Genomic DNA, 68,156 nt, shown 5'->3' with positions numbered 1-68,156 from the left:
TTGACTGGACCTTCTGGCCTTTTTAAGTACAAATTAGTAACTACAGATGCAAGAACCAGAAGAAAAAGAAAAAAAAGAAATATTTGGATTGTATTTCATTGTGTACTTTTTTCCTATAAAATCCAGACATTGCTTTAACGCCAAAAATTGAGTCAGATGTCTGAAAAAGCAACAAAAAACGAAATGCATAATTTTAAAAACTCCTTTTGGAGGAAATGCAGTAGTCCAAATGAAAACGATAAAAGTGTTGATTCATTGACATATACTGAGAGCCATCAACAAACTTAAAGAAAGACTGATTTTATCTTGTGCTTTTGAAACACATTTTACAAAAGTGTTTCTAATCCTTTTGTCCTGACATTGATTGCTCAAGATGGCACTAATTTGAGATACAGAATGCTGCCTAAAAACTGTATGCAAATAGCCAAAAAGGTGTGTGTCGTATGTACAGATGCAACTGCCGCTTTTGGACCACTTGCCAAGGAAAATCTGTGACCATCTCGCAGAACTCGTGAGATGGTCCACAGAAAGCTGCCATCGGATTGACACAGTGGGGGTCCCTGTGTTTGAATGGGACTCACAGCCCGGCAGGATTCATACAGCATGAATCCCATTCAAATGCAGGGCCCCCGCTGAGTTAATCCGATGGGCCATTAGTCTGGCTGCAGAAATCTCGTAGCACTGGGTGGGTTTTAGTGCAGAATTCTCAAGGCAAGTGGTCTAAAACCGGCAGTTGCAGCTTAAGGCTGCGGCCCCGCTAGCGCTGAGCGTGCTGGCGCTCAAAGCATGCGTGGCGAGTGTCCCGCGTCTGCTCTCGCTCAGGGGGAGGAGGGGGCGGCATTGCCGAATATTGAGCGAGCGGGAAAGTATAAAAAATTTATTTACCTAAGCGCATCGCGTGTGTGCACGCGCATACCCGCGTGCGCATCACGTGAGCGGGGACTTGCATATATATATATATGCAAGTCACCACGCCAAGCACCGCCCGCTCAGCGCTAGCGGGGCCGCAGCCTTAGACATAGTGATAAAACAATCGGACTACAATTGCCCTGTCTGTTTGTCTATCATCCCCTTTGCCATGAATCCTCCACATCTTCTGTGATTGTTTTTTTTTAGATCTGTGTTAAACTCATGGAATATTTGTAAACCTGAGGAAGAGAGAGAACTATCGAAAGATTGTCCTATAATATCAATTGTTAGTTCAAATAAAAAAGGTTTCCCCTAATATTGAAGTACTCATTTACTCTGCACAACCACAAATGAACTAACATGGCTATTTGTACACAATTAATGAATAAGGAAAAAGCTTATTAAAAATTAATGCATAGCCAGGAATTGTTCTTGGCTACCAGTCTGCCCTCACTGGCAGTAAGCCCTGGTAAGAGTAGTCCTGGGGTTTCCCCATGGGTAAACATGGGGTTTCCCCACTCCCTACAGTGTTCTTGAGTGTCAGGGGAGGAGGTGGAACCAGGGCTGGGTTGCCCAATCATGAGTCAGACCTGGTGCCCTCGGCCTGGCTGTACTTAAGGGGATTGCCATCCAAATTTAGTAGGTGTGCCTCTCCCCACTGAGAGAGGCAGGTCACACATCAGAGTGCCTTCTCTGTTCCTCTTCCCCTCGGGGGAGAGTGGACCTTTCCCTTGACTCTGCTAGAGGGGCAGGGAAGAGCAAGGACAGCTGCGGGGGCCCTTGACCCGTAGTGGATGTCGAAGGACCATTCTACAGCTGGGTAGCCGCTCCTGAGTCTGTATTGGGCAGGCCACTATCGTGCCTGTGAGTGCTAACCCACTAAAGCCGTTCCTTTTTCGTATACCTACCCCGTCGAGTTGGGGGGGGGGGGGGCGTCCGGCACTGTAAGTTGGGCCCGACCTTTAGCCAGGCCCTTCTGCTATTCCTTTCGGCTGGGCCCCAGCCCTCCCTTTGCTACCGCCTGCATGACTCTATCCCTATTGCTGCCGGGCCCCCACATCCACTGGATCAGGCCTGATCATCCACAAGGTAAGTCTTTTTTTTATATGTATTGTGTGGGTATTTTTAGTATGTATTGGGGAGGTGGGAGTCTTTTTTTTATATATGTATTGGAGTGCGGGCTTTTTAAAAATATGTATTGGAGAGCGGGCTTTTTAAAAATATGTATTGGGAGGTGGGGTCTTTTTAATATGTATGGGGGAGTCCATGTTCCAAAGAGCGTACAATCTAATTGGTTGGTAGGAAGAACGAACAGAGACAGTAGGAAGGCATTCTGGTAAGTGCATCTGCAATAGGCCATGGTTTATGTATAATGTATAAATTATCAGCCATGGAGCTACTCATATGCTTCCTTAAGAAGGTGTGTATTGAGGTGGGTCTTAAAGGTGGATAGAGAGGGTGCAAGTGGATATTGAGAGAAAGGGCATTCCAGAGGTGTGGGGCAGTCAGTGAGAAAGGTTTAAGGCGGGAGAGGCTTTAGATACAAAAGGGGTAGAGAGAAGACATCTTTGAGCAGAATGCAAGAGTCAGGATGGTTTTTAGTGAGAAATTAGGGCAGAAATGTAAGGAGGAGCAAAAGAGTGTAAAGCTTTAAAAGTGAAGGGGAGAATTGAGTGCGAGATGCGGGATTTGATAGGAAGCCAGGAGAGGGATTTCAGCAGGGGAGACGCTGAGACAGATTTCGGAAACAGTAGAGTGATTCTGGCAGCAGCATTAAGGATAGATTGTAGGGGAGCAAATAGAGAATGCAGTGCACCACGATCCAAAAAGAAGAGCAGGTCTGGCCAAAAACAATCTTTATTGAAGAGTCATAAAAGCAAGGGATGCAACCCTTCAAACTAGATTGTAGGGGAGACAGGTGAGAGGCAGGAAGGTCGGACAGCAGGAGGTTAGAGTAGTCGACATGGGAGAGCATGAGGGTCTGTGTCAGAGTTTTTGCAGTCGAGCAACCCATAAATGGGCATATCTTTGTAACATTGCAGAGGAAAAAACGACAGGTTTTTCTACCTTTTGAATCTGAGAGGAGAATGTGAGAGAGGAGTCGAGTGTTAACCCTAGGCCGCATGCTTGGTCTACTGGGTGAATGATAGTACTTTAAACAGTAATGTGGAAATAGGTAGTAGGGCCAGGTGTGGGAGGAAGTATGAGGAAATTTACTCTGTTTTTGCCATGTTAAGTTTAAGTCAGTGCAGGGCAGTCCAGGATGATATAGCAGAGAGACATTCAGAAACTATAGTCTGTACAGCACGTGTAAGGTCAGGGGTTGAAAAGTAAATTTGTGTTTCACCAGCATAGAGGTGATAACTTCTGGAAGGTTATCAACCATATATTCCAGCCTCCTAACCATCAATAACCAAGTAATATCACTAAGGGGGATATTACTCTGACAAACCTCACTGACATCGCAAATGCATTCAATGATTACTTTGTGGGGTGTGCCACTAACTTATTAGCGAAACGCAGCACAAACCCAAAACATGAATCTCATCCTGGGAGTATCCCTACAGTCCCACCCCCTCCCAACACTGCCCACAATTTTCAATTTGGCCCAGTATCTGAAGAGGAGATTATACAAGCGCTCCTCAAACTAAAACTAAGCAGCCAATGTGGACTCGACTTACTACAATCTAGGTTCCTACAACTTGGTGCCCCAGCCATTGCCAAACCAATTGCGTCCATAGTCAACTCTATCCTGTCTGCAGGCTATATCCCTAAGACCTGGAAAACTGCCAGAGTTGTCCCAATCTTCAAAAGTGGGGACAAAAACACTGTCTCAAACTACAGGCCAATCTCACTTCTCTCAATTCTATCCAAAGTCATGGAAAAATGTGTCCATTCCCAATTAAGAGATTTCTACACCAAGACAAATTTCCCTAGCCAATTCCAATCTGGATTTCGCCCCAAACACTCCACCGTAACTACCCTGCTAAAAGTTTGCAATGAAATCCAGTGTGGAATGGAACGGGGACAACTCACTGGTGCAGTATTCCTAGATTTTGCAAAGGCTTTTGACACAGTCGATCATGCTATCCTGCTATCCTGCTTACCAAACTCCAGAGCTCTGGAATAGGGAAACATGCTTTAAACTGGTTTCAGTCCTACCTATCAGGAAGATCCCAACATGTGTCCATCTCAGGCTCTAACTCCAACCCCCTGGATATCACCTGTGGTGTCCCGCAAGGCTCTGTTCTGGGGCCCCTACTCTTCTCAGTGTTCATTAATGATCTTGTCACAGCTTGTAAGGAAGCCTCAATACACATGTATGCAGATGACACAATCCTATATGCACACAGTCATAGCCTCTCTGACCTTCAACACATACTTCAGTCTGACTTTTTGAGACTCGAAAATTGGATTTCCCAAAACAAACGGTTTTTAAACACTGACAAGACTGTAACAATGGTATTTGGGACTAAGACTACATTTGTAAAGCTTCCAGTGACTGAGCTCCTGATTCGAACCAACGCTAACATCACCCTGTCACTAGTTTTAAATACCTGGGCTTATGGTTTGACTCCCACTTAACATTCGGAATGCACATTGATACCCTGACAACCAAGACCTATGCCAAACTAGGGGTACTTTACAGGAACAAATCCTCCCTAAGTCTCCTGGTCAGAAAGCGTATCGCACAGCAGATGCTAATGCCAATTATTGACTATGGAGACATAGTATATGGCTCGGCTCCTCAAACCCACCTTAGCGAAATTGACACCCTCTACAATTCAATTTGTCGTTTTGTTCTCTAATGCAACTACAACACACTTCACTGCGAAATGCTCAAAGAACTAGATTGGTTACCACTAGAGTCTAGGCGCAAAGTTCACCTTTCCTGTCTTGCCTTTAAATTCTTCATGGGCAAGCTACCCAGCTATCTGAACAAGCTCCTCACCTCTACCACCAGCAGCACCTATCACCTGAGATCAGACTCCAAAAGACTATTCATGGTCCCAAGGCTCAACAAAGTATCCAGACGTTCCTCCTTCTCCTTCCGTGCACCCCAAAACTGGAACAACCTACCAGAGACTCTCATATCCACCACCAGCTTAAGTTCTTTCAAATCTACGGCTGTCTCACACTTTAATCTGGTCTGTAACTGTTTCATACGCTCATAATATATATTTTCTTTAACTGTGCACGCAATGTCTTGTGCACGCAACTGTGCACGCAATGTATATAATGTATACCCTGTTCATTTATGAAACTGTACTTGTAACCATGTATTATTTGTTTTACTCTGTGCCCAGGACATACTTGAAAACGAGAGGTAACTCTCAATGTATTACTTCCTGGTAAAATATTTTATAAATAAATAAATAAATTTGAACCCAAGAGATGTGATTAGGTCACCAAGAGACAGTGTGTAAAGAGAAAAGAGAAGAGGAGAGAGCCCTGGTGTACCCCCACTGAAAGATTGATAGAGGAGGAGGAGGTGTTAGTAAAAGAGATACTGATAGTATGATAGGAGAGGTAAGAGGAGATCCAAGATAGAGCTTTGGTTCGAATACCAAGAGTATGGAGAATGTGAAGGAGAAGAGGTGGTCCACCCTCTTTAGAATGAGGTTAAACTAGGTAAAGTCCTGAATTTGCTTACATTTCTTTCAAAATTGTATATTAACCATTTTCAAAAGAAGGAGAGAGAAATGGATGGACTTTGTTTACAAATATGTTTGTAAATTGCTGCTATCATCTCTAGCAAGATTACAGAATATCTATGTATGTGTCATGATAATTTCATGAGATATTATGTATTTTAATCAATCTGGTGCTTCAGGAGTTCATGTGGTTACTGTTTGTTTTAAAAATATAAAGAAATGTTTTATGACCTGTTAAACCCTTTGCCAGAGAGGGGATTAATGTATGGTCCCTCTGACATCCAAGTAAAAAGGACACTTTTAGAGGTACTTTCAAAAGCATTCTCTGGAGAGCTGCAGGGTTCTGGGGGCGTGGCAATGAAAGTATTCAACAAAAGAATGAATGTATTCATATTAGGGATAACCAGTGATAATCTCTATCCTAAAGTAAAAGGTTCGGATATCTGTAATCATTGCAAGGAAGACGCATGCAATAAGACTACACATTACATTGAATAAAAGGTGCCAATGACAAATATCCATTTGTCACTCAAATTAGGAGCAAGACGGTCAAAATTAGTTTTGTTACTGTACATCCGTCATAATCGCCTGAATCTATTGATATCACTAACCTGTTTCTAAGTGTAGCCCTGGTAAGAAATGGGGGCTATATATCTTTCTCCTACTGGTGTAAGTCCTGTTAAGGGCAGGCCGCCAGTAGTTAACATGGGTTTCCCCCCCCCCCCCCGCTTAAGCCCTGCCTTGAGTGATGGAGGCAGGCCCCTGACTCTGTGTGCAGGCCTGAGACAGAGGGGAGGGCCTGCTGATATCATGAGGGGTGGTGCTGTCTTAACTTAGTTCTGCCTGTTCCTGTAAGTGACGAGTAGTTCTGTTCTATCCTGGGAGCAGAGAGTGCTGGAGTGTCTGACCTGAGAGGACTATGCTTGGAGGAGGAACTCAGGCCCAGTCTGAGTAGAGCAGATAGAACCATAGGTGGTGGACCAATGCCCCTCACCCTGCTCAGGGGGTGAGGGGGGATCTAGCCTCACCCAGAGGATATACCCTCGGGGTGAGTGCAAGGGGTATTGAAGCTCCAGTCAGCCCACCCTGCAGGGGTACAGCCTGGAGGAGAGGAGAGGAGGAAAAGACCTGTATACATTTGGAAGCCCTGCTACGTATGAACTGCGGTGTATGATCTGCTGTGTGCTGCCACAGAAAGAATAAAGAGACATTGCTGCTTTTAATAAAGAACTGACTGAGACAGGAATCTCTCTTCCCTGAGTGGGAATTCTCTGTAAGGGTTCCACCCCATATCCCTGGGGCTTATAGAGATGGAGGCGCTGCACCGTTGCTAGAGAAGATGGAGGCATATACCCCAGAAGCCTGTCCCTGTTATCCCCAATACCAACGTGGGAGACTCAGGCCCTCCTGTTCCTCACAGGTATGCACCACCAACATGCATGTTGCCAGCCCTCACTACACCCTAGAGGTCCAATATGCGACCGGGGAGGGGGGAACATGGGTTACAAAAGTATTAGAGAAGGGAAGTAATGAGTGCATTTATATATTGAGGCAAGGATTTAAATGTCTTTTAGGAGTTTTTATTTCTCTGTCGTAAAGATGTCAACCTAGCAGCTGATTTACGACAGGAGTGGGCTTATGTGGTTTTCAATGGGAGAAGAATGGTATATAGGGAGTTATGAAATGAGAATTCAACAGAGGTGTGTTTGGGATCAAACACATGATTTTTCATATTTCTCCACCAGTGGCCCCTCTGGGGGGAAATGCAATGTCATACTGTACTGACGTACTGTATAGGGATTTATGTTTTATTGTGTTATTTTAAGAAAGTGTTCTGCATGTATTGTACTGTAACTCTATGTTTTTGTAATCCTTTTTCTATAATCTAAGCACTGTATTTTTAAAACATTTAATAAATTATGTGCTGGGGCTCTGAATGAACTGTTGCATGCTCTGTAGAGAGTCATTTACATTTTCGGACACATTTTGCTACAACAGATTTGTGTGTGTTAAGTGCATCGTTTTTTCCATAATAAACAGGTATATATTATTAATTAGTATAAACAGATATTTATTAATTATATATTTTGCATATTTCTTGGGTGGTGGCGGCGGCGGTGGAATGATCTGATTGCAATTGCGTAAGGGGTTAATATTAACTAATTGAAAGTACTTTGCACAGGAGAAAGTTGAGTTGGCTAGAGTAGCCGTGTGTATTAACTATGGTTGTATATCTAAGTCACGTTCTCACTTGTGTGTTATTCGTGACAGATGTATATGGGGACGGATTGAGGAAATATATTCATTTGAGGGACCATTACGAAGGTGAAAAGTGGGCAAGTTTGAGAGATGTGTATTAACCCTTTTATTTAAAAAAATGTTTTACCAGGATGTAATACATTGAGAGTTACCTCTCGTTTTCAAGTATGTCCTGGGCATAGTTAATATGACAAATAATACATGGTTACAAATACAGTTACATAAATGAACAGGGTATACATTATATACAAGACATTGCATGCACAGTTATAGAAGATGTATATTATAGGCTTATGTAACAGTTACAGACCAGATTAAAATGTGAAACAGCCTTAGTTTTGAAAGAACTTAAACTGGTGGTGGATGTGAGAGTCGCACGGTAAGAGAAGGAGGAGCGGCCGGATACTTTGTTGAGCCTTGGGACCATGAGCAGTCTTTTGGAGTCAGATCTCAGATGATAAGTGCTGCATGTGGTAGGGGTGAGGAGCTTGTTCAGATAGGTGGGTAGCTTGCCCAGAAAGTATTTGAAGGCAAGACAGGAAAGGTGAACTTTGCGCCTAGACTCGAGTGATGACCAATCTAGTTCTTTGAGCATTTTGCAGTGATGTGTGTTATAGTTGCATTGGAGAACAAAACGACAAATTGAATTGTAGAGGGTGTCAAGTTTGCTAAGGGGGGATTGAGTTGCCGAGCCATATACTATGTCTCCATAGTCAATAATTGGCATTAGCATCTGCTGTGCGATACGTTTTCTGACCAGGAGACTTAGGGAGGATTTGTTCCTGTAAAGTACCCCTAGTTTGGCATAGGTCTTGGTTGTCAGGGTATCAATGTGCATCCCTTGTCCTGCATGCAGGTCACGTGCTCACAGATATGCTGTACGTGACAGTATTTATATCTTTATTTATATAAAGCCATCCAGGAACATAGTGCTTTATATCAGTAATACAGTACACGTGACGTAATATAACACATATAACACATAATAGGAATAAGCGCTTGAGACATAAAACAATAGGAAAAAGAATCCCTGCCCCGAAGAATTTACAATCTAAGAATATGATTCATATGTCTTTGTAAGGGGTTATGGAGGAAAACGTAACTGGGAAAACACCCCATGCATGGTATATGCGATACGTTTTTAGATACCCATCAACCAAATTTTTTTTTTTGTATATTAAAAAATAATGCAACAAACATTAATAATCTAACATCTATTCATTGGTGGAGGGAGACGCCGGTAGTAAGAGGGATTCCTCAGCTTGGTGGAGCATTACAGGTCCGGACCTGCGCCATTTATTTTCACCCAGCTGACTCCTCTCGTGTCACTCCCCACCCAGAACAGTTATAAGTCTATTTTTGCTTATGTATTGTACTTTATTTTAATAGACTGTGTTAGTATAGCCCACTGTGGGTATTTTAATCATTAAAACTAGTGCCTCTCAGTGTGCCTCCTGCTTTTCTTTTTCAATCTAACCTAAACAATTAAAAATAACTGGAAGATGCCTTGGAACCTTTTACTGCTTTACCTTTTATTTTTTTTTATAAAATAGAATTTATTTTGGAAAAAGCCTATTGCAAGTTGGATATTTTTTTTTCATAATAAGTCAAAATAAAATACAAAAAAAGTATACAGATAATTCAGTCAAATCTTAAAGAAATCTCCAGCTTTATAACAATTTCTTTCCTTGCTGCTTTTTTGCACCAATTAATACCTTCTCTCTTTATAGTGTTTTTGACTCTGACCCTTTCAAACCTCTCTCTTGTCCTATTAGCCCATTCATTAATAATTCACATAGCACGCATGCACACACTCATGTAAATAATGATAATAAGGGTTTCAGTCACAGAAGGGGGAATAAAAAAAAGTAATAATCTTATGTGTATCTGACGGAGCATGCAAATCATTTAGATGTGTTGCACACTTTATGCAAAAGTTCAAGACAGGGGAGAATAGAAAGGAAAAAAACATATATTTGCCTCACGGAACTGCGTATGGATCACTTAGAATGCTGCTGTAGGTGGGTTACTTTCAAGTGAATTAAATGCATGTCATATATCAAAAGCTTTAAACAAATCCCAAGGTTTTTAATCACAGATCATGTGCAAATCTTGTCACAAATTTGACCTGCATGGGTGAAAGGGTTTATTAGCTTTTTACACCCTCTTGCTTGCATTGAAAATATCAAGTAACAGGTTGTAATAATTAGCTGAACCATACAACATATTGGAACAATTTGCTGCAATTATAAAAAAATCAAACTTACATAAATCCCCCTTGGTGTAACAGTAGATTAACCCAGCTAATGCTAGAGGTAACTAAAACAAATTGCATTACAATGGCTGGTAATCATATCTCATATAAAAATTGATTAAACCACTGGTTATGTTTTTAAACTTGAGAGCTGTTATCATCCTAACATCAGTTCAACAAATATGTCTGGGCAGTCTTAGAAATTTACTGCAAGTCATGACATTTTGAAATAAATGGAAAATACGAGATCACACAGGAATGATCAATTGTTTTGTTGCAAGGTAGCAACATTTCTTAAAGAAAAATCAAACAAAGTTACAGTAAGTACTTTACAAAGGTGATAAATATACAGGACATTGGAAAAATACTGGCTGTTTATCACAGTGTGAATTCTGACTGATCAAACACATTCTAACTGAACAAATAAATCAGTAGCTAAGTTACTCCAAATTCCCCTGGATGGGGGCCTCACCACCCAAACCGGGCAACCAAACTTTATCACCCCCACCACGCTAAGTGACCTGCTAAATACTGTAGATCATCATCTTTAGTCCTTGTCTGTCCACTGCTGGTTTAAGGCCTCCCCAATGGTCTTCCAGGCACAGATTGCAAGTCTGTCTTATCCACTGTGCTCCAACCAATTTTCTGATTTCATATTCCCATCTTACTTTTAGTCATCATGTGATGGGGGAGTGACATGGAGGGGTGAGTAGTGACATGGGGTGAGAGAGTGGCATAGGGGAAGTGTGACATGGGGGAGGAGTGCCTCTACCTCCTCCATTGAAGCATTGGGGCCTGTATGTGTTAACTACAGTTCCAAGTCATCCTGTTACCAGGTTTCTCTACTGATTTTATCCCAATGTAAGAGAAGACAAGGCTAACACCATACACAAGAAGCCATAGATGCTGCTTTATTAACCAATATGGTCCCTACTGCTGCACTAGAGGAGGTAGTGGAGGAACACATGGAACAGAAAACCATGGTCGGGCTTTGGCTTCGAGTAGCTGCCTGCTATTTAAAACCCTGGAGCAGGTGCAGCCAGTAACTAACTCCAGGAAGAAGTTTGCCAGGAACTAAGATGGCTACAATGGCCACATAAGGGCAAATTAAAGGAAAACCCTGGACTGGAAGCCTTACAATAAATTACTGTTAGACTTTTAATTCGTCTTTTCTTTCCGTGTGAGGAGGGTGGGGTTTGGGGCCATCAGATTATTTTTTTTACTTTAGTTTTCTGGCAGTTTAGGCTTTATGATTGGGCCATTGACTGTGGAATATCTAGTAGTAGGTGTCCAAGGGTGGGTGTTTAGGCCCCCCAGGCAGGGGCAGGTCAGTCAGAATTGATAATTTCAGGCTGGTCAGAGGGAAAAATCTCTGTGCAACAGTTCACCGACTCTGACCATTAGGTGGCACTTCGCAGCTCCTCCTCTCCCGGTCTGGCTCCTCTCCTCTACAGTGTGCTGGTAATGGGCAGGTAAGTCTATGGTGTGTATGGTATGTGTAGATGTATATATGATGTGTGTGTGTGTGTGTGTACATATATATATATATATATATATATATATTTTTTTTCCTCAGCTATATAGGATTGCGCTTTTTTTCTTTTCTATATATATATATATATATATATATATATATGGAAAAGAAAAAAAGCGCAATCCTATATAGCTGAGGAAAAATTATGACACACACCACTACTCACCTGCCCTCTTCATTAGGTTTCAATTAGCCCTATAAAAGCCCATCACCTACTCCCTAGGTCATACCCTTGAAGAAGTCGGCGCAACAGCTGACGAAACACGTAGGTTACGTCACTGTGTCCACCAGCTGATTGTGGGAGCAGGGCCAAGCAACGAGAGAGGAGTGAAGAGTGGTGAGCGGTAGTTAAACTCACACCAGAGTTTCAAAGTGGAAGGCGGCAGTTCATGTGCGGCTGTATTTGTCATCTAGCAGTTACAGCAGTGAATATCTACCTGCTGCATCAACTCTTGGATTGGAGAAAATTGGCTGTTGGGAGGAGGGTATACAGGAGACAGGATAGCGTGTCTAGTGTTACCCGGATCAGCATCACGTGATTACCTGCATCGGGAAATTGCTGGCGCAGCTGACGGAGGGACGCGGAGACCTCTTGGGGCTCATCGCGGATACACTAATCTGGTGAGACCGTTCCCTTAACCCCCTGCCTTTATCCTTTTGGATGCAATAAACAGGAAACACCCATCAGCCTGCTACTGCTACTTTATATCCACCTTGATCTACATCAAAGTCATTCCACTCCCCATTTGTTGCTTTATTCACATTCAATGCTATGCAATTAAGTGCCTTATCATCTACAAGTGCTACTCCTTCACAATAGATCTATTGGACACTTTTTGGACACAGTTTTTTGGATATATATATATATAATTATTTTTTTTCCTCCATTCATTTATCCCATTTGTATTGACTTATTGTTATTTATGCTTATTCTGTGTTTGTTATATCTGTTTGTCCAGCAACCAAGCTTTTTTTGCCCTTATTACATTTTTCCTAATTTTTATCAGCTACATAGGATTGCGCTTTTTTTCTTTTCCAAATTTTGTAGGATAGGCATATCTATTTAGAGCTGCATCTTAGTGGCCTATTTCTCCTTGATCAGTGACTGATATTCTAATTACACAAATATTTATTTATATATGACGTGTGTGTAAGTATAGATGTTTATGTGTGTATATATGGTGTGTGTGCGTGTATGTGTCTGCGTGTGTGTATAAATATGTGTATATATGATGTGCGTGTCTGTACATGTATAGATGTATAGATGTATATCTAGCGTGTTTGCTTGAGTGTGTGTGTGTATATATATATATATATAATCAAAAAATAAATAGATGATACCGTTCTGTGGCTAACGAAATGCTTTTATTTGTGCGAGCTTTCAAGATACACTGATCTCTTCTTCCGGCGATGTTACAATGAATGAAGCAACATCGCCGGAAGAAGAGATCAGTGTATCTTGAAAGCTCGCACAAATAAAAGCATTTCGTTAGCCACAGAACGGTATCATCTATTTATTTTTTGATTATTGAAGCTCAGCTAACACGGTACTGATACCTCTACATGTATATATAATATATATATATATATATATATATATATATATAATCAAAAAAATAAAAAAATAAATAGATGATACCGTTCTGTGGCTAACGAAATGCTTTTATTTGTGCGAGTTTTCGAGATACACTGATCTCTTCTTCCGGCGATGTTACAATGAATGAAGGAAAAGGTAAACTTAAAAACAGTGTCTCTTGGAATGTTATCTGTGCTGTTCCTTCCCCCGGTGTGGATGTGTTTTATGGCTAGAGGTGTTAAATGGTTACTGAAAGCAAGTGAAGAAAGAGTGTGTATGTGTATCAGTGTGAATAAAAATGAATGGAGAGCCCACAGTATATACACATATAGTGGGCTCTCCATTCATTTTTATTCACACTGATACACATACTGTACACACTCTTTCTTCACTTGCTTTCAGTAACCATCTCATGTTCTCAATACTAACTCTAAATATACTATTGTTCTATGTTATTAACATATATGTCTTTGCTTTGTCAGTGCATTGGCAAATGAATTGATTCCATCCAACTGCACCAGTCCTTGATATGATTTGCTAGTGACGTCATCTAATACATTACCTATGACGTCTGCTTCAGCATAACCCTTGCGTCAGAATCACAGCATCTATGGAAACATCTCCTATACAGATTCCTTGGTTTCTGTATTTTTGCTTGGACTATAAAATGCTTTGGTAAATGAATTGATACCTCCCATTGCACCAGTCTCTGATATGATCTGCTAGTGACGTCATTTAATACATCACCCATGACGTCTGCTTCAGCATAATCCTTGCTTCAGAACCATAGTATTGATGGAAATACCATCTACACAGATTTTTTTTTTGGTTTCTGTATTTATGCTTCGATTGCTAAAGTGTGTCTATGTGTTCAGACTATGTCAGAGAATAATATTGTTAGTTTAGTATTATTGGTATAATTACAATGATGACTAGTAGTAACTGGATAAAACTAGATCTTTAAAGTTGTATTAATATACTTTAAACTACTTCATGCTGCATTTTATTCCTGATTTTGTGCAAAATGATGCTGTTTGCATTTCCAGAGATGCAAAAGAAAAACGGTGCTGCTGATTTTTATGTCTGTAGTTGCACCACGGTCTTTTTTGGGGAGAGATGTTTGTTACAAAACCATAGCTATCTATATACTTGCAAGCTGTCACTTTTTGTGCTGTGAAGTTGTTATTTTCATACACACCAGTGCAAATATATGGGCTTAATTTGAAGCTCTGCCTGAAATGATTACAATATTGCTTGCACTGGTGTGCGTGACGCAGCTCAATTGAGCAGGTAGCTTTAATTGGACAGGAAAATAAGAACAAAGCTGGAACTAATTACTTTACCATCTATAAAACACTGCACGCCTTCACTTTAAATTTTACCACTCCGGGAAGAAGCCCACCGACGGGTGAAACATGTTGAGTGTTTACTTTACTACAGCCTTTATGTAATCTTCTATTCTGAGGGACTTATGATGGATCTGATGCAGCATTTTGGACTTTATTTTTTGTTCCTGTTATAAGCAGACTTTGGAAACACATCCTGTACAATCAATATGGACACAAACTCTACACAATCTAGCTGCAGCTGAGTATTACCCTCCTTACTGTTTGGGCATTACCTGTCCTTGCAGTGCTGCGCTTTGTGGTGTTTTCAATATGTATGACTCTGTTTGCTAATATGTCTTTATTAGTCATATTTTTCTTTATTTGCTGCATCAGTTCTCATTGATTTCATTTTGGGGAAATGCTGTTCTGGGTATAACTATTATTATTGTTATATTATTTTTCCCTGGTTGCTTTATCTCTTTTTTTCCCCTCTGTTTTTGGTATACATACTAATTTTTCCTGGCTATATACTGGGTCATTGACTATATACTTTTTCCAATGCAATGATTTATTATTCTTTCATGCATATGTCAGTGGGAATATATTTTGTATTGCCTATTATGTTAGACTAAACTATTTTGTTGTCATTATTTAAACTTTATTTAGACACATTTTAGTTTTTTTCTTTATGTAATACTGATAGTGTTTGATTAGTAGTCCTCTCTTTATATTTTTGATACATATATATTATCATAGGCTGTCTTTAGTATTTTTATGTTTTTAAGTTAGTGTGTCTTGTTGTTTAATCAATAAAATCTTGTTCATTTTTTCTGAATTGGCGGAGCATCTGTTTCTTTTTAACCATCTTTATCTTATAGATTAGTTTAGGTGTAATTTAGAGTGCTACAAAGGGGATTGTCTTTGTTCTTTTCATCTGTGTGTCTTATATATATATATGGTGTTTGTGTAGATATATGTAGCCAGGACTGGTTTCCTTGGCTACCAGTCTGCCCCCTCCTGGCAGTAAGCCCTGGTAAGAACAGGGTACCAGGAGTTATCATGGATTTTCCCCACTCACAGTAGCTTCTTGATTGACAGGGAAGGCGGTGCAACTAGGCCTGTGTGTGTCCAATCAGGGACTCAGACCTGGTACCTACTTCCCTTGTACTTAAGGAGCTGCACTGCTAAATTTAGTCAGTGCCTCTACCTCCTTGAGAGAGGATGGTCTACCCATAACAATTGTGCAGTGCTCTACCAATCTGTACTCCTTCCCCTAGGGGAGTGGATGGGAGATTATACCCCTTACTCCACCAGGGAGTAAGGAAGAGCAAGGTCTGCTTCAGGGCCCCTTGGCCTGGGGTGCAGGTCCAGGGTACATCCTGATGGTGAAGCCCCAAGAAGTGATCTCTGATGTGTATACAGTACCAACTGAGTGTGCAGTCAGAATAAAGTGATTCTGTTCAAAAGATATCTTCCTGCCTGAGACTACAATCTATCAAGGGGAGGGGAAGTAAGTTCTACTGCAGGGATTGTCCCCACATATAACAATACAGGACAAGTGCGCAATACAAATGAACTAATAATTGTGAATAAAAAGTGATTAAAAACTACCACCAAATGCCCATGTGGGTGACATAAAAGTAAAAATATTGATACACTTTATTAAAAATCAGTGGATATGAGTGCGTCTGCCGCTGTAAATAGGGTAGTCCAGAACCCTGGGTAACTAAAAACAACAAAACAAAGAACAGCGCACAACGCTCATCGTGAAAAATGTAATACACTATTTTTATAGAATAAAAGATTCAAGGTTCTGCGTACATCAGATCAATATTAAACAGGCACAGAATGCTACAACGTAGCTGTTACCGCTCATGGACACTGGATCAGGACTGCACAGGAATGAAGTCGACGGGTGTCTTTATCCACATCATAGGTCTGTGGCCAGATAGAATATAAAGCCGCCCATCAGCTGGAGAAAATGCCCAGAATGTCTAATTGACGAGTCCCCAAAGTCCAAATGATAACGTCCAGTGCCCAGTATAGCAAGGAATAGCAGCAGCGGCAATCTCAACCTAGTGGGACAGCGTCTGACGCCCAAACCTGGCCCTATTACCTCTTTCTACATTATTGTTGGAAGTACTATAATACTTTGCATCAGAGAGTTGTCTGTGTGCTTCCCGCATGTATTCTGTGGTTTCATTATGACCACTGCTCCTCCCTTGTCCGCTGGTTTGATTGTTATATTGTGGTTGGCATTTAGGGATTCTATGGCTCTCCACTCGATCAGTGTCAGATTATACGTTTGCTTCCTTACTTTGTCCAGGATAGTGGTTTTGGCTCTGTATCTAAAGCTTTCAATGTACAGGTCAAATTTGCGGTTCATCCCAGTTTGTGGGATCCAGTTGGATTTTTGCTTCTCTCTGCTCATGTGCAGCGGATCTCCTTCTGCAGGGTTGGCACCATCTTGGTCGTGTCTTTCATTGCTGTCGGGATTTTCTGATGATGGATTTTTTGAGCAAAATGAGTTGTTTCAAAGGTTGATTCAATAAATGATGTCATATCTTCCCCTACATAAACGTTTTCTATTTCAATAGTTGTGGTAGAGAAGCTCTGAAAAGTTTGAGAATTGTGAGATACAGTGTTGCATCATCATTATAATAATAATAATAATAGTTTGAGTGACATACAATACAGAATTTCTCAAATGTATTGTGAGATTTAATTCTAATGATTATAAAACTAGTATATCCACCTTTCAAAGATATTACATTATCACTTGCATAGTACAACACAATTGTTCATGTCAGGGTAACACAGATTACTGTACTTTAATGTAAACGTTTGCTTGAAAAGGAGAAAGCATATACAGTACACCAGGGATAAGTTGGATGGCTCATTTGTGTCAAGGCCAACTATGTGGCTATGATAAATGAGTAAAGAATTGGTATACATTTTGTAAATGTAATATCATTGACCACTATTACTAAAAAAATTATGGAGGCAAAAAATTAGGTCAGCGTGCGTCTGATTGTCCTTTATCAAAACAATGTAACTTATCATCATGAAAATGGGCTAATAATATTTCTCTTCTTATGTACAGTAGTGTAGACAATGTACACAGCTCTGTACATGGAATTTAGCAGGCATAATGAATCCTTGCTCTAGAAAGCTTACAATCTAATTTTTGGTGCTTAGGCACAGGGCAATAAAGTGACTTTTTCTACATGCAATGTGACAAAATACATACAGTAGTTAAATACTTCAATGCTAGTATTCTCATGAATAAGGGTCATATAGTTAAACCTTTTGGCCAAAGCGTTATAAGCCTGCAGGCACTTCATGGCATTACCAGAATGCAGGTCCTAACACTACCTGTGAAAACTCTTATTATCCTCTGCAGTGAAGCAAAAAGAGAACAGCGCAAAAAAACCATTGTGTAGTATATTAAAATAATTATTTATAATGTGAAGGTGAGTATTGCACGTACATCAAAAAAAAGGGTTAATAGCAAGACATGTTAGTTACCACTCGGCAGGCACAGCAGGATGCAGACACCAATTATTAGACGTCCTCCCTCAAGATGCTGGTATCCGGATTCAGAATATGCAGCTCAGCGTTGGGGAACCTTCCCGCGCCTTCACGGAGCTCTCAGCAGTTGTTCTCAGGGGTTGATCGCCACGTTTCTTCCTGTTTAGTCCACGTTGGCGTGTGACGTCATCCGGCAGCGTCTCTCGGCCGGTCGCGTCTTTGATGCGTCACTCCTTAGGGACGAAGTACGGAAGTACGAAACGCGTAGGAGAGGGCGCGTTCCTTCATTTTTTACTCATATCCCCATTGCGGCTTTATACTTGAACAATTGTTTCATTGTGGGACTTGTCCGGGACTTGCTATACCGCTCGATTGCTTATCGCTAAGGAGTGACGCATCAAAGACGCGACCGGCCGAGAGACGCTGCAGGATGACGTCACACGCCAACGTGGACTAACCAGGAAGAAACGTGGCGATCAACCCCTGAGAACAACTGCTGAGAACTCCGTGAAGGCGCGGGAAGGTTCCCCAACGCTGAGCTGCATATTCTGAATCCGGATACCAGCATCTTGAGGGAGGACGTCTAATAATTGGTGCCTGCATCCTGCTGTGCCTGCTGAGTGGTAACATGTCCCTAACATGTCTTGCTATTAACCCTTTTTTTTGATGTACGTGCAATACTCACCTTCACATTATAAATAATTATTTTAATATACTACACAATGGTTTTTTTGCGCTGTTCTCTTTTTGTTTCTATGTAGCTTGGTGTTTGAACCATTCCCACTGATCAGCAGCACAAAACCCCACCTATCAGGTTGTATTGTATAATTTATTTCTAAGTCACTATTTTTATCACAGACCACATATGAGCGCAAGTCTTTTCTGTTATCCTCTGCAGTGGAGGGAGAATGGCCACACTGGACCTGTCCTGCACAGGAACATGGAAAAATCTGCTACTTAGAATGTGGGGAGGGGTGAGCTTAAACCCTGGGAGGAGGGGCCACTAACCTCCAGCCAACTGATACCAGTTGAAATGTAAATTAATAAACACACAAACCCAGCAAACTCTAACCCCAGAAATTACAATACTGGAATTGTATTCTTACTGGAAACAATATGTACAAACAACATGATAGGTAGATAGATACAGCTAAACCCCGTTATAACGCGGTCCTCGGGGTCCACCCCGAGACCACCGCGTTAGTAACGGGGTCGCGCTAATTTTTTTTTTATAAAAAAGGCCGCCGCGCGCCTGATCGGGAGGGAGTTAATTAAATAAATAAATAAAAAAAAAGTTTTAAAAAAATGGCGGCGATTCATCCCTCCTCCCTCTCCCTCTCAGCCCCCTCCCTCCATCTCAACTCCCCCCTCACCCCCTCCCCCCCACCCCCGAGGTATGCCCTCGCAGGGCAGTGCCCCTCTCTGGGTGCAGGAGGGTGGGTTACATGTCAGCTGCACGTTGTACTCACGGTCACAAGTACAACGCTGCAGAGGCTGCAAAATGGAGACGGAGCCCCCAGGAGGAAAGCTGGGACCGGAGCCAGATGCTGCTAGAAGCAAAGCATTTTGGGTGTGGCGGGGCTGTCTCTGTCCAGCCTCATCTGCCCCTCACAGGGAGGGGGGATCCCCCATAGAGACCTGCCCCCTCACTCCCAGCCAGGGCACAGGGGTGACCCCAAAACAGAGACCTGCCCCCCTCCCTCTCCCTCCCAGCCCCCTCCCTCTCAGCCCCCCTCCCTCTTCCTCCCAGCCTCCTGGTTTTGTGGTGCGTGGCAACGTGTGTCTGTGTCCTCCCAGCCAGATCTGCTGCTGCTGCTGCTGCTGCAAGAGGGAGGGGGGGGGGGTTGGGCTGCTGACATGTGAGTTCTGCTGACATGTGAGGGGGGGTGGGGTTCTGCTGACATGTGAGGGGGGGGTGGGCTGCTAACATGTGAGGGGGGGTGGGCTGCTGACATGTGAGGGGGGGGTGGGCTGCTGACATGTGAGGGGGGGGGTGGGCTGCTGACATGTGAGGGGGGGTGGGCTGCTGACATGTGAGGGGGGGGCTGCTGACATGTGAGTGTATTGTGAGGGCTGTGTGCAGTGAGTGTGTGCAGTGTGTGTCAGTGTGAGCAGTGTGTGTGCAGTGTGTGCAGTGTGAGCAATGAGCAGTGTGAGCAGTGTGTGTCAGTGTGAGCAGTGTGTGCAGTGTGTGGCAGTGTGTGGCAGTGTGAGCAGTGAGCGTGCAGTGTGAGCAATGAGCAGTGTGTGCAGTGTGAGCAATGAGCAGTGTGTGTGCAGTGTGCAGTGTGAGCAATGAGCAGTGTGTCAGTGTGTGCAGTGTGAGCAATGAGCAGTGTGAGCAATGAGCAGTGTGTCAGTGTGTGCAGTGTGAGCAATGAGCAGTGTGTCAGTGTGTGCAGTGTGAGCAATGTGCAGTGTGAGCAATGAGCAGTGTGTCAGTGTGTGCAGTGTGAGCAATGAGCAGTGTGTCAGTGTGAGCAATGAGCAGTGTGTGTGCAGTGTGCAGTGTGTGTCAGTGTGAGCAGTGTGTGTGCAGTGTGAGCAATGAGCAGTGTGTGTGCAGTGTGCAGTGTGTCAGTGTGTGCAGTGTGAGCAATGAGCAGTGTGTGTGCAGTGTGTGTGCAGTGTGTCAGTGTGTGCAATGAGCAGTGTGTGTGCAATGTGCAGTGAGTGTGTGCAGTGTGTGCAGTGTGTGCAGTGTGCAAAAAAAAAATTTTTTTTTAAATTTAAAAAAAAAATTTTATATTTTTTTTTTTAAATGGGAGCCACGGGAAAACCGCGTTATAACCGAATCGCGGTATAGCGAGGTGCGTTATAACGGGGTTTAGCTGTACAGAAATACCCAAAATCAGGTCCAATGAAAAAGATTCAGTACTGCAATGGTAGTGATGAAAAACCATGTAGTGTTGAGTCTTCTTCATCGGACCTAGTTTTGGGTGAAGTATTTCTGTATTTATTCTTTACAACACGTACACTCATTTTTGTTCTTAAAGTGTGCCTATTATATATATCTGTTATGAATCTATTAGATAGAAATATTAAAAAAAAGAAATTACTCCAAACAATGTCTCCTTAAATCACAATTTGTCCTTAAATCAACTTCAGTCTGTTAATACAATGATTACTTTAAACTAGGCTCACAATTTTGAGGCTGTATGATAATAAACATTATTTTATCCATGGTTATTTCAAATAAGCAGATGTATTCAAAAATGGATGCTGTCCAGTGAATATGTGGACAATTGACATATGTACCGTACTGTAATATACATCAAAGCAAAAATGCAAAAATATTTCTTGAAAACCCTGAAATGGCTCAAAGCTTTATAATTTATCTATAATTATCTGAAATTACCCAAGTGTGTGGAAGATTTTGTTTGTAATCGTAATACAATTATAGAGTCTAACTATAAAGGTTACTAATACGGGCTAACAATATTTTTAAATACAGCATTTGATAACATTAAAAAAAAAAAGAAACATGCAATCACATAGAGGTAATTGTTCATACAAATTATCTATCTAGGCCTAACAACAAGACAATAAGGGAGGATGTCCTTACACATATTTGTGTGAACAAATTACACCTTTTCCTCATAATGGGAAAGCAAGACTCTTAAAGGCTTTTAAAATGTGTATGATTCCCCACCTAATTTTAAGGGTGGTGAGTGACTGAACAACAATTATTAAGTCGGGAAAGTAAATTAATATTTACATTATAGAAAGTGTTTCAGCGCAAAATTTAGTTCGAGTGTGATTGATTATAGTGACTTAAATTTGTGATGAATTATATGAAAGGAGAAATAAAAATACAACCCGTTTATAGTGTGAGGTACTGGTCCAAAAAACCTTTCTAGGGTCCACACACACAATATAGAACAGAAAAGGAGCGCAGCTCTCGTGAAATATGGGAAAAGAGAAAAATAACACAAAATAGTGTGACACCGTGTATGAAAAAGTCATATGAGACCAGTAAACCAGCGTTAAATGCACTCACACACTCCAAAATCTTTTCAGCATGGGAAACCAACAGTACTGTAGCATGTCAGGTGATGGTCTGCGTATAGACAAGGATCAGAGAGTAACTCCAGGATGCTCAAGTTTAAAGAAGATAGAATGCCAACACTGTGTAATTCTATAACATGTTATATAAGCAGGAAAAATAAAATCAATATACTCACAACCTGTACATTGACAGAGAGTGTTGTGAGCTCACAGGCTCCAGCAGTATGAACCCAAACAATCTCCTGCTCGGCCAACTCCACAAGAAGTCTGTCCAGTTTTCTCTTCTGTTGTCCTTGGTTGATATAGGCTCAGACTGGACAAAATCCTCTCAAGCTCAGTCATTTAACGCAAACCGCCCTATGCGTTTCACCGTGTAACCGGCTTCCTCAGGGGATCAATATTCAAGTGCTCAAAAATCTGTCATTTAAATAGCATCAATATGCACGCCGCTGTATACATTGTGACATCATCGTGCTCCATGTGCGCCATGACATCAGACACGTCATGATGGATAGAAATACACATAATATTGACAATAACAAAACTTTACACAATCACACTTACCAGGAATGGTCAATGGTCCATCAATGGACATTTAGGAGTAGGAATCTGTATCAATGAGAGAGATATTAGATACAATAGACATGAAAAATAAAGCAGATGGCAAACTAGGCTAAAGCATGTCATAATAGCAAAAACTAGTGTTAAAAAAGGAACAAATTGCATCTTATCCAGATATATAAATATATATATATAAATATAAAATAATAAATACATACAAATCCAAATAACAAGATTTATAAAGAGTCGTGAAACACTGACGACTGGAGAGAGACAACAGATTAAAATAAAAAACAATTTAGATAAAATCAACATTTAAATGTTGAGGTTTCTCAAAGTCATTCAACACTAAGTGATGAAAAGTCTGTAAGAAATTTCCTTTGTCTTGGTAAGGATAAAAAGTGGACTTGTTTTTAAAGCGAGTACGTTTAAAATCCTGTGACTTAGTTTGTGTGTGGGTCCTAATGTTATATTGAAGCTCCAAATTCCTTTAAAAAAAAATCCTTTTAATGTGATGTATCCTTGCTTTACAGCAATCAAACAGGGGCTTACTAAAGCAAAACTTATAATCTATATATATAATTTACAATAGATTGCAAAAAGTTCATAATTGAACATAAATATTTTTACAAAAAAAAAAAACCGAAAGGCCCAGCACAACATACAAAATGACACAACATATAGTACAATACTTCTTCACATGAGTAAGGGTCATTTAGTTAAACCATTTGGCCAAAGCGTCATAAGCCTGCAGCCACTTCATGGCATGCCCAATATGCAGGTCCTAACATTACCTGGTGCAATTCTCATGTACTGTACCTCTCTTTTCTGCTGGAGGGAGAAAGACCATACTGGGTCTGTGATTCACAGGATCATGATAAAAGCTGCTAATAGGAAAGTGGGGCGGGGCGAGCTTTAAACCCTGGTTCAACGATTATATCTTTTCACAGATATCTGGCACTGCAATGGAACGAGGTTTGCACCAAGTTATGCCAATATGTTTATGGGCACATGAGAGGATCATTAAATCTGTAATAACAACTTATTTGATGCAAACTTGTTCCTATGGCGGCACTACATCAATAACGGCATTTTCATTTGAGATGGTGATGAGGCAACGTTAAAAGATTTTTTTCTTTATCTTAAAAATAATGATTTCATCTTAACTTCACATACACTTATAGTGATTCAAGTATTGATTTTTTTAATCTGAATTTATATGTAGAGGATAATGCTGTCAAGAGCAAAACTTTTTTTGAGACTGTTAACAGAAATAACTTTATTTTGAATTCAGGCTGCCACCACAGGTTGTGGATTGAGAAGTGTCGTTGTTTGCAAACCCAAATATACAGTATAAGAGCAAACTCGGGTTCTTAGATAATGAGTAGTTTATTGCCTGTACAGCCTAGAGTATGATCATACACACAAAAGTCAATGAGACTCTCTGCCAGGGGAGGGCTAAAGCAGGATTTGTATACATTTTAGATTCCTTTGTTTAAAATAGGTTAATAGGCAGAATATAACAACTACTCCCTATTCTTAAACCAGTCATCTTACAAATCACTAAAATCTGGATAAAACTGGATTAAAACAGCTCTCTATAGGAATCAGGTACTTCTTGATACCAGAAAGTGGGCGTTACTACAGGCACAGTCTTAAATCTACTGTGAGCGAACCTCATTCACACCACACACACACATTCTTACACATAAAATGGACACTAAAGACATAACAGAACAGACAAAATGGAAACAGAACATCGCCATCAATTCTTCTCCAGAGACCCACCAGTCCATTTCAGTAATATATCATCCATTTCAACAGTATTTTCATTTCGGCAATATTATTTCACCAGAAGGTACCCTATGGTTAATTCAGGCGTATACATAAAACTGTATTAAAGTATACAATGATCAGGCTGCTATACTGGAACAGAAGTTTACAGAAGGAAACTGTCATACATAAAACATCCAAATGGCTAAAGAAAAGGCAGGCCTTTTAGATAGAAGATAGGAACCACATTTATTGCACTTGAACATGTTCCTTTAAATTCGAGAGGTAGTGCTCGAATAAGAACATTATCCCAAAGGGAATCTTTTTGAATATTTAAACTTGGGATTTTGCCAGCTCTCAACTCTCTCTCTATCAATGTACAGGCTGAGAGTACATTGATTTTATTTTTCCTGCTTATATAACATGTTTTTAACATGTTTTTGTAGAATTACGTATAGCTATGACTGGTCCAGCTATCATTCTGCCCCTCCTGTCATGTAAGTCCTAGTAGCTACTGGCCGTGACAGGCTATGCTGTGGGGTTTACCCTCCCCCCCCTATGCAGCCTCCCTGAGTGGCTAGAGAGGTGGTGTCATGGGGTCTGTGTTGCAGCCAATCCTGGCACAGACCCTGTGCTCTCCCCTTTTGCAGTAGGCTTTCCAAATTGTAGTGTGAGTCAGTCGTTCTTTCCCCAGGGAAGAGAGAGAGGAGCTCAGCCCCTTCTGGGGCTGGGAGAGCAAGATCTGTGTATGGCACAAGGCTTCAACCATTAACTGCTGACCAGCACCATTCAGGGATCTGGGACACCTTCTCTACTATATATAACACTGCTTGCCATCTGCAGTGGTTGCTACAAATAAAGACCTCATTTATATACTTATGGCTGAGTTGCGGTCAATTAGCCAGAGGTATTGGAGAGAAAGAACTGTCATGGTAGGGACCGCCTGCAGCCTTGCTGTAGCCTACCATGTCTGGAGGCGCTTTATCACCATGGAAAGAACATAAGGATCACCGTAAGCCTGTCCTGGTCCCCACCCCATCGCGGACATCTCAGCTCTCCTGGACCCTCACACATCAAGACATCAGTAGTAGCAGCAACATGTTTCCAGAGAGGGGGGGAAACAGGGCTACATACGCTATGTTGCCATTCCAACCTTTTATTACTAGAATGTCCTGGAGTTACTTTTCTGATCCTTGCCTACACCCTTACGATCACCTGACATGCCACTGTTGGTTCCCAATGCTGAAAAGATTTTGGAGTGTGAGTGCATTTAACGCTGGTTTACTGTTCTTATATGACTTTGATATACTGTGTCATACTATTTTGTGTTATTTTTCTCTTTTCACATATTTCCTGAGAGGTGCTCTTATGTTCTGTTCTATATTTACATTATACACTGTCAATCCAAAAGGGCTGAATGAAGAATTATGCCTCACATTTTAATATAATGAATGATACTGTATATGCACTCTATCTCCCTGGGGACAAAAAACAGGGGAACAAATCAATCGTTTATGTCATTGAAATAATTTTTTTCAATGATATATATATATATGCAACACCCCAATGGGAATAAGATTTTTTTCAGATTAACCAGTTTGAGTGTTAGAGGGTCTGCGGCACCAGAGTACCACGGCCGCTCCAGCACTTGCAATCATGTGACCCTTTATACGTAGCAGTTACGTGATCCCTCCATCACTGGTGATGGAACGAAAGGTGAGGAATCATCCCCCTTCCATTCCTCATAATCGTAGATTGCACCTTATGCTCCTGCACACGATCTCCCCAAGCAAAATAAGCATTTGTTGGGACCTCTGGAGTACCAGACACAATAACGTATTAGCTACATCTTGTGGCACTCAAAGGATTAACTTGTATCAGAAGACTCCTCAGTCACAGAGGAAAAGATCACAGAAAACTCTTGCATATTGTATACGTAGGTATTATAAAAAAAACATGAGAAGTCCCTGCCACGTGGTATAATAGTATCTAATTGATAGGCTATATCCACCACATTTCCCTTTTCTTGAGAAGTGTGGAACAACTCCCTCCCATTCTTGTTTTGAATATTTGTTCAATTGTTTGAAATTTCAACTGACTGTTTTGCCACATTCCTGAACGTGTGTAGACACTGAGCAAAGATGGAATTTATTCCTAATCAAACATTTATGTTCAGTAATTCTCTTCCTGACCCTACATAGAGCGTACCACAAGGACATATCAGGATGTAAATAACATATTCAAATTAACAATTAATTAATGTATCTATTGTATATAGTTTTCCATTACATGGATGTGTGACTTTCTTGCTCTTAATTACTCAAATACATTCCACGTAATATCAACAAATGAACAAGCTTAAAGGTTTCTGTAACCATGTACAATCTTGTTGTGGTAGAGGTAAATCTGTATTTATCTGTATGCATCTTTCATAATTTTAGCTCTTTACACTAGACAGTACATACAGTACCATCAGAGATGGGACAACGAAGTGCTCTGCAATCCTGGTATCGATGTGATGGACATGCCAATGTTTTCTCATGATACTAGTATGTTGTACTTTTTGTAATTGCAATAAATACATATACTGTACACCAATAAGATTCTAGTGTTATCATGTCAATTAAATTCAGGTTGCAAAAATTCTGATCTTTCTGTGGAAAGAGACTTATCCTTATGTTTATTCATTTTTGTTGTTTACAACCCCTACACGACCGGGTAATTTTTCTTTTTTTTTCCCCGGGTAACGGGTACCGGGTGATTTGTTTTAACCCGGTACATCACTAGTATATATATATATATATATATATATATATATATATATATATATATATATATATATATATATTGTATTATTGCTAAAAATCAGTTTCACGCACCTTATTTCTATATTTCTTTCTTTATATATATATATATATATATATATATATATATATAAAAATATAGAAATAAGGTGCGCAAAATTGATTTTTAGCAATGATACAATGGTGTCAATGAGTGCTGCCACAATGTAATGGATGTACACAATACCAAAAAATAAGCAAAGGATGCAAACAAACGGCGCAAATCAGTGACAACATGTGAATGGATAAATAACACCTGTGGAATAAATAGTAATGAGTGTCCTTCAAAGAATCCCTTGATGATGCATGACCTATAAATGAAAAAGATACCAATATAGTGAAGTAACGTTTTATATCTCAATAAAAGCACCAAAAAAATGGCTACTTAAAATGAAGCAGAAATAATTAGGTATGTCAGGATAAAATCCTATCTTTAACGGCAGCAAAGGGATTGGTGTTCCTTGGAGCCTCTCTCACAATGCACGCTGTGTACACTGTTACTGGAACTCCATTGATGACACTGCCAACTCTCAAATCCAGATCTCGTGATCTTTGGTCCGTGATGTCACAACCCAGAAGTAGCCCTGATAGCTCTGTTGGTTTCGTCAACTTGTATGGATGTATGGTGTGACACACAGACCCAATAGCCTTGAATAAGGCTTTGCTGCAAATTTGATAGGAAATAAAACAGTCCTTGTAGCAGACTAGTTTGGGGAGATATTTGCAGAGACCCTCACCCAAGGTCCCATCAGCGTGAAGTCCCCCCCCCCCCCACCACCACCACCACAGTGAACCAGGAGCAGTTTTTAACAGAGGTGACGGCCAATTCTCTTTTCAGCATAAGCCACAGATACATGCTACACTTTCCAATATTGGGGATTAAGCTTTAAGCAATAAGGTACTTTGCAATTCTGCTCCAACACAGAGACATTAAGCGAACAGAGGAACTATCCATTATTATTTTTTCACCATATTTTTTTCACTTTCTATTTTATATTTGTCATATTGCCATTTGTTCTTAACACTAAAGGCATACCCCGCATTAACGTACGCAATGGGACCGGAGCATGTATGTAAAGCGAAAATGTACTTAAAGTGAAGCACTCCCTTATTTCCCACTTATCGATGCATGTACTGTACTGCAATCATCATATACTTGCATAACTGATGTAAATAAGGCATTTGTAACAGGCTCTATAGTCTCCTCGCTTGCGCACAGCTTCGGTGCAGGTAGGGAGTTCAACTTTGCTGTACAGGTCGTGCTGACAGGCGCATGTGTGAGCTGCTGTTTGACTACTGAGCGATATGTACTTGCTCGCGAGTGTACTTAAAGTGAGTGTCCTTAAAGCGGGGTATGCCTGTATTTATACTGTTTCTTTTCTAGATACTTTGAGACACAATAGTATCTAGTTCTGTTTCCTAGTACAGTGATCCACCAGTAGTACATTTTATATCCTGTTGTTCAATAGGTTCCATCCATTTTGGGACCTGGTTATGTATTCGCACCAGATGCGCTTTTTTTACACACACACATACATATACATATATATATATATATGTCCATGTGTAGACCGTCTCATAAAACCTTAACATTCACATCTAGAAAAATTAATGGTTTGTGATTGGACTTCTGACAACAATTTGATGGACCCAAAGTAAGTATTTAAATAGTTAATGAAAGCATCAAAGTCACCCCAGCTTCCTCACCAAGTCATCTATGTATCCAAACATCTGATGGTTATAAACATACAGTATGTATTTTAAAATTTATTCATATACAGGTGGGAGTACAATGGAGTGATATTTTAACCTGTCGCCATCCTCTGAATTTGTAAGTGATATATTATCAAATCAGAAATAATTTTTGGTCAGAACAAAGTAAGGAGGTTCAGCAGAAATATTCTGAGACCAACATCCTGATCTGTTGTTTGTAGGACCTGATCTATAATCATATGCATCAAATTTAATCATGTAATTTCTGTCAATATTTTTGGGGTCACATATTTTAAGACCACATGCCTACAATGTGACACACCCCTGACAAAGCTGCATAGGTAAAATGCGTGTTGGGCATGAGGTGTTACTATAATGATGTCAGATGAGTTCAGCTGGCTGTGGGAGGCATGCTACACCCAACCATAGAAACATCATTCTCCCCTGCTATTCCACTATGTAAAATAAGCAACACATTTGTCTCACTCAGATTAAAGCTTGCTCTGTTGGTAACCGCCAGCTGATTTAATGAAATTTTCATGAAAAAGATCAGACAGTGGTGATGTTGACATACTGACTATTTTTTTAGCATAATTATTTTTTGTTGCTCTTATTCATTATACTGTATGGACTAAATTATCTATCATATATACCTTACAGTCATATGCTTATCTGATAGAGTCTTGTCCTTTACCCTTAAGTAGCTAAATGGGGTCCCAGGTTACCCTTACGAACTGTGAGGCAACAGTAGTTCCACATATGTCCATTATGATTATATACTATGACAAAGATTTGTACATTGTTATATTTTGGTAGACTCTTTACTATTTTGATCAATGTGATTTTAGTATATGCAGCATTTTAGTTTATCATGTTTGTACTATAAAGGAATGTTGAGGATTGTACAGTGCACCATATTTGCAATTTGATTCTCTTAGATAATGAGTAATTAGAAGGTGCAGAATTTATTTTTTAACATAGGCCGGTAATTATTTTTAGATAGAAGTGGATTAGGTGTCTTGGGCTAGGGGTATGGGCTCCCAGGAGGGGAGGGGAAAAGGAATTAACCACTGGCATTCTATAGTGGTCAGTCAGACATTGCATAGTAACGCCTCAGATACCTCTATGGCATGCAATGGGTAGAGGGAATATTTCTGTCATTTTCCACCCACAATTGGATCAAAGTGGAATAAAACTGCATGCGACTGAGATTTTAAACCACAATTTTTATGCTTCAAGAATTCTTAATGAATGCCATAGAAATGCTATATTTTTTATCTCGCCAAATTGAATGCTGCTTTTCCCAATTTTGCTTTGACAATATCTGGGTTTAATGAATAGGCCCTTGTCTCTAAACAGTAGATAGGCTTAGAAGTAGACACAAAGTAGCAGTTGTCTGATCACTGAAGCACAGCATGAGTTGAAAGGACTTGAGGTCTCCTATGTAGATGTAGCTCTTTCCTTTTCCAGTGGAAGAAAAGAACTAGAAGTTCACTGAAACAGCAGCCAGCATCACAGCAGATAAGAAACAGTAATAGCAGCTGCATTAAAGTTGCAGGTTTGCTTGTCTAGATATCCAGAAGGAGAGATACTGTAGCATAAGGAAGCAACTTGCCCCTTTACAATCCAGGAAGACTCTCATCTATATCATGTTGTCGGATCAGGAGGATAGATAATGTGTCTCCCTCCAGAAGTTTCTTACTGATCTAGCTACAGTACATGAAACACATAAAACCAGTAACAAATTACTATCTAATGTGTTTACTATTTCTTACTCACGTACAGTAGTTAGTTGTGCAAACTATTGTCTTATTTTATTGTAATGCAGCTATCCCGGTAGCTAACTAGTTAACCGTATCCCTTGTTAGGTAACCCTACAATAAAGCTGCATAAACACTGTTCTAATAATAGATAGATATACAGTAGAATACAATATTTTGTTTCTGTATTTCTGCGATACCCAATGAAGGACCCTGAGTGGTTCGAAAGCTGTAACATATCAACTACATGTTGGTTCAATAAAAGGTATCATACCACCTACTCCCTCTCCCTCCTTTGCACTACTGTAGAATACAGAGAGAAGTAAAGATACCAATTAAGAACCTATTTTCTAGTGCTTACTGCAGTTGCTGATACTGCCTACGCTAAATTGAGTCTAGAGTAGTTGCAATCATGTTGTCAATTTTTAAAGTACATTAATTATAATTGCCTAGGGCTCGTCCAGGCTGAGAGCGCTCGCTGGCGCGTCACGTGAGCGGTTAGCCCAATGAGGGCGAACCAGCTCTGTGATGTCATAGCCGTGCCCCCCGACATGCCCCCCCATTCGTGCAACTAGTTGGCCAGGAATCGCCCGGGCTTCCTGAGTGCCTGACGTCACAGAGCTCGAGCGCCAGCACACTCGGTTGCACTCTGGCCGCGGCCATAGAGTAGCTGCTGGGTGTATTCAGAGGTAGAAATGGGATATAGGTGCGCCTCTGTTAATGGGGTCACAAAATAAATATCACTGTCAGACTTAATTACATAATTGAATGTAGTTTGTAATTAAACAATACATTTACTCATGTACCCTATTTACCAATGTTCCCAAAAGTAGTCTTCCATGTAGAACATAAATATATAGTACAAGACATAAACAAGACATTTTCTTTTGTCAGTGAAAGTAATAGGATCAGAGAGCACTTTTTGGATATTAAAAAGTTAATCTAGCATTGAGCTAGTTACCATAATGGCCAGTAGCTTTATAAGAAGCCTCCAGCCTATACCATGGTCTACCGAGAATAAGCGTCTTCATGATGCAAAACAGACATCGGTCACGTTGCTGTAGTCACATTGTCAGCCTTACCAGTTCTGGCCCGTCTATTAAAAAGTCGGCATTTTTTGTTTGGTGCTGCGACCCAGGAGAGCGCCTCTTCTATATCACATTCTACCTCAGAATACACCCAGCATCTAGTCTAAGCCATTAGAATGTATTTACTTTAAATATTGACAACATTATTGCAACTACTCTGGACTCAATGCTGTGTAAGCACTATGCAGTATCAACAACAGCATTAGGCCTGGTCCCCTGGGGTCACGGCTGCGTGCACGATGGCATGTGCGACGCACACTAGACACTCACCGCTAGTCAGTCAGGCCCCAGTAGCTCCTTGCGCTCCCCTCTCACGATGGTGCATACACCGGCAGGGAAGACAAGAATTCTATCTTCCCGTGCCGCGACATGGTCACGTGGTCGGCGGGCAGCCAATGGAAGGGCAGATATGCCCTGCAATGGCCGCACCCCCCGACATGGCTGTACCCGCCCACGCATCCCATCGCTCCCCTACAGAGCGCAGATCCCGGCTGTAATCTGTGCACGCACCGCCAGACCGCCATGCTCGCTTCAGTAGGGAGCACTGGGGTCGTAGCCTTAAGCAGTACAATAGGAGTTCGTAATAGGAATCCTATATTATCTTTACTTCTCTCTCTATTCTATATCTATCCTATGTATGATTAGAACAAGGTTTATGCAGCCTTATTGTAGTTTGTAGCTACTAACTTACCTAGTTGGTACAATTGCCACTACTAACACTTGTGCCTACCTGATTTTTCTACCATTGCTACTTGTATCAACATTGATACTCTTACCATTCTCTGAGATTTGTTATAATATTTGCTACATTCCTCAAGACTCAAGTTACAGACTGCTTGCCGAGGACAGATTTTCAAAGTTTACATTTGCCTTCCACTATTCTCACTTATTTTTAATTATTGTAGCATAAACGTTTTATTTTGATTGATACTGACACATTTTTGGTTTAGAGTGCAGTAAACAGAGCCTCCCCCCTCCCCCCCAGATTAACATCTCATTCTAACAAATCTATTTCTTCAATTATTTTCTGTGTAAACGTGTTATTTATATGGCTATGTTGGTAATACTACTAATTATAAAATTGAATATTCTGAAATAATTTTAGACACAAAGAAAGTTACAGTATTGTGAGTACAAAAATCTTCCACCATACAGCACATAAAAATACCACAGTATTGTGGTATTTGTGGTATTTAAAAAAAACATTTTTGGGAGAATGGTAAGAAGACAAATGTAGTGATAGAATTATTAGAAGAGCCCTTCTGTTTTAGAAATACATTATGTTACATGTCAAACCAACGAAGACATATTACATGATTATAATATTATCAGACAATGATTACACAACTACAGGCATCTAAATCACAGTCTGTTTTCTGTTCATGGCAACCTCTGCATTGTTATGTCTTTACTCCCTGGCTAAAGTACAATTTGTGTTTCCAGCTCTCTATCAGATCTATGTGACCTTTTGGATATCTGTTTTCTTTGCTGATTCCTAAAAGAAAACTGGAAATCACCCAATCAATATAAAATGTGAGTCAATTTTATAACATAAACAAGCATGTATTTTTTTACACAAAAGGGACAATGACATAGGCATTACTTTTATAATGTGGGACAAAGAAACAAATATATGCTGTGAGTTTATTACATTTTAGACGAGGCCCGTCCAATTCAGAATAGCTCAAAGGTCGATTCTTAAGCCTGACTGCAAGACTCGGGTAGCACCAGAAATAAATAAATAAACAGTCACTATAACCTATGCATTCACTTTTCTCTTAAAAATATGTCCATGTTGCTGGTATCTTTTCTCTCCCCTCTCTCTCTCCCCCCTCTCTCTCTCCCCTCTCTCTCATTCTAAACCCCCTCTCTCTCTCTCATTCTAAACTCTCTTCCCTCCTCCCCCCCTCTCCCCCTTCCTCCCTCCCCCTCTTCCTCTCCCCCCTCTCTCTCTCTCTCCCCCTCTCTCTCCCCTCTTCTCATTCTAAAACCTCTCTCATTCTAAACCCCCTCTCTCGCTCTCATTCTAAACTCACTTCCCTTCTCCCCCCGTCTACCCCTTCCTCCCTGCCCCCCTGCCCCCCTCCACCCTCTCCCCCTCCACCCTCTCCCTCTCCCCCTCTCTCTCTCAACTCTCTCTCTTTTTCTCCCCTCTCTCTATAAACACTCTCTCCCCTCTCTCTCTTTCTCTCTCTCCCCTCTCTCTCCCTCCTCTCTCCCCTCTCTCTCATTCTAAACCCTCTCTCTCTCATTCTAAACCCCCTCTCTCTCATTCTAAACTCTCTTCCTCCCTCCCCCTCCTTCCCCCTCTCCCCCCTCTCTCTTGCTCTCTCTCTCTCCCCTCTCTTTCTAAACACTCTCTCCCCTCTCTCTCTCTCTCTCTCTCTCTCTCGTTCTAAACCCTCTCTCGTTCTAAACCCTCTCTCGTTCTAAACCCTCTCTCGTTCTAAACCCTCTAACCCTCTCTCTCGCCTCTCTCTCTCATTCTAAACCCCCTCTCTCTCTCTCTCTCTCTCTCGTTCTAAACCCTCTCTCTCTCATTATCCCCCCCATTCCATCTCGTCCCCTACAATCTCTCCTCATCCCCTATCTCTCCATATCCCCATCCAGAGAAGTCTCTAGAGAAAAGGCTGTCTCTCCCCTATCTCTCCTTCCACTTCCTCCCCCCTCTCTCTGACTCTTCCCCTCTCTCTCTTGCTCACACCCCCACTATCTTAGGCCTCGGGCATGGTCAGCGCTTACACACTGACCCGTGCTGAGGCGTGTTGGTGCTTACCAGTGAGCCCCTACAGCCGCAATGAGAGCGACTTTAGTAGGGGCTCGCCTACGCTTCCGCAAGCGTGCGGAAGCGTAGGTCTTATACAAAATTTCGATTTGGCACTCGCCGGAGCGCAGGGCTGGTTATGTGAGCGGTTCACCCAATTAGGGCGAACCAGCTCCGTGACGTCACTGGCCCACCCCCGACACGCCCCAGGACGGCGCGTGAACCAAGGCCAGGGAAAACACCCGCTTTCCCTCAGCCTCCGCGCGCCTCAGCACGGGAGAAGGCACCATGGATACAGCCTTACTCTCCCCCCACCAATCTCACTCTTCCTCCCTCCTCCACCTCTTCCTCTAACTCTCCGCCACCATACACAAACAATACCCGCCCCCAAAATAGCACCACAATATGCCGCCTCCCCCACAGTAGCCCCACAATACTCCCCTCCCCCTCAATAGACCCACAATACCCTCCCCCAATAATAGCTCCAGAATACCCACTCCTTACCTTGATGGGAGCTTCCAGTTTCGTGCGGCTGTGGAAGTTGCGTCCAACCAGGCCCAACTTGCGGCACGCACCAGTGGTGGAAAAAAGAACCAGACCAGCCACAGGAAAGAAGACCTGGCAGCCCCTGGGCATGGGACAGTGGTCCCAGCTCTCCTCCCTGTAAAATGAGCGGGATGCTGACAGCCCTGTTTTAGACTTTGACTCGTGTTTATCTTAGGAAGGTACCTACTATTTATTTTATTTAACTACATATGGCGTTCATTCCTAGTGGTTTCTAACCCATAATGCAAAAGAAAACTGGTGTTGGCACCAGTAAGATCACTCTTTCATCCATTGTATATCTACTATAATTCATTTTTGCACTTCCATGGTTTATATACTGTATGGAGCACATATTGTTTACACTCCCATAGTATAAATAAGTATTACACTGAGGTTTTGCATCTGAATATATTAGACTGAATTTTTGCATTTCCATAGTACAGTATATACAGTAGTGCACTGAATTTTTGTACCTCCATATTATATATACAAGCAATATATAAGATATATAGCGCTAAAAAAACACTTAAGAATGATAAAGGGTGACAGATATATAAACTATCCCTGAATAACTATGCTGCTAGAGTAAAGGGACTGGTCAGTCCATTCGTAGAAAAAAGCTAGAAAGACAAAAACAGCACTAATGATATATAAACTCAGAGAAATGTGTTGAAGAAGAGGCAAAAAAGATGGGGGGGAAGAGAAAAATATAGTGTAATGTTTTTTTTACAATTTCTGTAATTTAGCAAAAATGGGTAGTATTGCACTCAAATGTAGTGCTTAAAAAATAAGCATTAATTCATAAAGGGAATATCCTTCTTTGTCTGCTGTCACATGAGTTGGCTCGCAGGAAACATTTAAGAGAAAACAAAAAACAGTGCTCTGTTTTTTGTTTTCTCTCATATGTATCCTATGAGCCAATTCCTGCGACAGAGAAAGAAGGAGATTCCCCTTACGAATCAATGCTGCATTCTAGGTGCTGCATGTGAGTGCAATACTTACTATTTTTGCTAAATTAAAGATATTTTTAAAAACATATTACACTATCTATTTTTCCCCCATCTTTTTTGCCTCTCTTCTTCAACACATATTTCTAACTTTACATGGCTGTTTTTTTCTTGTTTTTTTCTCTCCATGTTATATATACAGTACTACACTCAATATTTGCACATGCTACAAGGTAAACGTATGTATGGCACTAATTAAGCAAATGGTTACATTAGATACACACTATATAAAGAAAAAGAATGGTGCAAATAGCGCTACAAGTTAAACAATATATATATATCGTATACTATATAATTGAAAGCACTGTATGCCTGCCTGCCTGCATGCATGCTGGCTGGCTGGCTGGCTGTTGCCTGGATGTTCGGTGTCCCTAGGGGTAATCTCATTGGTCCCTTGGGCCGCCCCCGCACACCTCTCATTGGCCTGAGGCGGAGTGACGGCCCAAAGGACACACAGTGTCTCTCACACACACACACACACGCACACACGCACGCACACACACACACACACACACACACACACACACCTCACCCCCCCCCCAAGCTCATGCCCTCCCCCAAGCTCACCAACCCCCCTCAAGCTCACACCCCGGCGCCGCGCGTGACAGGCCACGCGAGATGGGAGGGGGGATGCCCCTCCGGTCCCGGCTCCCCCCTGTCACCGCGTGACAGGCTGCACGACAGGAGATGGGAGGGGTGCCCCTCCGGTCCCGGCTCCCCCCTGTCACCGCGTGACAGGCCGCGGGACAGGAGATGGGAGGTGGGATGCCCCTCCGGTCCTGGTTCCTCCCTGTCACCGCGTGACAGGCCACGGGACAGGAGATGGGAGGGGGGATGCCCCTCCGGTCCCGGCTCCCCCCTGTCACCGCGTGACAGGCTGCGGGACAGGAGATGGGAGGGGGGATGCCCCTCCAGTCCCGGCTCCCACCTGTCCCAAGATGTCATCTCCCGCTCTCTTCTCCACCGGTCCCGGAGGCTCCGCCTCTCCCTGTTTCCCGCGCATTCACCCTCCCCCCCATCCACGTGCGAGCTGCCGGACGAGTGAGGGAGCTGCCAGACGGGTGAGGGAGCTGCCAGACGGGTGAGGGAGCTGCCGGACGGGTGAGGGAGCTGCCGGACGGGTGAGGGAGCTGCCGGACGGGTGAGTGAGTGGCCTTCACCTCCCCTCACCCCCCTTCACCTCCCCTCACTCACTTCCCCTCAGTGAGTTTAAACATGTGCACCCCCTTAACCCCTCTCCCTGCTCACACCAGGGCCCTGTAACCCTTCCACTGCCGGGGAGCTCCGCAGTGCGATCTATATACATCGGCAGGACACATTCTATATATACACACAGCAAATTGCATCTGTATGCAGAGAAATAGATCTGTATATAGAGTATGCATCTGTGTATACAGTATGATGTGCCTGTATACAAAGTAGCATATTTTATGTGTTATATACAGGACTTTTTATAGTGCAGAGCTCTGTGTATAGTGCATGTGCACAGTGCTGTGTATAGTGCATGTGCAGAGCGCTGTGTATAGTGCATGTGCAGAGCGCTGTGTATAGTGCATGTGCAGAGCGCTGTGTATAGTGCATGTGCAGAGCGCTGTGTATAGTGCATGTGCAGAGCGCTGTGTATAGTGCATGTGTAGAGCGCTGTGTATAGTGCATGTGTAGTGCGCTGTGTACATCTAAATGTGTATCTTACACGTAGCCAAACTAAAACATCCCGGGCAACGCCGGGTCTCTCAGCTAGTATATATAAAGTGAAAACTAGTAATTAACACTCAAAGGTACCCAGCACTTACTGGGCAAGGCTGCCAGGGATAATTGACCCAAAACTAAGTCAAACAAGAATACAACAAAAACAATACAAACCGGCGCCTAAAAAATTGGGCCCAGAATCAGTCTGATTAGAGTCCAAGTGCAGTGAACACTTCAAAGATGCACTTGAACTTCTGTGGTTCCAAACTTGGATGAGTCCACTGCCAATTGACTTGTGATATGTGAAATAAAGAAAGAGATAATACTGCGTCGCCTGCGACTGTTGTCAACAGTTGCCTGTTTATGGTTTTTATTTGTCAATCATGTGTTTTATTTTGTATTAAATTAGCTTTTCTTTTTCAGTCTTGCTTTTCATTGTCTATTGATGTAAGTGGTGTTTGTCCTGTGTTTGTGTTACGTGTCTGTTTGATCTACGGTATTACACTATTATCTCTTTCTTTATTTCACATATCACGAGTCAATTTGGCAGTGGACTCATCCAAGTTTGGAACCCCAGAAGTTCAAGCGCATCTTTGAAGTGTTCACTGCACTTGGACTCTAATCAGACCAATTTTTTAGGCGCCGGTTTGTACTGTTTTTATTAGATACACACTGCTTATATAATTTTTTTTAAATGTTGCTGTATTCACAAACAATAAATAGTATTCAAATCAAATACTGTAAGCAAAAAAAAATCTTTCTTGTAATATTTGTTGTTTTGGTATTTTATTATACAAAACTTTCTACAGTACATCGCTTAGGCAGATACTATAGCAGAAATTCTTTAAAACATGCACTTTATTAACTTTTCACCAAGCAACTTATTTAATCATTTAGTTATGTGCTCCTCTGATTTTGATTGCTTATTGCTAAGACGTTCTGAACTACCCTGCTCTACATTATAGTTTGTAGATCTTTCTGGAAACTGATGGAGTTAACACAAGACATAAACGGATCAGTTTAAGTGTTGCGTTTCAAAAGTGTCTCAAATTGTTTCCTAAAACAGTGCTGAAAATATAATTTTCTAAGAAAAGGCATGATACAAAAATTAAATTAAAAATAATTGGTACGTTATGGTTGAGACCACATTGCGGTTACATTTGATATCATCTTGGGATCAAAACAAATTAGTGCTAACCTAAAGCTCAATAGTTAGGCATGCAGTCACACATTTTGTCTGCTTGGTGCATTAAAATACTGTATAGTTACTGTGAGAATTATGTCATTCATCTGGTGTCCTGATTCAGTGAAAGAATTGAAACAGCCAGCACAAATCATTCTGGTTTACAAATCTAGATGGTGAATCGAGACACAGCTGATAATTTAGATGACAATGCACACTTTCCTGGTCATCAAAGATAGCCAAAATGCACTGAAAAACGTTTACAAGTTCGACAAAAGAATATTATCAGAGAAATATTTGATTCTCATTTATAACAAATCATATATGTTTAGGTGGAGTAGAATAAAAAAAAAGTTCAAAACTCAAAAATAATATATTCATAAATATCAAAAACAGTGACTATAATAATTTCAGATGCTGAGAAATGATACAATTAGGCTATCAAAATGAATAGGGTGGCAGGCTCCCAAAACGACATGCTCTATATTGAATTCTATAGTTTTTTTTATCCTTTTAATCATACATTTTCTATATTGCTTTAACCGCCATAAGTAGTCTGTAATTTCAGACTTTCAATACAAACAAAATCAAAATTGTATATTCCATATTTGAAGGTTTTACAAAAAGCAGTGTGGTCATTTGCATGACATTACCCAGAATCCCTGTCTGCAGTTTAACCACTTTATGACATGTGGTCATAGGGTAAATTAAACAGGCTTGCAGTTATGCAGATAGACATATGAGTTGCTATCTTTGCTGTTACATGTGCCATGGACAGTTTTTGTAACTATTTAACCACCAGAACCTTATTATGTGTGGTTTACCACCATCATCTTCATATTGCTATATGAGCAACCAAATTCAAGATTACAAATTCAAACGGATGAGGTAGTTATTTATGAGTTGGGTTTCTGACTCACTGCTTCCTTGTCTCAGGTTTTATTGCATGAGATGTGTGAGAAGCAAATAAAAGCTCCAAAGAATCCATGGTAAATGTATGTATAAAAACTCAACTGGCATACATTGATTTTTGAGATACTTATCAGTAAAGGTAGCACATTGAAGTATCTTCCAGGAGCAACAAGCTTGCGTGTACTGACTGATTCGTGTGGTTGATTTGAAGTGCTGGTTGTTTAAAGTGTGTGCAGTTAGAACCAGAAGCAGTTTGAACAAGGAAGCGGTTAAACAGGGTTTAGTATATTGAAGTACAGTTTACTGTTAGTACTTCTAAACTTCATAGTTGCTAGAATGAGCAGGATTGAAAATGACACTCAATGCACATCTTGCCACATGTATGTGCACTTGGAGCAGCTGTTCCAAGGAGCATACCGCTGTGAGAGGTGTGAGCGGGTGGTCTCTTTAGAATCAGAGGTTGCTGATCTGAAGAGGTAATTTGCAATATTGAGGGACATTGGCAATCTTGAAAGGGTATTAGAGCTCACTGAGCAGACCCTTGCTACGACTAGTGGTGCAGATGGTGGCGCTGTTAGTGAGGAGCAGGTAGGTACTTGGTTGCCATTAGTGAGGAGCAGGTAGGTAGCTGGGTGACAGTTAGAAGGGGAAGCAGGGGCAATAGGGAGAGGCAGGTCGTTTCTGAGCTGACACATCCCAATAGATTTGCCATGTTGAGTGAAGATATTGGGAATGTCGGGGCAGAAATGTCAAGGCTGGGGGAGGCTAATTCCTCTAGCAGCCAGGGGAATAGTTCCTCCAGCACAGTGGGGACTCAGGATGCTCAGATACAAAGAAAGATTGTGGTGGTAGGGGACTCCATTATTAGGAAGGTAGATAGGGCAATCTGTTGCCGTGACCGTCTGAACCAAACAGTTTGTTGTCTCCCGGGTGCTCGGGTTCGGCACATTGCGGATCGGGTAGACAGATTGTTGGGGGGGGCTGGGATTGACCCAGCAGTCTTGGTACACGTTGGCACCAATGACAACATTAGAGAAAAATGATTACAGGGATCTTGGCCAAAAGCTTAACGCAAGGACTCCAAGGTAGTATTTTCTGGAATACTACCAGTGCCATGCGCTACCGAAGAGAGACAGTCAGAGATCAGGGAGGTTAATGCATGGCTAAGAAAGTGGTGCAGGAAGGAGGGGTTTGGGTTTTTAGAGCCCTGGGACTCCTTTTCTGAGAGGTGCCATCTATATTCTAGGGACGGATTGCACCTCAATGAAGAGGGATCTTCTGTGCTAGGGGGGAAAATGCTAAAAAGGTTGGAGGAAATTTTAAACTAGGATGGAGGGGAGAGGGGAATTAAACAGATAATGAACTAAATGGAATAGAGGAGGATACAAGGTGGTATGGAGGTAGAATGGGGGCAAGTGCGAGTTTGACAAGTAGTGAGACACCCATAGTAAATACAGAAAATACTAGAAAACTTCTAAAGACTAAACCAAGTGGGCGCAGAAAGGAAGGAGCAGATAAGATAATAGTACAGGCTGAAAAAAAACTTAAATACATGCTTGCTAATGCAGGAAGCCTGACATAAAATGGGGGAGCTTGAAATAATAGCTGCAAGGGAGCAGTTTGATATCATAGGCATTACTGAAACATGGTGGGATGAAACTCATGACTGGACAGTTAATTTAGAGGGTTATTCCCTTTTTCGGAAGGATCGAACAAATAGAAGGGAGGTAGAGTATGTTTATATGTTAAACCGGATCTAAAACCTATTATAAGAGATGATGTTTATGAAGGGAATGATGAAAATGTAGAGACTTTGTGGATAGAAATTAGCAGTGGAGGTAAAAGTATTAAGAAAATGTTTGTGGGAATATGCTATAAACCACCAAATATCTGTGAGATTGAGGAAGCTAAAATACTTTTGCAAATGGAAAAGGCATCAAAACTGGGTCATGTTTGCATAATGGGGGATTTTAATTATCCAGACATAGACTGGGGCAATGATATTAGCGTTACAACAAAAGGAAACAGGTTTTTGGGGGTGCTTAAAGACAATTATATGACCCAAATTATTGAGGAACCAACCAGGAGAGGGGCAGTTCTGGATTTGGTCATATCAAACAATGTAGAAGTAATAACAAATATTAAAATCCTGGAACATTTGGGTAACAGTGATCATAACATGGTCTCATTTGAAATAAATTATCAAAAAACAGATTACTTGGGTTCAACAAAGACTTTAAACTTTAGAAAGGCAGATTTTAATAAACTGAGGTCTAATCTAGTAGTAATACAATGGGATGATGTTTTTGCAGGGAAAAATGTAGAAGATAAATGGGCAGTCTTTAAAACATTGTTAGAAAAGCACACTTATCAGTGTATACCCTTGGGTAATAAGTATAAAAGAAATAAGTCAAAACCAATGTGGCTAAATAAACAGGTAGGGAGGAAATGGACAAGAAGAGGAAGGTTGTTTATAGTAGATTCCTTATGTCAGAAAGGAACAGAGACATCGTATCAGAATTATAAGGAATGTAACAGAAATTGCAAAAGGGCAATCAAATTAGCAAAAATGGATAATGAAAAAAGGATTGCAATAGAAAGTAAGGTCAACCCTTAAAAGTTCTTTAAGTGAATAACAAAAAAATGAGAAAAGAAAATATAGGACCCTTTCAGTGTGAGATGGGTAGGCAGTTTATTGGAGATAAGGAAAAAGCTGAGGTATTAAACAAATTCTTTGCCTCTGTGTTTACCAGGGAAGAATCAAGTTCAATAGTATTGCCACAGGAGGAAGCCACAACCTCCATATTAATGAACAATTGGTTAACTGAGGAAGAAGTTCATAAGCGACTTGAAAAAATTTAAGTAAATAAGGCACCTGGCCCTGATGGCATACATCCAAGAGTTCTCAAGGAGTTAAGCTCAGTAATAGCAAAACCATTATATATTTAATATTCAAGGACTCCATCTCCACAGGCTCAGTAACACAATATTGGCGTAAAGCAGATGTGGTGCCTATATTTAAAAAGGGAGCTAGATCACAACTGGGAAATTACAGACTTGTAAGCCTGACTTCAATAGTAGGGAAACTACTTGAAGATTTAATACGGGATAACATTCAGGAATACTTAATGGAAAACAAAATTATTAGTAATAGTCAGCATGGATTTATGAAGGATAGTTGCCAAACTAACCTTATTTGTTTCTTTGAGGAGGTAAGTAGGAATTTAGACCAGGGTAATGCGATGTGGTTTACTTACATTTTGCAAAAGCTTTTGATACGGTTTCACACAAGAGGTTGGTGTACAAAATAAAGAAAATTGGACTCAGCAATAATATATGCACCTGGATTGAAAACTGGTTAAAGGACAGACAACAGATGGTTGTCATAAATGGAACTTTTTCAGGTTGGGCTAAAGTCGTGAGTGGAGTACCTCAGGGATCGGTACTGGGACCCCTGCTTTTTAACTTGTTTATTAATGACCTTGAGGCTGGGATCGAGATCAAAGTCTCCATCTTTGCTGATGATACTAAATTGTGTAAGGTAATAGAATCAGAGCAGGATGTAATTTCTCTTCAGAAGGACTTGGAGAGACTGGAAACCTGGGCAGGTAAATGGCAAATGAGGTTTAATACAGATAAATGTAAGGTTATGCATTTGGGATGCAAGAATAAAAAGGCGACTTACAAATTAAATGGAGATATATTGGGGGAATCCTTGATGGAGAAGGATTTAGGAGTGCTTGTAGACTGCAGGCTTAGCAATAGTGCCCAATGTCATGCAGTAGCTGCAAAGGCAAACAAGATCTTATCTTGTATCAAACGGGCAATGGATGGAAGGGAAGTAAACATAATTATGACCCTTTACAAAGCACTAGTAAGACCACACCTTGAATATGGAGTACAATTTTGGGCACCAATCCTAAGAAAAGACATTATGGAACTAGAGAGAGTGCAGAGAAGAGCCACCATTTTAATAAAGGGGATGGACAATCTAACTTATGAGGAGAGGCTATCTAAATTAGATTTATTTACATTAGAAAAGAGGCGTCTAAGAGGGGATATGATAACTATATACAAATATATTCAGGGACAATACAAGGAGCTTTCAAAAGAACTATTCATCCCACGGGCAGTACTAAGGACTCGGGGCCATCCCTTAAGGTTGGAGGAAAGGAAATTTCACCAGCAACAAAGGAAAGGGTTCTTTACAGTAAGGGCAGTTACAATGTGGAATTCATTACCCATGGAGACTGTGATGGCAGATACAATAGATTTGTTCAAAAAAAGTTGGACATCTTTTTAGATGGGAAAGGTATACAGGGATAAACCAAATAAGTATACATGGGAATGATGTTGATCCAGGGATTCATCCGATTGCCAATTCTTGTAGTCAGGAAGGAATTAATTTTTCCCCTTAATGGGGTTTTTTGTTTGCCTTCCTCTGGATCAATAAGTAAGTATAGATATAGGATAAAGTATCTGTTGTCTAAATTTAGCATAGGTTGAACTTGATGGACGTACGTCTTTTTTCAACCTCATCTACTATGTAACTATGTAACTATGTAACAAAATGGTTGGTTAAGTCTCCCACATAGTGCAAGTTAAGGAAGCCATAGCAGATGATTCTGCGGCTTCCAATTGGCCTGTGCAACATGGGGGATTTAAAAACCTGAAAGTACCAGCACTACTTTTACCAGTTAGTAGAGGGACGAAATTTTCGATGGAATTAGAAACCGCCGCGGATTGGCCAGTTATTTTCATCCACGGATCAGTCTCAAAAAGGCTTCATTTTTCCCCCTATTACTTCAAATACGTCCGACGGATTCAGAATCCGAACCTGCAAACGGTATCCAAATCCGTCAAATGGAATTATTATGGGAGGAGTATATATATATATATATATATATATATATATATATATATATATATATATATGTATCAATGTAAAGATGTTTTGCAAATTTGGATTGAAGTGGAATCCGTAGACTTATTCTTTAAAATCTGCATGCCCGAGACCCAATGACGGATTTTTAAGAATCCAGTCATCCATAAAATGAAGCAATTAGACTTCAGATTTCATTCTGCGGATCAGATGGGCCGGGACAGAACGGGAAAATCCGCGGAACGGATACTCACAGGTCCACCAATCTCTACCAGTTAGTATCTTGAGAACCAGGGTGTCCCCAGAGCTGAATTGGGCTGTGTTACGCTCTTGAGATCCCCTAGTTCCCAAGATAATTAACATAGTGCAGGTACTTGCTGGATACCATTCTGGTATCAAAAAAATCATTTTTCTTTCCCTTTATTCTCTTTCCTTCCTTCCCTACTTTATAATCAGGGAAATAGTGTAAAAGGAATACACTTACTAGTAAATGGCAATAGATGATTATTTTGAACTGACATTTAAACTTAGAATTAAATATTTTATGGGCCTAAACTCTTAAAATTCTGCAAAGTATAAATGTATAAGCCTGAGGTTGATTGCTCTACTAGTCTCATTCATCCAAGTCAGGAAAGACAAATTGTTTAATGTCACATTTCTTCTTATTAGGACTGGACACATGTATAAGAATGTTTCCTATAGTTATAAATTCTCATCAAAATCAAACCAATATTAATTGTCCTGTAGTATAGTGATTAATATTAATAGCCAGTCTGCATGTTTTTAAATCTACTGGTGAATTCCAACAATTTTGCTGCAAATTCGGTGAAAACCACGATGTAATCAGAATACAGAAATGTCTCTTGCAGCAATATTATGGGTACTTTATAAAAGCGACTCAGATGCATTTGATTATTTTAGGTACTGACAAGTTAGAGATAAAAACTTTTGGCGCTCCGTGTCTGAAGAACTACAGTACATCTGTGCTTGCGTATTTGCATGTAAACAATGTTACTCTTCCCATGATTTCTTTGGTGGCAAGTAATACATTTATTTGGCATATTGCTTTGGGTATACAATTTGGAGAATTCGGCATCCCTATGCCAACTTTAAGGTGAAGGAGACATCCAAAACAGAAAACATGACAAAGAATAATGCCGCTTCAACATAAATTTATATATAGCGCTAACATAATTGCCATAACATGCAAATCTAAGTCATCCTAATCTAAAACCTGCTTTAAAAACAACAAATACTGTCACAGACTAAAGCATGAAAACGCTGTGCACACTAAGGGGTCTATGCACTAAGCTCAATGGGTTTGCGTTCCGATGTTCCAAAAAAGCACGTCCGTTAAAAAGTGAGGTCGGGGACGCGATTCACTAAGGCCTTGAGCCCATTTTTTAACGTACGTACTCAAAACACCCACAGCGTACGTGTTGCTTTTTTCCCCCTGCTAGCGTTCTTAAACTTCACGTACGCTAGCTGATAGAAAAAAAAGCCGCATGTAACATTTGCATGGAGATTCTGTATCTCCATGCAAGGCTGTTACAGGCGATCGTACACTAAATAAATACATTTTAATAATAGTGTACATGAGCAGGGAGTCTCCGGAGCTGAACAGCATTGTTTTCAGGTCCGATGACCCCCTACTTCAGGAGATACAGGCCCCGTTATGGGGTGCCGGTATCCCCTGCAGAATTTAAATGTCCCGGTCACGTGACGCGGACGCTTGAAAGTGCAGGGGATATGGCACCCCATAACGGGGCCTGTATCTCCTGAAGTAGGGGGTCCTCGGACCTGAAACCAATGCAGTTCAGCTCCGGAGACCCCCCGCACATCTACACTATAAAACACATGTATATTAAAAAAAGATTTAACAAACATCAATACACGACCCCCCTCCCCCCCGCATCCACTCTAACACATACATTACAATAATGTGCAAAATAACTATTATCCAGATATGGATAATAGATTATTTGCCCATTATTAACACTGCATTAGTATACATAAAAAAAGTAAATAAATACAGTTATACTTACCACAACAGCAGGTCCCTCTGTCCTCCGTTGCAAGAAAGCATATATACATAATAAAGACATTCTAATGGCCCCTAACCCCTTAATCACCTTAGCGGATACTAACCGCTATAGTCATTAAGGGGTTAACCCACCCTGCCCCCATACAAACCCGGAGGCCTAAGCACCCACCCCGGACTGACTATACCCACCCTGTACCCATTGAATAGTATAGTAGTACATCATACCCATATAATAATAATATGGGCATGATAAGCCTCTATAGCACTCAATGGGCACCCTAATTACAATACATTAATGCACCAGATACATAATAATAAAACATAACTCCAAAAAAACACACTTCCCTAAATAAAAACAGTAGCCAGCTAATCCAATGAATACAAGCAATAATAACATCAACAATTAATTAATTAAACCATTAACCAATCAAACCAATTAATTACTAAATGAACTCAAAATAAATAGTAATACTAACCAATCAAACCAATTAATTACTACAACATTAATGAATTTAAACATTAAAATACAAAGAAATAAATTCAAACAATCCCTGAAATAACCATAAAACGCATTAGTTAACATAATACAACATTAACTACCAATTGCAAACATTGCATTACCATTAAGCAGGAAAAAAACAAACAATGACATTCACATAAGAAAATGAAATTAAAAAAACCAACAGCAATACCAAGCCAGAAATGCCCCCCAAATATTGTCATAATAATGTATTAATCTGTACCCTAAAGTGGTACAAATTTAGTTTGTGCCTCCCCCAAAAAATCAAAAAACACATCCAATGAAAAAACCTGTTAAAAAAGAAATTTACAAACATTCAATATATAAATTACCATTAGAAGCGGTGGCCCTCCGCCTCCCGGGGAAACAGGAAGCTCACGTACCTTGAAGGCCTCCAACAGCATCCGATGCCATCCGCCATGAAGATCTGGATCAGGTACCCAAATCTTCTTTTTTCTTTCTTTAATCACCTTCTTCTATCTTCATCTGTCACCATTTCTTGATCTTCTTTATCTTCTATCTTCATCTGTCAATCCAAAAAAACCCATGGTAAATCCCAACCGATGTTGTCTCGTCGTCTTCATGAGCTCAAATGAGGCGTCACGGCCTTAAATAGGGTGATGTCACATCTAGCCTCAAAATGGTTAACAGCCACCTGATTGGCTGTTAAAACCATGTTCCGACTTTAATTTTTTTTTTTTTTACATGATGTCACTTAAAGGGAATGATGCCAGCCAATCAGAATACCCCGGGAGTCGGAGGGCCACCGCTTCTAATGGTAAGTAATATATTGAATGTTTGTAAATGTCTCTTTTTACAGGTTTCTTCATTGGATGTGTTTTTTGATTTTTTTGGGGGGGGCACATTGACTGATAATATATTAATCTGTACCACTTTAGGGTACAGATTAATACATTATTATGACAATATTTGGGGGGCATTTGTGGCTTGGTATTGCTGTTGGTTTTTTTAATGTCAGTTTCTTATGTGGATATGATTGTTTGTTTTTTTACTGCTTAATGGTAATAAAATTTAGCGATTGGTGTTCATTTGTAGTTAATGTTGTATTATGTTAGCTAATGCGTTTTATGGTTATTTCAGATATTGTTTGAATTTATTTCTTTGTCTTTTAATGTTTACATTCATTAATGTTGTAGTAATTAATTGGTTTGATTGGTTAGTGTTACTATTCATTTTGAGTTGGTTTAGGAATTAATTGGTTTCATTGGTTAATGGTTTAATTAATTCATTGTTGATGTTGTTACTGCTTGTATTCATTGGATTAGCTGGCTACTGTATTTATTTACTTTATTTAGGTATGCTAATGCAGTGTTTAATAATGGGCAAATAATCTATTATCCATATCTGGATAATAGTTATTTTGCACATTATTGTACTTTATGTGTTAGGGGGGTGTATTTGTTAGAAATAATGTTTAGTATTTTTGTAGGCACAACATTGGTACCGCAGGCCCGCGGGTACCCCGGGACTCCCGCGGGGTCAGCCGGGGACACCCGCGCGACCCCTGGCCTCCCTCGGGGACCCCTGCGGGGTCAGCCAGAAACACCCGCTGGCCTGTTGTATGGGTGTTGCGCATGCAAAAATGTAAAGCAAGAAATTTTTCAAAGTCCAGCTTTTTTTGCGTCTACCTTGAGCTGACGTGTTCTGTTGAACGCAACTTTCGCGTACGCTAAGGTTACGTAGCTTAGTACATCCCGCTTAAGGGCAGAATTTAACGCAAACAGGGTAACGAACGAGCAAAGTTGGACTTAGAAAAATTTCCTGAAAAAAGTCAGTTTTAGAGCGCAAAGTGCCTGTTTGCGCGGCTTAGTGCATCGTGTTCAGCGTAACATCACGTTCTAAGAGCACTTTGCGCTCTAAAAACAACTTAACGGAGCTTAGTGCATGACCCCCTAATACTGCATAGACACCTGCTGTCTGATGATGCATAGACAGTGACATAATATATAGGGGGTTATTCATTAAATTGTAATAGGGCAGATTGGGTCACTTTCACATGGTAACTCCATTGACATTATATATAGATGTATATTTCTACATACATATATCATAATTCTTAATATACACATTTCTGTTTTGGTTGTAAACTTAAATAAGTCTGTTCAATGTGTGAGATAGGTTCCCCCCTGGGCCCCTTATTGGTACCTGCACCTCCCGATCAGCTGCAGAGCGGTGTGGGTGTGTACCCAGCGGTCGCCGGTAGTGAGGTGGGGGCTGAAGCGGCAATCCGGTCGCCAGAGACCCCCAGCGGCTCCCGCTGCAGGGCGCTGCAGTGTTGGATATGGATGCGCATGCACAGTGTAGTCGCGTATGTGCCCAGGAGCGGGGAGCGATGGCCATTGCCTAGATAAGAACTACATGATGCACTGGGACATTTGTCATATGGATGCAGTTCAGTCAATAGGGCTCGAGGATTCTCTGCTCACAGGATAGATACTTTCACGCGTTTGCTGCCACGCCAGTCCGAGCTGGGACAGGGAAGGGGTAGGTTGTGTGTGCAGGTTTCTGTGACATCTGCACTAGGCCAGATACCCCCTGTAAGGCCCCAGCAAGGGCCTGACTCACCTTTCAGCTTGTGGTTGCTGCAGGGACATGCTCAGTAGATATGGACACTGCCCGTGTAGCACCAGTGATAGGTACCAAGCCAGGACATGGCTGCATACTGGACTCAGGGACCAGACACCTGCTACTACAGAGACTATTAAAGGTGGTACAATCCACATGGGACCCACCCACTGTAGAGGCGCAGGTGAAGCGATTCACCACCAAGGGCCCCTTAGGCGTGGGACTGTGCATTGGGTGTGAAACATACGGTCGTGCGTAACCGGGTGGATATATTGTATTGTATGTCTTTATTTATATAGCGCCATTAATGTACATAGCGCTTCACAGTAGTAATACATGTGGTAATCAAATAAATAACAGATAATATAAATAACAGATCATGGGAATAAGTGCTTCAGACATAAAAGTAACATTTCGGAAGAGGAGTCCCTGCCCCGAGGAGCTTACAGTCTAATTGGTAGGCAGGTAGAACGTACAGAGACAGTAGGAGGGAGTTCTGGTAAGTGCGTCTGCAGGGGGCCAAGCTTTATGTATCATGTGTTCAGAATATCCACAGTGCTATTCATATGCTTCTTTAAGCAAGTGTGTCTTAAGGTGGGTCAAAGGTGGATAGAGAGGGTGCTAGTTGGGTACAGAGGGGAAGGGCATTCCAGAGGTGTGGGGAAGTCAGTGAAAAAGGTTTAAGGCGGGAGAGGGCTTTAGATACAAAGGGGGTAGAAAGAAGACATCCTTGAGAAGAACGCAAGAATCTGGATGGTGCATAACGAGAAATTAGGGCTGAGATGTAAGGAGGAGCAGAAGAGTGTAAAGCTTTAAAAGTGAGGAGAAGAATGGAGTGTGAGATGCGGGATTTGATCGGAAGCCAGGAGAGGGATTTCATGAGGGGAGATGCTGAGACAGATCTAGGAAAGAGTAGAGTGATTCTGGCAGCAGCGTTTAGGATAGATTGTAGGGGAGACAGGTGAGAGGCAGGAAGGCCGGACAGCAGGAGGTTACAGTAATCAAGACGGGAGAGAATGAGGGCCTGAGTCAGAGTTTTAGCAGTCGAGCAACAGAGGAAAGGGCGTATCTTTGTTATATTGTGGAGGAAAAAGCGACAGGTTTTAGAAATGTTTTGAATATGAGGAGCGAATGTGAGAGAGGAGTCGAGTGTGACCCCTAGGCAGCGTGCTTGGGCTACTGGGTGAATGATCATAATTCCCAACAGTAATGTGGAAAGAGGTAGTAGGGCCAGGAAGAAATATGAGGAGCTCTGTTTTAGCCATGTTGAGTTTAAGGCGGCGGAGGGCCGTCCAGGATGATATAGCCGAGAGACATTCCGAAACTTTGGTTTGTACAGCAGGTGTAAGGTCAGGTGTTGAAAAGTATATTTGTGTGTCATCAGCATAGAGGTGATAATTAAACCCAAAGAGTATGTCCAGTATGGAGGTCGTCAGTTATGTATATGTATATAATAAGGCTGTGCATTAAAACTGTTATACTTTATAAAGTGTGTTTTGCTGTATGGAGTTCCTGTAGCGGTGTCATTCCAGATAGTAAAATCCCCCTACAGGTGGAGGAGCTACCGAACATTGACTCAGGTACACCCCAGGTTCCCAGCAGCGGAGGCTCAGATCTCCTGTGCGCCACATGTATTGCACCCCACATAACACCGTAGCCACACATCTCCCAAGGGGTGAGGGAAAGTGCGCTACAAATGTGTATTGTATACTTTAATCATATGGTTTCTCTGTACATGTTATCTACAAGTATAGACATTGCTTGATAATTAATTTACTTAATAAGATTGGTGCTAAACTAATCTTTGGAAGAATATTAACACATTACTGCCATCTCCGAGCTGGCAGTAAAAAGCAAGCAAAGCAGAGGTGCAGATAAGAAAACAGAGGTGCAAACATTAAGTAAGTACATATTTAAGCTTTTTTTTACTGCTATTCCAGGGCAAAAGTAGAAACATGCCCCTTTTCAGTGAAGTAAATTGGCCTCTGCTGTTCCTAGGATTATTCAATGCCGAAGGGCGTGCTAATGCAGAGCCTAAGGAGAACCTTCACAGATGCAGATCGGCACAGGCAGAGGGTCATTGAGTATTTTCAGACCAATTTCTAGGATTTTGCCCTTTTTGTTACTTTGGTTCAGGGCCCCCTATATATTTCCATGGATTTGCAGGAATATTTGGATGAACAGAAACAGTTTCTTGGAAAATGCACAGTGCTTGTTTAGCATCAAGTAAAAACAAACAAACATTCTTTCCTTGCAGTTAAAAATTACATTGAGCTGCGATTTGTGCTGTCATCTATAAACATTTTTAAAAATGATTACATGTTTTAAAAACATAATTTTTTAAAAATCTTCTCTTGTAGGTATGTTTGCATAATAATATTCAGCGAAAAATTATTATGTTCCATGGACAATATTGCCGTATGTGGCATGCAGATGATGAGCTCTAAAGTAGTTAAAATTACCTAATATTTCAAATGTTAGGCATTTTTCCATAACAGTATATACCCTGGGAAACAAAACAGTGGCAGTCTGGTTGAAGAATGGTTGTTTTAACAGTAGTTGTTCTATCTACAAATTTACTAGGCATTGATTTACAAGCTGTGAATGAATAGTAGCCTTCAACAACAGGAAGTTCTGCTATTAAAAACCTTTCTTTCAGCTGGAGCCTGGAGTCAAGCTGTACTGCTTACAGGAAAGCTCACACCAGGAACCCCAGTAATCATCACAGTTAACCATAAGGAAATGTCTTCATCTCTCTTACGTGGTCCTTAATCATACTCTGACAGCATGCCTTTGATCAGGGTATTCGAAAACGTAGATCAACTGCTCCAAATCCACCTAAAACTCGTTCTTTGCTAATTTTGAAAAGGCACACTCAATAATTTGAAATGTGCTCAATTTCTGCCTCATTAATTGCAATATTTACTTTGGCCTTGCAAATTTGGGAAAGCTTTGATTGTACCTGTATGTACTGTATGAACCACTGAAGACGAACCTGCAATATCTTATGTAACGGTGTTTCCCCCTACACCCCCCACTCCCCCAACCACATATCGGGGCCATTACTGGGTATTTGTGGTGCGTACCTGCTGGTAACAAGAGGGCTGAGTCGTCCGCGGTAACCTTGGGACACAGGAACAGGCTTCTGGGGTCCATACCCCACTTAATACTTAGCTGTGCAGAGCCTCCATCTGCCGTAGGCTCCAGGGATGTGGAGGTGATCTCCCACGGTAGAACTGTAACTCTCCCCCTAATTAGATCACACACAAGGCAGGAGGTATATTGCAAAACAGGAATTGGTTTATTACTACTCATATTGCAGTAATACAGGTATTCAGCAGTCACCTGCCAGATCACAGTCTCTTCTCTCAGATATCATCCCTGGACAGTCACTACGGCCCTAGGGCACCCACAGCCATCCGAGCTCTTCCCCACCTCCCTAACAGAGACAGAGGTATAGTCACTCTACTCTTCCCCGGAAGGCCCCAATCTCAGGCTTCCAATCGTGACCTGCCTTCCTCATGGGGAACTTTAGGGCGGTCCTGCCCTTAAGGATAACACACAACAGGATATGCCACCCCCGGCTGTCACTCAAGCGCAGCACCAAAGGATGAAGGGGGAAAACCCCATGATAGCTACTGGCAAACCTGTGAACACCAGGATATACTACCAGCCCATTGGGTAGATTTAGTAGCCAGGGGGTACCCCGCTACACTTACATTTACATATACTGTATGACTGTGATGCATTTGTTATGGTGCCATTATTAATAAATTTACTTGCAAAAAATTGTATAGCTTATCATCAGTTTTTAAAGATCCAATGTGTACCCAAAAAATTCTGAGAAAGGCAGATGAAATTTAAGAACTACAAAAGAAAATGCTCATCATCCTGTTTAAATTATATATTAATATTATTATTATTTATTTTTTATCCACTTGGGAGGAACTGCTGCTTGAAATACATGGAGAAGGAGGGAGGAGGGTAGCATCTATGTGTTCTGGCGCCTGGGTGCAGTAGGAGTTACAGGAGGAGCAGAAGCAGCCAGAGGAGCAGGAGCAACATGAGCAGCATCATGGGCAGCTGGTGGTGCTGCACGTACAGCTGAAGCTGCATTTGGGGCAACAGCTGAAGCTGCATTTGGGGCAGCAGCTGGTGCGCTGGGGTCACTGGAGCTGCAGCATGGGCAGCTGGAGCAATGGCTGGGTAACAGGTGGTGCAGCAGCATGTATCAGTTTTGGTGGTGAGTCCACGAGGAAAGTCAATAAAAGCCTTAATAGTGTTGTTCACTAGAGGTAACCGCCTGGATCCAGATCAGCAGAGTGGATGGCAGACAGAGTACCAAGGAGCAGGCAGCAGTGTTAGTACTCAGGTCGCACGCAGGGTGTCCTGGGCAGGCAGCAACGGTACAAAGTCAGGTCACAGACGGAAGTCTTGGGAAGTAACAAACACGAAGAACAGGGGGCAAGCAGAAGTCAGGAATCAGGTAATTCAAAAATAGGAAGCAACACAGCTAATGCACAGGTAGCAGGAAAGTTGTGAAGCAGGGAAGAGACTGTGAGGTGCCTTCTTACAGGACAGGGCAATCACGTGCTGCAGTTAGAACAGCTGACAACTGAGAGACAGTAGACCAGGAAGCAGACTTTACTTGTTGAGTCCTGACTCATGGGCAGCTGAAGCAGCAACTGGGAGAGCTGGAGCAGCAACTAGGACAGGCCTGCACAACTCCAGTCCTCGAGGGCCGCAAACAGGCCAGGTTTTCAGGATTTCTCTACTTGAGCACAGCTGGCTCAATTTGTGTCTCAGTCTGACTGAGCCACTAATTGAGCCAGCTGTGCTGAAGAAGGGATAGCCTGAAAACCTGGCCTGTTTGCGGCCCTCGAAGATTGGAGTTGTGCAGGCCTGAGCTAGGACATCGTCTTGATTTACCTCTGTGAGGAAGAGGGTAAAAATCTCCTTGTCTTCCTCCATGGAATAAACTAGAAGAAAAAAGAAACCTAGTAAACGAGCACTCTTTCACAACGAGAGTATTATGGTAGTATTAAAATTATTCTTTATTGTCATCAACGAATATAAAATATAGGGGTTTAAAATCAAACAGCATTGACTGTTACTGTAATCAGAGTGACATTGCTGTACAGTAACAGCTCTGTTGATTATACATATGGGAGATTCATGACAAATAGTCAGAATCTCATGCTGTATATTGACAGCCTATTGGGAAATTGAGTAAAGGGGCCAGTATTTAACACTGCTGTAGTAGAAACTGCCTCAACAGCCAGTGGTACCTAATCGTGAAATATAAGTAAATATAACTAGGTGGGTATGGCTAAATTACCAAGGCTAACCTGCTAAAACCATAACTAATGGTAAATGCAGAGATATACCTCAGAGTGTAAGGAGAGGTAAGACCGGCAATGTGCAGTGTCCAAATAATGTTTGGACACTACCGAGCAGAGAATGTCTCCCTCCGTGGGAGCACACAGCCGCTGTACCGTCAGCAGGGATTGAAATATATTCACTGCTGCGGAGGGTAAGTATGAGGAGGCAGTTAGTACACTGGCGACACACTTTATTCGAGCTCGGCTAGTCCCACGAATTCGGGTATACCCGGGTGTATTGAGGTTTGTGACTGTTTTCTGCCCGAGTGCATTGAGGTATTTTCCAGGCAGGGATTGAAACATTTTATTCCCGCTGGCTGCAATACTGCACAGTATATATATATATATATACTGCATTACAATTCATGAATTTATGCCATCTGGTAGACACGCGAAGCATTGCAGCCTATTAAATCCTAATCATTATCATTTAACAGATCAGCCGCCCGTCAGCCAGGCATGAACCCAGGCTGGGAAGGCAAATGCAACGGGGCTTGTCAGAGGTGAGAAGCGGCGCATTCCAGGTATCTGCCAGGTACATACTGGGTATTTGCTCGAATAAAGTGTGTCGGTGCAGTACATATAAAGATAATGAAGGGATCACATGTGAGGATCAAAGAGGCAGTAGGTGTCTTAAAGAGAATAATGTCCCTGTATGTAGGATAGGTTAAATACCTGCTGCATATACCAGCAGCACAGTAGCCCGATGTAAGTGAGCAGCTGTGCTGTACTGAGGATTCAATCACCCGACAGGTCACAGCAGGCAGTTGAAGCGGATCCACGGCAGGAAGATAGTGCCGTGAATAGATCCGTAGAGTGAATGTATACACTAAACGGCTTCCCGCAGAAACCACCCGAGATGGTTACAGAGGGAATAGACACAATGTGCATTGTTGGCATAAAGGAATCACTATGTACAGTGTATCTATTCGGGCGCATCCAGAACCAACAAGGTAGATAACATAATATGTTGCTATTGAACACTATCTCTTACATGCACTGTCCCCCCACTGTGTCCTTAGTGACGAAACGCGTAGGGCGTTTCCCAAAGAGGTGAGTTTGTGGCTGACATTACTGCACGAACGGAGAAAGTACCTTGGAGCTGTTGCTATTTTGCTTGGGACTGCTGTCGCTTCCGGTTTTGCAGTTGCCTGCTGGTGAGCAGTGAGAGCTGTGGGAGGTGTATCTGGAGGGAGTCTCTGACGTGTTGCTGATTATTACATCATCTGGCTGTGGTGGCTCCAGTGCACCTTGCTGAACCAACGGATACACCAGAGGTGGCACCAATGGGACAGGCTGATACATTCCCTTCACAGCTTCAAGGCGATTGAGTATATCTCATAAATGCTATTATTTTTACTCTGTTTGTGAGTGCGCTTTTTATATTTTACAATCCCATAAATACTGTTTTATACTTTATCACACTAGTAGTGCGCCTGTTATTTCTTCTTGTTTTCTGTATATATCCTTGGGATTTGGTGATCCTTATATACGGGCAGCAAAACTCTAGTGGACTAAGTACATTTTTTGGAATTTCAACTGACATCTGGTTTTTATTTTATTTTTTATGTTTCATATTTTTTATTTTTGCTATAGATTTCTGTTGTTTTTATCACAAATTCGCCCTTTTAGGGATTTTTTGGTCAATAGCCTTGTTAACTCTATCTGATTAACACAGCTGATTTATCCTTATCAAGCTTCCTAAGGCGCTACTCCAATTTGTTTGTTTTTATATATATATATATATATATATATATATATATATATATATATTTATATATATTCTTAACGGTTCTACTATGTCTAATAGATACAACTACCCACACGCCTCGTGCGGCTGTAACCCACCACCGTGTCCCAAGAGTCCCACACCCAACCCCAATGTGTGACCGCGCGGCCCACCAGATAAAGTGTAGGAATAGGTGGTGAACTTTCTGTAAAGGTACCTGCCGGGTGCTCCAGCACCCGGGTGCGCCGATGGATAGATCGAAGGGATCCACCGATCCAACGATACCCTCCGCGGCAAGTCTGCCTCCCCGTGGGGTGGTGTCCCGCTGAAGTGTCCCACCGTGAAGATAGTCCTTATATCAGCGGAAGTGATCTGTCCAAGACCACAAGTATCAAGGTCACGCAGCCTGGCAACTGTGTCCCTGAATATTATCGAGCTAATGCGGCAGGGTCCCTACCTAAGGGTGAACAAAAAAATGAAAAAAAGTGCGCTACTAGTGAATATAAATAAGTCCTGTCACCACACAATTGGGACATCTGACAGAATGTGACACACCCCACATACACCAAAAATCATGAATTAAAAAAACAATATTGTGAAAACTATGAGCACAAAAATAAGTGGTCTGGACCTTAATAGGTGAAAAAAGGTGCATCTGCAGCTGTACAAGCGTGGTGGCCTGTTGCAGTGTTGGTAACATATGTGTTGTCACATGACATGCTTTAAAGATCTTTATTGATGTAAGCACCATTATTTTTACTAAAAATTATTACACTTTGAGCGTCGTGCGCTGTTTGTTTGTATCATTTCTCTTCCCTACCTAAGGGCCTGTCCCTGTAACAGCCACAATCTATTCACAGGAGCTGGGGCCTAGTGCAGAGGGTCACAGTCCCCTGCACACATACCTCCTACCCCTATTCTGTCCCAGCACCGATTGACTCTCCTTACCCAGTGCGCAAAATGTATCTCTCTCCTGCAGGAGATCTGGCCGCGTGATTGGCTCCCTGGCATCATGTGGTATACTGCCCTTAAGCAATATGGGGCTTCTAGTCCCCGCGGAGCCTTCACTACATTGCCGCCGTGTGCGCCAACTCCATTGCACATGCGCAACCCTGCAATAGCCGCCGCACACCTTCTGCGTATGCGCGCGCCTCCGCGCGTGCACCCGCACACCCCAACATGGCGGCACCCTGCAGAGGGAGCCGCTAGCGAGCCCGCCACCACCCACAACAGCCCCCACAAAAGCAGAAGAAAGGGGGGGGGACAGAAAACCAGGGGACCTGGCTACATAAGCTTATTTGGAAGATTTGGTTTGCCGAAACAGCCATTTTTCAACATGTCTCTTTATTTATAGAACACTTTAGCAGAACACTATATAGAGACCCTGATCTACAAACTGTTGCTAAACTTTACAACGCCTTTACTCCCATGCACATGAATGAGAGCTGAAGCATGCTACAGTTTATTACCCCTTTGTTGGATCAATTACACAGAGAGTTACTTCTCATTTTCAAGTATGTCCTCCTGGGCACTAAGTGACATTAAGTACTTTAAAAGTTACTATTTCTAACATGTTTGCAATGGCAAACATCTGAAGTCTGGAATGCATTTAGACATAGAGATGATTTGAGGGACACAGGTCAATAACTAAAGCAGTGGGAGTGATCGTTAGCAGAAGGAAGAGCAACAAGATTCATCAGTGAACCTTAAGACTAGAAGTAGGTTGCTTATGGTGATTCGTATGAGCTAAGTGCTGGGTACAGTGGGTGTTTAGATAGTTTTAAAAAGATGATTAATCGGGTTTTACATTAACTCTTTGAGATACTGAGACTGTTTAAGTGTTGATTTAACATGTATTTGTGTGATTAGTTATAAAAGTTATATGGTCCTCAAATAGGTAACGGATTACTTTCTACTGATTGCTACCTTACTGCAATGTGCAAGTGTTTTGTAATCTTATGAGGGCACACATTTAAGCATGTCGCATATGTTATTTAGCGAAGTACTCCACAGCTGTATATGTGAGTGCACTGCAAATAAGACAGGAATCTTTGTTCTGAAGTTCAAGGTTGTGTATAAAAGGACATGTATACATGAGATAGATATATAGCACCAAGCCCATAATAGTTTGAAGTGGCTGTGCACCACTCCATTTTTTTAAATCTTCAGTTCTCCCTCAGCAAATTTGAGGCTTTGAATCCTTGCAAAATCAGACACCGGAGCAGTTCCAGCAGCAGTGGTGGATGCCTGCTCGGCCATCTCAACCGATGAACTGTTTAGCTGCTATGACTGAGTTATTCAGTTTGTAATGGGTATTTATTTGAAATTGCAACATGCTCATGGGCGTTATGTTAAGTAACGCACGTGTGTAACGCGTCACTAATGCATGTGCATTAATTGGAATGCACATTATACGTTTAACCAAAGCGCAAGTACAGTGTATTGTATAACGCGTTTCAGCACAACAATAATCCCCATTCATACAGGGAAGGTAACGAGGGTCGTTTTTTGAATGGCCATAGTTTTTGTATATCATTAGCTATGAAAATACCTGTTAAAAGGAGTAAAAACTAACGTCCGTTACCTAATTACATAACGTCACGTTAGTAGGCCAGATTTTCCTGAGTTTTGAGTACCTACCCCTACATGTTTTGGGGTGCTGTAAAGGCAGCTTGACGTATTTGCAGTAAGCCGCTTAGGTTAGGGCCCTTCCATGAGATTTGTGTGGAAGTTTCTCCATCCACCACGAGTAGAGGAAGTACAGTGGTACTTTTGTTTGTGCAAAATGTGGGAGGGTCTTTTTTCTATTTGCCCCCGGGCCAACCATGATCACGCTGCCATTTTATGTCCTGCGGGCACATATTCCCAGTTCAGGTAAATTAATAAAAAAGTTTAAACAAAAATGTATTCAACGTGCAGCATGGAATGCCAAGGGGTTTTTCAATGTTTTGCAGTACATTTGATAAATCATATTTCCTTTGTGAGTCTTTTCATGTGCCTTTGAAAACTATATATCATTTTTTGAGGGGCACGTTGAACTTTTTATTGGTGCCTTTCACTGATAGATCATGTATTATTTGACCAATATGTGATGTCATATATACGGGGGAAAGACAAATCATTCATATCTGCATATGTCTAGTTTTAAATAGTAGGTGTTATTTAAAAATATATGATTTAAATTTATAGGTTGATACACTTGCATATTCCTGTTCAATGAAAATACCAAAAATAATTTTGTTCAAGTTGAAAATTGATAAGTGTGATAGTAGGGGGTAGTCGGCTTTCATTAATAAAGGTCACGCCGGCTGGCTGCCCCTAAAAAAATATATGTCATGGGCTGAAGTGTCAGCTCTTGGTCTAGTTGTGCGCCTTGGTGTATTTCCCTATATTTCTGTTCCCATTTTACGGTCCCCTGCAGGAATGTAAGCTGCGGATGCCAAGTATAGTTAGGATCCCCATCAGGAAATAGCTGCAGGACAGGGACTGTGGGAGCAGGAGATTAAGGGTGCATATTAGGGAGCAACTAGGGTTAAAAAGTGTATTAAGTGTTGCTGACCTGGGTAGCCAGTAGTACTGTTACGTTACCCGCAAATAGTGTATAATTTGCGGGTTTCCGTCTGTACATAAGGACTGGGTGGGCTATGGAAGTCCAATGTAAGTCTAGGGGGAATCTGTGCTCTGCGACCATGTTGTATTTCCAGCCCAGTTCTTAAAGCAGAGTAAAAAAGTGACCTGTTTTGAGGCTTTTCGTGTTCCCGGTGTCCTAGAGACATGAAACTTCGGGAGTGTAAGTTTTAGGAGGGATATTTGTGTAAAAATGTATTCCTTTTGTTTGCAGGAGTTCGGGGGACAATATTACCGGAGGTCCAGTAATTCTCCCAGACCTGCAGGCATGATTTGCGGGTACACGGGGTGAATTACACTGGGGATCTCTAGTGTCCCCCAGAAACCTGAGCCCAGGTATTCCAAACCCATTTCCCTCACATGTGTAAGGTTCCCCAAGGTCAATACTTCATTAAAGTAAAGTGGTGAGAGTGGTGAGAGAACCGTTTGGTGAGCAGGGAAAGGCTAAGTGCCAGTTCCAGAGAACAGGGTGCACCCCACTGGGGTGTCTCTGTCTCTCTCTCGCTCACTCTCTCTCCCTCTCTCCCCTCTCTTCTCCTCTCTTCTCTCTCATCTAGTGAAGCGCTGCAGGCTTTCCAAAGTGCTTTGATCGCAATAGCAAAGCACTAGCATTGAGGTGCCAGGGAAGCCTATCCTAGCTAAGGACAAGTTCTGAGGACCAATGTTACATGTTCCAGGCTTATTCCAGTGATGTGGATCGGACAGGGTAAGCCTTTGCTGAAGCAGGTGCCCTGCACCTATTTGAGGCTTGTTTCCCCCAGTCCCCAAGTAAGTGTGTATTTCCGAGGTAACTACAAAAGGTACACATCATGTGACTTGGGAAAACAACAAGATAATAGAAAAATAGCTCAGTAAAAGTGTATATTTTCTGAAAACACACTCCTCACGGAATTCATACATGTTTAAATCATCTTTCCCTACAAAATTTTCTGGCTATGAATCTCTTTTGAATATTGTAGGTTTAATTTTTTTTTTTTTTTTAAACTTAAGCAATTGTGATTTGACATTAAAATTGCTCGCAAAAAACTCTGCATTCATGGAATGGAATATTAATTTGTATCTCCCTAGGCTTGCTGAGTTTTTTATACCACCTAAGTATAGATTTACATACTTTTTGTCAAGGCTGCCTAATGTGGAAGAGCCAAGACAGCAGTCCTGGGCCTAGCTGAGATAGGGGGATAAAACCAAAATGGCCCCCTACTTCCACTACTAAATGAGACCAGGCATGCCCAGCCCACTCAACAATAGCCCCCACTTCAAATGCCTCCACCAACCACCCTGTCATGTTCTAGTCTGCAGTACCCATGCTTATCCACTGGGACTGCTGCTACTCTGCTAGCTCTCTCAATGTCATGTTCTAGCCTGCAGTACCCATGCTTATCCACCGGGACTGCTGCTACTCTGTTAGCTCTCAAGGAACATTCCAGACCCTGAAACCTGACACCTCTACACTTGTGCTCTATTCTCAGCCTGCCTATATAAACTTCCCCTTCCTGTCTGTCAGTGCCTGTTTATACTGGTTCCTGAGCTCCTGCTAGGTTTCCTGTATTTACTGCTGTTGCTATTAATATTGTCCTATTCCTGTCTCCTCGTTGCTGACCTCTGTTTGTGACCCCGACTACACTCCCTGCTGTTCCTGTCTCTGGGTTCCACTCTTGCCGTAGATCACCCCCTGATACACCCACTCTCCACTCTACAAAGGGTTCCCCCACCCAAAACAATTCCCCCCCAATCAACAAACTCCCTTGCCAATACAAACACCCTCTCCTCATCATATATCCCTCTGCATGAAGTGCCCCCTTCTCTCAACAAAATTAAATAAAGTGATAAAGGTGTTATACACAATTTGTGTTAACAAGGTCATATCCTGCAATCTGAAAGTTTATGGTACATACTTATGGGTAGTTGAAATGTATCTCTAGTAATTGATGAGTGTGTGATGACTTGGGCATTGGGGAAAATAGAGGCTTGAGTCTCTCCTTGTACCTTTTCTATAGCACACCCTACAGAATTTATGTGCATAAATCTTCATTGGAGTAGCTGGGACTTTTTTTAATGGAATATCTCCCTGCTACTCTGACTGCATTTTCATTGGGGGAGAGTTCAGGCACCACATTTGGCCCAGAGATCAGAGAAGAACTTAGCTGCATCTATGAATCCAGAAATTTACATTTTGAGTCCTGTAAAGCTCCCTTATACAAAACAAAATAATTGTATGTTGTTACTGTATGTGTATCAAATTAATTGCAACTTTTTTTGTGCCAGGCAATGGATCTACTGGTGGCAGTGTATGGTTTCAAGATTTAGTCTGTTTTACATACAGTACACCACCCATATATTTATTATAATGAATAATGCAGAGTGGCTTTTTAACTGGTGTGTTGTTACCATTTGCCTGCACTTCAGTGGTGGACCCATCATAAATGCTTGTAAGAATGTACACATTTTTTCCCTTCTGAATTTCATAGCTAAAAGTTCTTAGCACCTCAGAGCAGAAGACTCCCCACGTATATGCTTCTTTGCCATCAGTGGCAATCCCTTTCTATTAGACCCGATTGTGCCACTGACTGGAATATCAAGTCAATACCAAGCTCTAAAGAGATAGCTACCAGTATATAATTTATCTACTGTACATAAAGGTGGAAGCCACATCCTAACAAAGGGATTATTAAATCCCCCAAAAAATTCACTTGTAATCAAACTAGGTGGGCAGCCAGGTGGATCTAACTTTTTGTCCTTTCCCTCATAAATTGAAAATACAATCGGATAACCGGTGAAACTTGCAAAGTTTATAAAATTGTTTTCCCTACTGGGCATGTTTGTTTAGGATATATTGCTGACTCACAACTCTTCCTTTACAAAATAGTAGTGATTCATCCACACTGATATATTTGGAAGGTGTAAATACTTCTGCAAATTTTGAACGTAGGTCGTCAATTAGAAGTCTTCATTTATGTAGCCTGGTCTTGATTGTCTCTAGGAAGAGCAGTTGTGTTGTCATTAAAATGCAACATTAAAATGGCGAAATCTTAACAAAAGCTGATATTGGTTTCTATTTATTACAGAGGCGAAAAGTGTTGTTGAAAAGATTATGTAGCCCTGTAGGAGTTAATAGTGGTTAGAGATCAAAGCGCAAAGTTACCAGAGAAAGAAAAGAAAAAAAACAATATTGTGCAGATGATTTTAAAACTCATAAACAAGGGAAAAAAGGGGAAAAGTAGGAGGTAAGTAGGAGTTAGTGGCAGTAGGATAAAATCAGACATGTAGAGATAATACTTGTTGCATCCTTTGATTAGTGACATAATCCAGATGTAGCAGGACACTTCCAATATATGTGAAAGAGAGAAGAGGCAAGGATAGTGCAATAATGTTTATATTAAAAGGTGGAATAAAGTAATACACTTACATCAAGAACAAAATCAAGCACAGATCAACTACATTGAGTCACAGGGGAAGGAAATTCATCAGGGAACGGGAAATGCGGTAGAATGGCATCCCCCAAGTACTGGAGATCGAACAAAAAATTTACCGGTAGAGGAAATAAGAAAATTGTCGAATTCAAATGATATATGTACCTTTTTTTTTTAATATATTTTTCTTTTTATTAATATAGTCCTGCCAGCACCGCTTATCAAGCAAGTAATTTACTATTTTTCATACAGATGTAGCCAACTTTAATGTCTCCGACAGCACAACTGCTTGCGGTGAAATAACTGTACCCCAACTGCAAGCAGCAGCGACCAGGACAATCAAATTGGCTAAATTTAAGATTATCGCAGGAGGGATCGCTGCTTTGAATGGGAACCACTTACTGTGATAATCACTAGCCAAGCTTCCCTCAGGCTCCTTGTATCAGCGCTGTCCCAGCCAGGTCTGAAACTGCAACCAGCAAAGTCTTCTGGGATTTGTATTCAGCTCTGTGATGCCAGTACCCTTATATGGCAGATCTAGCCATATGACATAAATGACCTGCTGCAAGGATTCATGGGAGTTGAATACGGAGCACTGGACATCAGAGAACCACGGCGCAGCTCTACAGTTCCCGGCTCAGATAAGATTTTTTTACACTAAAGCAAAATAGAAGGTAGCATGGATTGCTGTATTAAACCTTTATTTTTCAAGTGAATAAAGCAGATTGCTACTTTAACACCTTTTTATGGAAATAAATAAATGTACATATTTCATAAGAAAAGAAGTTTCAGGGTGGCATCGAAATCATACAGAATGAAAGTTTGTCTCCCATAATCTTTTGCCATAATACAAATGTACTAACTTCAGTGCACCCAATAGATGAACAAACGTTATACTATTGCCCACATAAATATTTCAATTCTAATGTAAGTGGATTGAGCACCTAACATAATTGTAGCAGATTCTTGATTACCATCAAGTAATCCGTTTTCAGTTATAACTGAAAAATGTTTAATTATATAAGGTTGGGAGATAATTATGCCAGAAAATTCAATGACCACAAAACAGATTGACCATAACTATCTGAGAGCACCAATTTATTTACTGTCATAATTTGAGTTCAAACATTGCAAGAAAAATCAGACATGGCTGGACAGATGAAATTACCATTGGAAGCAACGGATGTATTCACGTAAGGAACTGAAGTGTGACACAGGATTCCTATTCAGAGACATATTTACTTTCCACTGATCAGTATCTTTGCTTTGCCATGAGGATTATGTAAGAATAATTATTTTTATTTTATTACAAAGAACACAAAATGCTACTTTTCTAAATGGGTTTGAAAGAAAATTTTCCTTTCTCATTTTGTGATTTTTCTATGATAGTATGAAACATAAATTTAGTACAATGATGCATTATTTTATATTTTTTTAATATCATTAGCATGCAGGCTTATTCATTCTTTGTCCCTTGGATTGTTAGCAGGGCCGGCTGGGAGTTTGGTGGGACCCTGTGCACTATGTGTGCTTGCGGAGCTAGGATGACGTCACGTAATGACGTTACATGGGGCGCTAGTCCTCTTGCCTGCCTTTGCATCATGTTACGATATCATGTGACAGGTCGTCACTTCTTAGATAGCAGGATATGCTGGCATTTACAGAGGCCCCATTCTCTCCCTCATCCAAACTCTGGTAATCACACTTTAAATATTTAAATGTTTAACCACCACAACATTTAAACTACGATTGTGAAAATGGCCCAGGGAAGAGCACGGGGTCTCTAAGCACGAATCCAGGTGAATTACCACCGATGGCACCACCATCAAGCCGGTCCTGAGCCAGTCCTATTTAATGGGAATTTGACTCAAGTTTTAAACTATCGGTCAATTTAAAAAAATTGGCCACCTACGTTTCCATAATAGATATATTGTGGCCCTACAGTCACTGATTGTTCTTAGTCAGTGCCACATTCTATAGTAACACCTAATGACCACACAGTCAGTTCCAGTCATACATAGAGATATCTACAGTATATGGCACTAAAATATCAATCTAGGACTCTACTATCAACTTAGCACAAACTGTATCACTTCAAGAACATCACATTCTCAAGTCAAACTGACACATAGTACAGATCACAGTGACAACATAATTTATCCCTATGCAAAAATTGGCATACTGGTGCCCCCAAATACAACCGTGGGTGCACTCCAGCCCAAGCACACTTGAAGACATATTCCTCCAATGCATACATGTGTGTGGCACACTGCTCCCCTTGTACACTCTGGGCACAATGATACCCAACATCCATGGAGCAAATAATTACCCTCCATGGGTAATTTGCCATCTTCAGTGCCTGGGAGAAAACTATCATTTTGGAGAACAGGAACAATGGATGGAAGAGGATGTATAGTACAGTCTATAATGCTTAACCTTGTGGGGTTAAGGACTTGTGGAAGGAAATCTAGAGCTGATTTCCCAGGTGGGCCAGTCACACAGATACACAGAAACATACAATGATCCTATTGAAGTTGGTAGTGATTGTAGTGATGTAAATGGAAACTGGGAGTACTGTATAAAGGGCTAAGGCAAACTGATTGCAGGCCGCTACAGGATTGCTTAAAATTATCCCCAGTATGACTGTCTGCTGTAATAAATGAAGTACCATCAAGATAAAGGGGGGGAAAGGTGCACTGTATGGAGCACAAGTGCATACAATTCCTGTCTAGGCATGTAATACTGATAATGACTTTTCCCAGCGACGGTGAGGGCCACCACCTATTAAAGTGCCTATAAGAGAAAGGTCAGAGTACTCCTCAGCAAAAAAAACCCTAAAATTCTACAACTTGGAACACAAAAAACAGGCGAATATAAAGAGCACAGACGTAATATAATCAATGGTAACCGTGTTCATAGTGTTTCCAGATATTTCCATTCTGTACAATATAAAAAGATCCAGTATCTTTAAGAATCATTGGTCTGGAACACATCTCGCCCCTTGTTTTAGGGGACGATAGATTTAAATCTCTGTGCAAAAAGAAACTTATTGGATGTACCACTTGGGCACTTTGGCCCCTGGTGGATTCAATGAGGTATTGGACACTAGCATGATAGTATAGATTCTGTTCCATCGGTTCTCCTTCTTCCTCCATTTGAAACTGCTCTACAAAGACATTTTGAGAGCCCTTTTGTGCACTCCATCTTGTCCTCTCTGTTTATTATATTCTCCCATTTTTTGTTTTATATTTATATGCACATATTATTATTTAATTAATATCACTGATATATGTCCAATATTATTTAATGTCAATTGCTATTAATGCTAACAAATATTGAACATTTAATATTTACTAGATACACACTTTTCATATTTAGTTTATGTTTAAAATAATTTTTATATTGTAGTATTATTATATTCACCTCATGTTTGTTGGGAGCCTTTACTGGATTCTGCTCTGTCCAGTCCTATTTCATGAAGATTATCATAGGTATAGACCTTCTAGCCCTCCACATAGAGAATATAGGGAATATAGGGATTTCAGAGACGATCTGAGAAATTCCAGATCGGATAATTATTGTGAAAGACACGAAAGAAGACATAGCCCAATATGGGAAAGAAATACTGTAAACCAACCGTCGGGGTCTTTTTTAGACAGAGTACCCCCACCCCTTCCCCTAAAGAATCGATTTCAGAATCTAGAGGAGGACTCAGACAGGGAAATAACCGACAAAAAAAGCCGCAAAAGACCACTAGAGGCAAACGGGGAGGTAGAAGAAACACCAAGACAAAAAAGACAGACAATGTAAATACTAAAACTAATATTTTTAACTTGAGCAGCAGGACATTCAATTCCAATTAATGTAAACTTATAGCCAAAGGCCTCAATTTCGCTCCTGCGAAAAGTGCAAATGGATTTGACCTATTTATTGACGCGAATAAATATATCAGACAATTGACATTAAAAACATTCTTTCTCAGTAAAGATGCCGTAAGCAGAATACCACCAGTTGCCAGCAGTCCACAAGAGAATTATCAACATTCAACACTTAGACCTAAATCAAAATTTAACCCCGCTTGGTG

General features: G+C 41.3%; 2 long non-coding RNA genes across 2 annotated transcripts; one reads left to right on the top strand and one right to left on the bottom strand.

Moving 5' to 3' along the window:
* Positions 1–16,334: 16,334 nt before the first annotated feature.
* Positions 16,335–58,150, bottom strand: LOC142490907 (uncharacterized). Its single transcript, XR_012800142.1, has 4 exons — positions 57,984–58,150; positions 57,253–57,492; positions 22,619–22,663; positions 16,335–17,128 (listed from the first exon to the last, which is right to left on the bottom strand). It is a non-coding gene; the product is annotated as an uncharacterized LOC142490907 (long non-coding RNA).
* Positions 58,151–58,157: 7 nt separating this feature from the next.
* LOC142490908 (uncharacterized) lies at positions 58,158–64,745 on the top strand. Its single transcript, XR_012800143.1, has 3 exons — positions 58,158–58,753; positions 61,220–61,430; positions 64,325–64,745. It is a non-coding gene; the product is annotated as an uncharacterized LOC142490908 (long non-coding RNA).
* Positions 64,746–68,156: the final 3,411 nt, after the last annotated feature.

This window comes from Ascaphus truei, chromosome 3 (genome assembly GCF_040206685.1).
Source record: "Ascaphus truei isolate aAscTru1 chromosome 3, aAscTru1.hap1, whole genome shotgun sequence".
Taxonomy (NCBI): domain Eukaryota; kingdom Metazoa; phylum Chordata; class Amphibia; order Anura; family Ascaphidae; genus Ascaphus; species Ascaphus truei.
Note: the sequence above shows the minus strand (reverse complement) of the source record. Positions and strands in the feature narration are given on the sequence as shown.